General features: G+C 44.0%; 3 protein-coding genes and 3 long non-coding RNA genes across 8 annotated transcripts in view; 2 read left to right on the top strand and 4 right to left on the bottom strand.

The window, feature by feature from the left end:
- LOC124682372 overlaps positions 1-8,035 on the bottom strand; it is a 9,924-nt gene extending 1,889 nt beyond the window's left edge. For both annotated transcript variants that reach the window (XM_047217066.1, XM_047217065.1), the window contains exons 1-2: positions 7,896-8,035; positions 6,841-7,797 (exon numbers count right to left, since the gene is read on the bottom strand). In XM_047217066.1, coding sequence (XP_047073022.1) covers positions 6,841-7,738 — 898 coding nt within the window. In that variant the 5' untranslated portion in view covers positions 7,739-7,797; positions 7,896-8,035. The remainder of the gene's footprint in view (positions 1-6,840; positions 7,798-7,895) is intronic.
- Positions 8,036-10,318: 2,283 nt separating this feature from the next.
- Positions 10,319-16,108, bottom strand: LOC124682373 (disease resistance protein RGA5-like). Of its 2 annotated transcripts, none has more exons than XM_047217068.1 (3): positions 15,206-16,108; positions 13,867-14,813; positions 10,319-10,572 (listed from the first exon to the last, which is right to left on the bottom strand). In XM_047217068.1, exons 1-3 carry the CDS (start codon positions 16,051-16,053, stop codon positions 10,496-10,498), a joined length of 1,872 nt encoding a protein of 623 aa, XP_047073024.1. In that variant the 5' UTR covers positions 16,054-16,108; the 3' UTR covers positions 10,319-10,495. The 2 variants fall into 2 exon arrangements, with proteins under 2 accessions (XP_047073024.1, XP_047073023.1); XM_047217067.1 differs by having other exon boundaries at positions 13,108-14,813.
- Positions 16,109-25,424: 9,316 nt separating this feature from the next.
- LOC124682348 lies at positions 25,425-25,862 on the top strand. The gene is made up of 3 exons (XR_006996263.1): positions 25,425-25,516; positions 25,604-25,667; positions 25,756-25,862. It is a non-coding gene; the product is annotated as an uncharacterized LOC124682348 (long non-coding RNA).
- Positions 25,863-30,022: 4,160 nt separating this feature from the next.
- LOC124682347 lies at positions 30,023-30,452 on the top strand. The gene is made up of 3 exons (XR_006996262.1): positions 30,023-30,114; positions 30,202-30,265; positions 30,354-30,452. It is a non-coding gene; the product is annotated as an uncharacterized LOC124682347 (long non-coding RNA).
- A 19,673-nt stretch (positions 30,453-50,125) lies between these two features.
- Positions 50,126-52,805, bottom strand: LOC124682379 (probable WRKY transcription factor 14). Its single transcript, XM_047217071.1, has 3 exons — positions 52,369-52,805; positions 51,652-51,798; positions 50,126-50,794 (listed from the first exon to the last, which is right to left on the bottom strand). The coding sequence occupies exons 1-3, from the start codon at positions 52,803-52,805 to the stop codon at positions 50,281-50,283; spliced, it is 1,098 nt and encodes a 365-aa protein (XP_047073027.1). The 3' UTR covers positions 50,126-50,280.
- A 4,962-nt stretch (positions 52,806-57,767) lies between these two features.
- LOC124682376 lies at positions 57,768-60,649 on the bottom strand. The gene is made up of 6 exons (XR_006996267.1): positions 60,342-60,649; positions 60,157-60,260; positions 59,222-60,057; positions 58,849-59,130; positions 58,480-58,514; positions 57,768-58,118 (listed from the first exon to the last, which is right to left on the bottom strand). It is a non-coding gene; the product is annotated as an uncharacterized LOC124682376 (long non-coding RNA).
- Positions 60,650-66,511: the final 5,862 nt, after the last annotated feature.

Raw genomic sequence — 66,511 nt, forward strand, 5'->3', positions numbered from 1 at the left:
TGTTCTTAATCTGAAGCTAAGATTCTTACTTGAAGATCTTGTGAATGCTGGTTATTCAACGGATGACATCCTTCTGCATTTTCGGACACACTGTGCGGACAATTCTTTGCCAAATCCTCTGGAGAATCTTCCTTCTGCTGATATTGCGGCAATCTCTGACTTGATCAGTTTGAAGCTATTCACTGCTGATCTTTCAGCCTTTTTCAAGTTGTTGCTAAAGCGGTACCCTATAAAGCATGATCCCCAGATTGCGGTCAAGGAGGTTTTCTCTCGGCTCAATTCAGATCTCCGTAACTTGGGCGGGAGTTCAAATACTGCTGCTGGACCAGAAAAGGAGTTCTCGTCGGGCCGGCCCATGCCTGGCCCAAGATGCAGTCGGTGCCTGTCCCCAAAGCATGGGCGGATTAATTGCTTTAATAATATCAGATGTTTTTTCTGTGATTCTTTTGGGCATATTAAAGCAAATTGCTTCTCCTTCCTTTCTAGGAAAGATCCTGCAGTTCAACAATGGCAAGTTTGGGTTCCTAAAAAACAAATTCCGCCTTTGTGGGGAAAGGACTTATCTCTTTCTGTGGATAATCATGTTTCTACTGCTGGCTTCGCTGTGTCATCTGGTCATAGTCCGTCTGATGGAAATCCAACGGTTCAGGTGCAGCCGGCCTTGCCTGATACGTCTTTTCAGCACATTAATCTAGACCTTGGTCTTTATTCTTCCCGTCAGACCACCGCGGCCGCTTCGCCTCCTCTGTCTTTTCAACCTCTGCAATCTCCAGGACACTGTAGCACCGCCCCGTCCGCCTCGCCGGCGGAGCTTCTCACGACAATGGCTAACTTTCCAGTTGATCCGACGCCGTTCATCCCTGGTCAGTATGAGTTGATTCAAGTGGAGCATCGCCCGCAGCAATGCCGATACCATGTCGCAGATGGGATTAGGGCGAGGCACGAGAACATTGCTATTGCTACTGTCAATCCGCCACCAGGTGATGTTGTTCCCTTTGGTCTTGTTCGAAATATGCTGCGTAATCTGATAGAGGGAGAGTCTGGTTTTACCCTGGATATGATTCAGCGCTGCCCCATTGGGACAGCTTTTGTCAAAGTGAGTTCGTTTGCGGATAGAGACTGGCTGGTTAATCAGAGTCCTCACCAGTTTGCTGGCAGAACTATATCCTTTGTCAACCACAATGAGGGGATTAATCATAGGGCCTTTACTTATAATCAAGAATGTTGGCTGCTCCTCCTTGCTTATCCTTTGGATCTATGGAACACTGAGCATGTCAAGAGGGCAGTTAAGGATTTTGGGGTCTTTGTTGCTTGGGATGAAGAAGCTAGCTGCTATGGAGCCACTGTTGTCAAAGTTAGGGTGGCTGATCTTCAGCATATACCACATAGCTGTGTGATCACAGATGGGAATGCTTTTCAGGGTGAATCTTGGACTGTCCCTATCTTCATTCTCAGTCAGAAGCTCCTTGGCAACCTGCCTGCTGATGAGGATGACCCACCTGCAGATGGGTCCACACCTCACCCTATGCCTGTGCAACCTTTTCAGCCTGTTATTGTTCCAGGAGACCATGATGCTGCTCATGATCCTGCCCCTGTCTGGCCTGCCTGGGAGCCTCATCATCAGCATTTTGATGCTGGGCTAGAGATTCATCCTCAACAAAATGACAATGCTCATCATAATGTCTTGCGACGAGAATGCAAATATTCAGCAACATATTGATTTTCTATTCCCTGACAATGCAGCTCTAAATCTGAATGTACAACCTGCTGATATTGATCTTAATGTAGTGCCTGGTGAGGCTTTCATTGAGCTTAATGATATACTTAATCCTGAGCCCCAACATCAAGCAGAAGTACAGCATATGGACATTGATCATGCAGCTCCTGGAGAAAGTTCCATCACCCTGACCATTAGCTCTGATCCTTCTGCTTCTGATGGCTCAGGTGGTTCTGTCAATGGAGCTTTTATGGTGCCACCTAATAATCCTCAGATTGGCTTGGCTCTAATGCCAAATAATCAGGGTGATCCTGGCTTTGTCTCTAGAGAAGGAGCAATTGCTTGGAGGAAGTTCTTTAATCCATCCTCTGATACTGGTTGCCATAACACTATTTCTGTCCCAGTTGATTGGGTTGAATTTCTTATGTGCAAGCTTATGACTCCAGAGGATTTTAAGTGGGCATCATCTCTCATGCAGTCAAAGGTGTGGGATATTATCACCAGGAATTCTGATCATGAAACTATGAAGTTTTTGCTGCCATCCTCTTGCCCTGCTAGCTCTCCACCTGTCTGTGCTATTCAACAGGCTTGCAAGGAAGTGATGACTGGTTTTTCTACACCTCAAGCTCCTAAGAAATCCTCCAAGATATGTGTTCCCCCCTCTACATCTAGGATTCACTTCAATAAAAGGAAAAGAAGCCCCATGGTAGTTTCTGAAGTTAGAAGAAGTGATAGAATCCAGGCTCAGTCTAAGGGGTACAGAAGGAAGACATGCTTTGATAGAAATTGTTTAGCTTGTGCTCCTCCTTTCCCTGGCCTCAAAAGTAATGTGGTGAAAAATCTCTACTCCAAGTTTGGTCTCAAGGACAAGGACAAGGATGTGGTGGCTGAGGATGATGGTGGTGTCTCCTCCTCTAATGAAGAAGACTCTGTTTCTGATGATAGTGCTGAGTAAATGTAGGCTCTGCATCTGTTGCTTTTGGGAAGGATTAGTCACTCTATTTTGCCTTATCTTGCTATGTAGCCTTCTCTGTCCCTATGTCTGTCAAACTCTAAACTTTATGTGTCTTCTTAAAGTATGGCACTCAGTCCTGTTTGCAGCTTATATGGGTATCCAAATGATATGGTGGTATGAGGGTGTTGGGCTTTGTATGTTTTTTGTGGTAGCCTGGTCCATCTCAGGATGCTGCTTCAGTCTGGGTCTCTTTTACACCTGGTCCATCTCAGGTGGTCTGTTTTCTGATCTGTGGAGTTATGCCTGGTCCCTCTCGGGCTGCTGCCTATATGGTTTCTTGCATGCTGTTGGAAGTATGCATGACTTTCTATCTTCTTATGTGTTTCCATGAGTACACATCATACACACTTATCTTTGGAAAGTTTTAAACTGGAACATAAGAGGTTTAAATGATAAGGATAAGTGGACTCTAATCTATGATAAAATTCAGGAAAGTGGTTGCCATATTATTTGTTTCCAGGAGACAAAGAGAGAAAATATTGACTTGGACTTTATCAGAAAATTCTGTCCTAGGAAATTTGATGGGTTTGCTTTTCAGCCATCTATTGGTAGATCTGGTGGTATCCTGACTGTTTGGGACAGTTCAGTTCTCTCTGGTGACTGTGTGTTTCAGAATTCATATGCTTTGTCTGTGGACTTTAAATCAGCAAAAGATGATGGGGCTTGGACACTGACCAATATTTATGCACCTTGCCAGAATGCACAGCAGCTTGTGTTTCTTTCCTGGTTTCATAATATTCAGGTAGCTGATGATGTAGATTGGTTAATTGTTGGAGATTTCAATTTGATCAGATCACCTAATGACAGAAATAAACCTGGGGGCAATATTAATGAAATGCTACTGTTCAATGAGGCTATAAGTAATTTGGGTTTGATTGAAGTTCCTTTGAAGGGGAGAAAGTTTACTTGGAGTAATATGCAGGCTGCTCCTCTTTTGCAAAGGCTGGATTGGTTCTTTACATCACTCTCTTGGACTACCTCCTTCCCAAACACTATAGCTTTGCCTCTTGCCATGACAACTTCAGACCATGTCCCCTGTATCATCTCCTTCCAGACCTCCATTCCAAAATCCCAGGTCTTTAGATTTGAAAATAGATGGTTACAGTTAGATGGTTTTCTGCCACTTGTTGAAAAGACTTGGACCCATTCTGTGCACTATGCTGATGCTGCTAAAAGAATCACAGCCAAGTTTAAAGTTCTTAGGAAAGCTTTGAAGCAATGGGCTAGGACCCTTTCATCCCTCAAGGGAGAAATTGAGGACTGTAACTCTGTCATTGCTCTTTTGGACTCAGTAGAGAATTTCAGACCCCTGATCCTTTCTGAAGTGGATCTTAGAGTTTCCCTCAAAGAGCATCTGGCACATCTCTTAAAGCAGCAACTGGCTTATTGGAAACAGAGAGGAAAAATCAAATGGGTCACTTTGGGTGATTCCAATTCTAAATTCTTTCATTCTATAGCTACTGTTCAAAAGAGAAAAAATCATATTGCTTCTTTGACAGGCTTTGATGGTACTATTGCTTCCTCTCATGAGAGTAAGGCAAAATTGCTGTTGGATTCTTATAAAGAAAGATTGGGCCAGTCTGCTCCAACTTCAAATACCTTTGATATGCCTAGTTTGCTTGCTTCCTCTGTGGATCTCTCTTTTTTGGAGGAACCTTTTTCACCTAAGGAAATAGATGATGTGGTCAAGGAGTTCCCTAACAACAAGTCCCCTGGGCCTGATGGTTTTAATGCTGAATTTTTAAGAAAGTGTTGGCCAGTGATAAAGAAGGACTTTTATGATCTATGTAATCAGTTTCATCAGGGTGATCTTTGTCTTGAGAGTATCAATAATTGTTTTATCACCCTTGTGCCTAAAAAACAAGATGCTACTACCACCAATGACTATAGGCCAATTTCTCTCCTTAATTGTACTCTCAAGCTGTTGACTAAGCTTCTAGCAAATAGACTGCAGAGTGTGATCATGCAGCTTATCCATGAAAATCAGTATGGCTTTATCAAATCAAGAACTATACAGGATTGTCTTTCTTGGGCTTATGAGTATCTACACCAATGTCACAAATCAAGGAAGGAGTTGGTTATTCTCAAATTGGATTTTGAGAAGGCTTTTGACAAGGTGGAGCACAGCTTCATTATGCGGGTTACGGAGCACAAGGGTTTTGGACATAAATGGTGTCGGTGGATAAGATTGATTCTTAATTCAGCTACTTCACGGTCCTTCTTAATGGAGTTCCTGGTTCTTTGTTTCATCGTAAAAGAGGAGTTAGGCAAGGGGACCCCCTTTCCCCTCTCCTCTTTGTGCTAGCTGCTGATTTCCTTCAGACTATTGTCAATAAGGCCATGAGAGATGGGTTTATATCTAGGCCTCTGCCTTTATCTTCTTCTTTGGATTTCCCAATCATTCAGTATGCTGATGACACTCTCCTTATCTTACCTGCTGATGAGGAACAATTGGTGTTTCTGAAGGAGCTTTTGATTGCATTTGGCAATGCCACAGGACTGAAAGTCAATTATGGTAAATCAAATTTGATTCCCATCAATATTTCTGAGGAAAGGTTGCAGATTCTCATGCAGACCCTTCAATGTCAAAAAGGCTCTTTGCCTTTCACATATCTTGGGCTGCCCTTAAGTACAACCAAGCCTGCAAAAGAGTTCTTTATGCCTCTCCTTCAGACTGCCCAGAGAAGGCTCTCTGCCTGCTCAATGTACCTCAGTTATGGTGATAAACTGAGATTGGTGAATTCTGTGTTATGCTCTCTGCCAACTTTTTATATGAGTACACTCAGATTATATCAATGGGTTATTAAGGAATTTGATAAATATAGAAGGCATTGTCTTTGGAGAAGAAAGGATTTAGAGGAACATGGCCAACCTTTGGCTGCATGGGAAATGGTGTGTAAACCTAAGGCTCAAGGAGGGCTAGGAGTGGTGAATTTATCCTCTCAGAATAACTGCTTGCTTATGAAGCATTTGCATAAATTCTATAATAAAGAAAATCTGCCTTGGGTGAAGCTTCTGTGGGAAGTATACTATGCTAATGCATTGCCTCCATCTAGGTTCAGAGATATCTCCTTTTGGTGGAGAGATTGCCTAAAGAGTCTATCAGACTTTAAGAGTTTGGCTAAGTGCTCTGTTGGAGTAGGATCAACTGTGTTGCTCTGGTCAGATTCCTGGAATACTGTGCCTATGAATTTGCAACTTCCACATCTGTACTCCTTTACAGTTAATGATGGTATTTCAATCCATCAGGCAAAGAACTTGGAAAATCTATCAGAGCTCTTTCATCTGCCTTTGTCTACTGAGGCTTTTGACCAGTTTCAAACCCTTCAAGATATCTTGATTAATCTTCCTGATAGTCCAGATCCTGATTCTTGGGAGGTTTTTGGAAGTATTTCTAAGTTCAAAGTATCTAAGGCATATAAGCACTTTGTTGGTCAGCATTTGGTGTGTTCTGAGATCAAGAAGCTCTGGAAGACGTGTTGTCATTCTAAGCATAAGGTTTTCTTCTGGCTGTTATTGCAAGACAGGTTAAATACAAGACAACTGTTGCAAAGAAAGAATTTTTTTCTGCCAGACTATTCTTGTGCCATGTGTGGATCTTTACACTCAGAATCAAGAACTCATTTGTTCTTCACTTGCCCTTTTGCTCTCATGTGCTGGCGTTATATCTGCCCGGGATGGAATTTGCCTCAGCACTCAGGGCTGTCATCTTATCATATAGAGGTTATTGGCTCTCTCTCTATTGCTCTTGGGAAGTCATTTGCTTTGGACATCATTATCCTTGGCTGTTGGGCAATCTGGCGAACTAGAAATGATTTTCTCTTTAAGGATATTAACCCCAGTATATATAGATGCAAGAAGTTATTCAAGGAGGAGTTGGCTCTCCTGGTTTTCAAGGCAAAAAGGAAGTCTTATGCAGGGCTTGCAGACTGGGTGAACCTTTTTAGTTGAGGTTTTTGTTTTTTTCAGACAGGTTTTCTTTTTATGTTTTCTTAGGTGCTCTTCTCTAGCACCTTTGTAATTGTTGTTTAGTTTTTTGTTGGATTCTTTTACATAATAAATAAAAAAAAAATACACAGTGGGGAAACCCACTGTTCATCCTCAAAAACTAGCTTCAGGTAGCACAGACGCCATTTCTCACCAAACCCAACATTTTCGTCCTCACACAGGCAATCCCACCGGATATTTTCCACCATTGGAGCTGAGAACGAAACAGTGAAATCCTTGGCCATGTTGACCCGCAGGCTGAAGCGCTTAAGCACGGGGGCCATGATGTCCAGGCTATGCAGTTGGACGTCATCCACCTTCACCACAAGGTCCTCAATCGTGGGTGAGTGGACTTTGATACGGTTTGCGGCGACATCTTGCGAGGGAAAAACCTCCATCTCGAACAGGCGCAGGCGAGGGCACCGACGGACCAGCTCCGCCGTGTCGATGTGGCAGCAGACGATGGACAGCTTCTCCAGCAGCGGGAACTCAACGGCCCCTGCCGGCGGGATTAGAACGTGGTCCATCACGTCCAGCTTGATGGAGGTGGTTCTCTCGAAGGAGGGCATCTCGATAGGAATGTCCCCATCTTTATCGTAGGCGTTGCCCCAGAGGCTGAACACGAGGTCTGCCGGCGCAAGACGCGCCGCGGCAAGGAACAGCGCCGAGACGCGGGCATGTTCCAGAACCCTGTGCTCCTCAGGGATGTCTACCTCGAGGAAGGTCAGAGCCTGGCCGGCGACCTGGTCGAGGGCTGCGTTGATTGCGTTGGCCGGCATGCCGCGGAAGGAGAGCTCGCGGAGGTGCCTCCAGAGGCCGCGCCAGCGGCGGGAGAGGCCGCTCGTGTGGGCGGCGGCGCGGCCGCAGCGGAGGCGGGCGAGGATCTGGAGCAGCATCTCGTCCGGAAGGGCGCTGATCCTGTCCGGCTCGTCTCCATCAGGGAAGCCCGGCGGCCGTGGACTACGGGGTGGTCCAGGCGTCGGTAGCGAGCGGAGGCGAGGCTCCGACCGCAGCTCCATCTCACAAGGCGGGCGGCGCAGTTACGAGTGGAGTCAGCCGGGAGGAGCGTCTCTCAGCTCTGCACCATTAAAAGATCCAGACTTTAGGGGAGAATCCCCAAGACTAACTTTACACCATGGAAGATGGAACGGCAAAAGAACAAGAGGGCGGGCGCACCATGGAGGCATGGAGGAGCCGCCGGGGAAGAGCGCCGCCGGGAGGTACGCCGCCAGCGCAGGTGGTCTTCGAAATCCCCTAGCCACTCACTCTGCTGCGGCCCAACTTCTGGCCTGCCTACACGCGGCTAAAATTTGAGTCTATCAGGGCATCTCCAACCGGGCGACCCATCCCGCGCCCGCGCGTCCGGATGGGTCCAGCCGGACAAAAACCCGGCCCAACGCGGGGACGCACCGCAAAAGCGGACGGCCGCGGCGTCCGGAACGACGCAAACCCGGCCCAAATCTGGGCTAGGTTTGCGTGGCCGCGGATGGCACGCGCCGTCCGCTCGCGTCCGCGTGCCGGTCGCCTCGTCTCCCTTGGGCCCACCTGTCGGTGACCGGGGAGTCTATTAAATGGGGATTGGAGGGGATCCGGCCCTCCACTCCGGTCCCCACTCCACTCGCCGAGCAAAAACCGCCGCCATGGCCCCGAAGCGACGGTTCGCTCCCGGAGCGAACGACGACGAGGCCCGGCAGCCGATCGGCGTCGGCCGCCGGCGCTGCGACGAGGCGGCCTCCACATCGGAGAGGCCGCCCGCCGCGGCGCGGCATTGCCGCAACCGCCGCCGCTGCTGCTCGAGCCCAAGCCCGAGTCCTCGGAGGAGGACCCGGACCTCCTCGCCGCCCTCATCGTCTCGGCGGCGGAGGAGGAGGCGAAATGGCCGCAACTCCATGCGGCCATTCGCACCTCCGAAATGGAGGAAGCGGCGCGGCGGGAGGTGGAGGACGCGGAGGGCTGGGCGCTCTACGACCGGGCCCTCCGAGCGCGACGGGAGGAGGAGGAGGAGACGGCGCGGCGGGAGGAGGCCGGGCGCCGCGCCGCCGAGCAGCGAGCGCCGCCAAGAGGAGAGGTGCCGCCGCCGGAGGAGTCGGCGCCGGGAGGCCGGGCGGCGCCGGCTGGCAGAGAGGCAGCGAGCGCCTCCAGGCGGCGCGGGTGGCTCCGGACCCCCACTCGCCGTGGGAGGAGGCCCTGTGGTCTCCCTGGCCGGAGTCCCCGGCGCGGTCGAGCCACAACAGTGCCTCGCCGCCCGGGGACCTCGACGACGACGTCGCCGACGACGCCCACTGGGGCTAGGCGGCGCACCGGCGGCCACCGCGCCGCCGACCAAACCCTAGAGGGTTTTTTATTTTCTGTTTATATTTTAGTTTAAATTTAAAAGCCCATATAGGGGCTTCTTTTGTTAGTTTTATTTGCCCAAAATAGGGCTATGTACTAAATTTGCCCAAAATAGGGCATATGTTTAATCAAATATCGTTTAAATTTGCCCTTTTAAATTTGTTTTCGTGTTTCTCCAATTTGCGATGCGTCCGCGCGTTGGGCGCAGCGCGCGACCCAAACGGACACGCGGACGCGGGCCGCTGTCCGCGTGTCCGGGCGGCGACCCAAACGGCCCAAAACGGACGGCCCAGCGCGTCCGTTTGGGTCGCGCGGTTGGAGATGCCCTCACAGCCCACGCGACAGTGATCCGGCTGCCCTGCTAGCCTATATTTAAGCCGCGTCCACCTGAATGCTGCGGACACCCGGTTCCGCCCGTCAGGGACATCGATTTCCAGAAGACCGAAATCGCACCCTCTTTCCTTCTTTGCATCCCTAGGGTGACGATGCTATCTCACCACCAGCCGCTCCCCCCCCCCCCGAGGAGACCTTCGTCCTTATTGGACGCCCATCTGCTGAGAGCCCCCAACGGCCCCGATCTCGACGCACATGGATGTTCGGTCAATGTGCGACGATACTCACAAACTTTTCGGCCAAATGGTGGTCATTTGCCGACACTACGTTGTCCATTTATCCATTGTTGCTGCCCCCGCATATGGACCGGCCTCGGGCAGTTGCTAGAGATGCTGCGCAGAGAAGTCGTGGACACCTCGTCCGGCAAGGAGTCCAATGAGACATCGCGGCTCATGGTAGCCGCGGCCTCCCTCATCCACGAGCACAATGACATGCACATGCCAGTCTACATGGGCTCGACGAAGGGCCGCTCGGCTAACTTGAAGCGCAACCGAGTGGGCGGCCACAACTGGCTCTATGAAGACTAGTTCCATCTGACCGATCTAGTCTACAAGAAAGTTTTGTTCTGCCTCCGCTATCGGATATCAAGAGACCAGTTCTTGATAATTTTACGGGGTGTCAGAGACTATGATCCATATTTTCGATGTAGGCCCGATGCCACCGGTAAGCTTGGCTTCATCTCTTATCAGAAGTGTTCTGCGGCTATTCGCATGCTTTTGTATGAAGTGTTCGGTGAATGAGAGCATCTGCCTTAAACGCATATATTTTGTAAAAAAAGCATGAGAACATATGGAATTCATTACATGTTGCTGATAGATGAACTGACAGGTACGAAATCCAAATCTTCAGCAAAATCCAAATATAGAAGAGCAAGCGGTGATGTTCATGTACTTAAATTTTAAAACATTACACAAACGTGTTCTCAAGTAGATAGCGACGAGCAACATCATATAAAACACAAATGATCATTGCCAGTAGTCTAGTAGCACTTCAAGCTCATTTTTCGCTTCAGATAAATGTAAATAAGCGCTACAAATCTGGGGACGCAACTAGAACTTCAGCTCGGTGGCTTCCCCCAGTCGTCTTGGTGTTCCATTTCGCCACCCCACTGCATGCTGCACTATATCTGAAGACAAGTCATGGCAAAGGAAATGTTACAACGCTACATGCTGGATTCAGGACACGTATCATCAACCAACAATTTTTTTTTAAGAAAGTGTTGTGGGTATACTTTATGGGTATATCAACGGCATGGCCTAGATCCGGCAAGCCCGGGTGGCCCATAGATGGTGGTGAGGCATGTGGCCCATCGGGCGGCCCAGTTGCTGTAGATCCTGAAGGATGAAGTCCAGCCCAGGAACAGGAAGCCGGATCTCTACCGACCTACGAAGGAGGCCGGATCCGTGACGGCCCATGAAGTATCCGGATCCAGCACGTAGGCGGATCCTTGACGTACACGGCAAGACATTGTACCGTAGTTAGGCAACTTGTATTCCGGCTAGGACTCTCCATGTAAACCCTAGATCCGTGCGCCTTTATAAGCCGGATCCCGGGAGCCCTAGAGGCACAACCACAACTCATTGTAACAACGCGAAAGCGCCCGGATAATTCCGGACAAGCAGCGGTAGGTCCCGTAATCGTGCGGGTGTTCCGAAGCTGGGTAACTCGCGTACCACCGTCCCGTGTGCACTCCGCCCTATGGCCCCTACTTCTTCTCCCCCTCGTGAGGATCCCTCCTCCGAGGTATCGTCGATTAGGCAACGACAGTTGGCGCCCACGGTGGGGCCTGCGGCGGCTGGAGGCCGGAACCGGGAGGGTTCCGCCATGGGAAGCTACGACGACACCATCGGCTGTGGGGCGTGTCCTTTACGCCGGAAATCTGCCGATCGTCCCTCCGGATGAGTGTTGGATTCCGGCTAAAACCGACCCCGTCAAGCTCTCCATCGTCCCAGTTGGCGGCATACACATCTTCATCGGGGAAACCGTCGATTCCGACGGAAACCCACTGGTAAGTAGCGCTGACGCGATCGCCGCTGAGCAGGACGCAGTCGCGAAGATCCGATCTGAGACGCAGGAACTTCCCAGCGAAGATTCCGCCTTAGATCTGAAAAAGTTAAAACCCACCCAATCCGCCCCTGAGCAGGAAATAACGGTGGAAGACCAATGCAGATCCGCCTGGGTCTCCCAGGTGTTAGAGAAGCAAAGGTGTCACTTCGTGCACTTCTTGGCCCATACCGCCGGAACCGCCCCTCAAGAAGCCGGAGCTGGTCCCGAGCAGGTCGTGGCTCCGGATCAGCAAGAGGCTGTCGGAGAAAGCGGAACTCCGGCTGAAGAGTCAATTTTGGGAAATCTAAGCCCAATTTCCGGAGACACCCAATCCATGGACACTGAAGAGTTCGATCGCAAGGTGAAGGAATATGGATACGGTGAACAGCCTGAAGTTGATTTCGCCCAGCCAAAGCAGGTACTTGCAACTGTAGCGGCGCTGGGAGAAAACGGATCAGAAGAGGCAGGCACCCAATCCGACCCCCAGCCATCCCACCACGGATCTCCGATGTCGCGGGAGCGGCCCCGTAGGGATTCTTCCTCGGAGAGCCTCCTGTCGCCTGAAGAGATGGTCGCACAAGCAGGCATGGATGCGGTTTATCGCTCGGATATTCTTAACAAACCCATCACTCCCGAAGACGTAGAAGCTTTAGAAGCTAAAAGAGTGGAGCTGCTGGCCACAGCCAAGAAATTCAAGGTCACCGCAGCCGCCATGCTGGAGGAAAGGAAGCACGCCGCAGTTTTTGTGGGAGACTTCATCCAGCGTGAGCAGGAGGTGGACGAAGGATTGGCAAAAGTCAAGGAACTCCGAAAGCATTGGGAGGACAAGATCGTTGAAGCTCACCAGGAGGTCGAAAAGGTCCGGCGTGAGATGATAGCTCCCCGCAAGATCACCTTCGCAACTCCAACGGAGCAGCAGCCGTTCGCAACCCCAAAGGACAATATGACGAAAGCTGCAGAGATCCTGAAGAAAAGTAACGAGGAGATTGACATCGACTACGTACGCACGCTCGTCGCTTCAGCGGTTAAACAGCAGAGCAAGGCAGACACTTCGCGCAAGTTGGAATCTAACCCGGAGCATTGCGTCTCCACTGCGCAGAAGGACGCCCACGACAATCGCCATCGAGATGACGAATCGCGAACCGGATCCTCGGAACGCAGAAGGAAAGCCAGGGAACACCCAAATCCGATCCCCGTACCATCAAAGACGCCACCGTCAAATCCGTGAAAGGGAAAGGATGCAATGTACTCTGGACGAGACAAGTACCGCAACCCCTCTCCTCCGCCTAATGGTTACCCGCGTCCCCCTCGCCGCCGTAGTCCAGCCGGAAACACCAGGCCTCAGGGGCATGGTGGAATTATTATCCGCGACAACGTGCTGCCCTCAAGAAACAGGAACAGGGAGCGCACGCCGGAACCTCGCCGGAATCAGAACAACGATCGTGAGCCCGAGCCTAGGAGGAGCCGGAATGAGTAGCGCGACCCGGAGCCCCGCCGGAGCCGGAACGACCAGGGCAGCCAGCGTCACGGCGAAGGCAGCCACAGGAGCCGGAGCCAGCACCGGGAGGGCCGGGGAGAATCTGAAGGCGGAAGCAAGAGGTCGGATCGTTGTTACCTGAATCACTCCAGCGTGAAGTTTACGCCATGGATCTCCACTCTTGCTGCCACACAAGCGTGGGATGGTTGGGATGTGCCTCCATCAGAACCTTCATGGCAGCCTTAAGCTGCTCTGCGGATGGACAGTGTTCATTACGGACAAATATATAGCGCAGATCGGGAATGCCTCCCAGGATCTCCAGATCTTCCTGACAGGGACTTGATAACCTGAGGCTCAATTTCTGGAGGTTGACAAGTGAACCTATCCATATTGGCACCTTTGAGATCGAGTGGCCCCAAAGCCAAAGTTCCTGAAGGCTGCATTCAGCAGGGAGATTTAATTCCTCTACCAAGTTATTTAGTTTTCCCGAAAGACTAATAGCTAGAAAGCGAAGGTTTGCTTTCACCAGCTTGCGGAGCGAGCATGCCAGCTCTCTCTGAGCCTTATAACTGCTGACAGCCAACCGCAGCTTCCTTAGGTTTGTTAGATCACCAAGTCCTCGCCCAAAAAATACTGTTGACTGGTGACGGTCAAGAGAAGTTTCAAACACTTCCAATGCTTCGGTTCCTCCAATTTCATCAGGCATGATGCAACCGTAAGCAATGAAATGGACTAACCGTCCATGTTGAGAAATGGTCGAGGGAACTAAAGCCTTTTGTGAGAAACAGTTTATGGCAAGTGTCTCTAAATACTGTAGTTTTCCTATTTCTTCCGGAACCTTTGTAATTTGTACTAGATTGAGCCTCAAGTACTTCAGGTGATGCAAATTTCCTATACCTGCAAGATGATGGTCTTGTACTTGCTTGCAGTATTCAAAGCCCAAAACACGCAAGTGTTTGAACTCCAACAGAGATGGGACTTTCACATCATTGCCAAAAATACTAAGTGACCGGGCAGCAGATAAATTTAGACCCACCGGTATCTCACCACTATTTTGTACAGACAATCGACGAACCTTCTTATGTTGGTCTGAATTTACACCAGGTACACCAATTATGGTTACAAAGTTCTCTTCAATGGACTTGAATACAATGAACTCAAGTATTGTGTCATGAACTCGACAAACTATCACCTCATCCCATTTATCTTTCTCCAATCTAGGTTGGATCAAACTCCTATTTACTAGCTCATTAAAACACATCTCTCCAGCTTCATAGTGTGTGTATCCATGTTTTTTCTGAATAAATCCCTCGGCAATCCATCTCCTTATCAACATCTTCTTCTCAATAAAAGAGTCTTCTGGGAATATACTAAGGTATAATAAACAGGTTTTGAGATGAGGAGGGAGATCGAAGTAGCTGATTGATATTATCTTTAGCATGGCTTCAATGGTAGGATTTCTTTCTAGTCCACGGCCAATTGAACTTTCGACTTGACACCACTGATCTTTTGTTTTTTCCTTGTTAGATAACAAACCAGATATAGCAATGACTGCCAATGGTAAACCAGCACACTTTTTCAATATTTGACTAGAAACTTCTTCAAGGTGCGTTGGGCATTCTTCTGAGTTGAATAGTCTTTTGTGAAATAATTGCCTTGAGTGAACCATACTAAGAGGATCCATGTTATATATATGACCGTTGAATGATGAACGGCATGATTGGGCAACATTAATCACACGGGTCGTGGTGATTATCCTACAGTCGTAACCATTCCTTGGGAATGCCAGCTTAACAACATCCCATATTTCCTCATTCCATATATCATCAACTACAATAAAATACCTGCATAAACAAATGTAAAAATGTTTGTGAACGACGAAACAATATAATATAGAAATCCGGTTCAATTATAAAAAGTATGTTACATACATAACTGCTCCCTTCATCTCATAGTAAGTGAGAATCTAGTTTCTGTCCTAAGTTAAACCATCTCAAGTTTGAACAAGTTTATACAAAAAATAAATGTACTGAAATATATTTCATGATGAATCTGATGCTGTAGTAGACTAGCAGTGAGTCTGAATACTTGCTAAATATCTTGCGATAGATGTGCTTATTTGTTTATATTAGCTGTACCATATTTGTCTCCCTTATGTTAATCTAATAGTTCAATGTTTTTCACTGACCAAATTTATAATATTGACAGAAAGTAAACAAAAGATTGTATATAATACCTTGTGTCTGCCAGGAAATCTAAGATCCGACTGATAAGTTGTGGTACGTCTTCAATGCTTGAAAGTGGTAAGCTCTGACCTTTGTTTTTCCGACGTTTGGATCGACTTTTGCATAATTCTGTGAAAATAGTTCCCAATACTTCCTTCAAGATTGGATGTTGTGACACTGACACAAAGGCATGGCAATCAAAATGCTCTTTTAGCTCTTCATATACTTGGCGAGCCAGAGTAGTCTTTCCTAGTCCTCCAAATCCAACAATAGAGATCATCTTGGGTTGTTGGTGCCTTGATTCACATCTGATCTCTTGATTGAACAGCTGGAGAAGCTCATTCTTTGGCCCATCAATACCCACAAGATTTGATACATCCTCAAATATAGCCAGAGCTCTGCGGTCAATGGTTACATTGTTGACTTTGGAGATGGAGTCACCAATCGCGTACCTCTTATGCCTCTCGCTCGCCTCGGTGATTTGCTTCTTCAACTCTTCAATGGCCTTGGCAATTTTGTGAGTAGCCTTGGTCCTATCCAGCAAGTTCTTGATCTTCTTCATGAAGCCAGGCTTGGAAGATTTGTCGTGAGCATGTTCTATGAAGTCGTCGAGGCTGTCCTCGATGTCATAGGACAACTCCCGCACCTCCGTCATCCAGAGCTTTACTTGTACATCAGGATCCTCCTCTGTTGACATCTTGACGAAAAAAGCTTCCATGAAGGAAAGCTCCTGAGTGAGGAACTCTATCCCTTCGTGCACCCGGCGCAAGCGCTTGTACTCGTCCCCCAACAGAGTGGCCAGCTTTTCCAGCACCGGCTTCAATGCTCCCGCGGCTACGCTCACTAGAGCGCCCTCCATGGCGCCCCTTTGCGGTAGCTCGGAGTTTGCCCCGCTAGTTCTGTGTGGATGGGTGTGGAAGTGTTGCGGGCTGAATGGATCACTATGGCCTAATCACCACCAACTGAACATGATTGTTTGCTATTTAAGTCACCACATTTAACATTAAATCACTTGATAACCCTGTTGATTGAGACTGCGCACCAGATCTGTCTCTCGATAATTTATCAAAACCATTAGACGTAGATTCCCAGCGAGTGTGAACGGAGACCCATGTAATCACAAAATGTTAACCATGTGTTAGGTGCAAAACCGTGTGTTAGGCGGCATCCAAGACGCTAAGATCGAAAAACTATGTGTAGCGTGTACGAGCTGACAACTTGTTGCAACTTCCGAGCACTTACTCCAATAAAAAAGAAATCTACACGCGCTGAAGGTCATGTGAAGGAAAATAGCACTACCAAAAGCTATTTCTTTAATTTGTAGTACTCCTTTATCTAAAAATAGTACAGTACATTTGTATCTAGATAAAAGTGAGACATCTATTTTTAAATGGTGGAACTAGTACTTAATTACACTAGTGACGTGTGCCCTTTGAGACTTGCCAAGGACAGTTCAAGCCCATACCATATATTCTCACCTTTTTTTGTAGGTGTGCAAGTCCAAATTTTTGCACATGCATCCTTCTGCTTTATAGAAATTGTTAGAACCTTGGGCATTAACAGATAGCCCAATAAAATTCTGAACTTCTCTTTGGCCCATTTATGTATGGCAAGGTGTGGGACTACATTTCTCTTGAGAAATATATGGAGTGATTTATAAGGGGGTTATTCTAGTCATTGTAAGTGAGTGAGAATAGAGAAAGAGCCCTCGCGCACTCCGCCGCCCGCCTCGCCATGCCGCTGGTTGCGGTAATCTCGCCGAGCTGAGCTCGTGGCTGTGTAGAATTGGACGTGCGTACCACGACCCCAGAACTTTCCCAAACAACACTATATAAACATGGATGCAAACCATAGCCGCATGTACGAGACACATATATGACCTCTTCTTTCCAAAGTCATACGCCACAAGCTTCGTCTTCCTCATCACCTCCTTCGGATGCACCAACCGACAAGATAGTACTAGGCCTCTAGAACCCTGCCTCTTGTAGACATGTACTTGTGAGGGGCAATAAGTTTTTGGGGAGCGCTTGCACGCGACTACTGGCAACATGACGTCTTTCGGCGACGAGTTCCAGAATGATGATTTCTTCCCAAACAACGACAACCTCTTCGACAATCTCAACATGGGCGACAACTCTGACACGACTATTGCTTCCAACGCCGCAGCCACGGCCAACGCTACACCGCATGCGATCTTCTCTTTCCTGTTTCAGGTTGTGCTAGAATTTCTAGTTCTAGTATTTCTAGTACGTGTGATCGGTTTATCTTGTCTAGATACGATGTGTTCATCTAATTTGCTGATCTAAATGATTATTTTACTTGTTGTTTCCGTAGTAATGATTTATTGTTTCCGCTACTACAATGCCGCCTCTTTTTAATGGTTCACATTATAAGAGATGGCGCACGAGAGCAGTTCTCTCGTTTTGAACCATGAACTATTATAGCGCCACTCTTGGCAAACCTGAGGGCGAGCTTTGAGAAAGCTTACGAGAAAATCGATGCCAGATTTAAGGTGGATCTCTTCAGTATTCTTGGGGACAATATTGTTGACCCATACATGACATTTGATCATGGCAAGGATGTGTGGGATGCGCTCGAGGCCAAATTTGGGGTCTCGAACACTAGCACTAAATTGTATGTCGGGAGGAATACATTGACTGCAAGATGACTGGAGAGCTCTCCGTTTTGAGAAACCTCATGAGATACAGTCACTTGCCAAAGATTTTGAGCAGTTTAAATGTACCTTACCAAATAAGTTTGTGGCCGGTGGCATTTTTGGTCAAGCTTCCTCCCTTATGGAAGAACTTTGCAACTTCTCTGAAATATAAAAGACAAGAGTTTTGTGTTTCAGATCTCATTGTGTCTCTTCATGTGGAAGAAATGGTGAAAGCAAAGGACACACGTTCTCGAGACTTTGAGAAAGATTCTAGCGCTAATGTTGTATAGAAGAAAAACTTCCAATCCCACAAGCTCAAGCACATGAATAAATTTGAAGGTGATAAGTTTGATGGAAGAACACAGCCTCACGCTCAACCAACTTCAAGAAAAATAATGATAAGAAGAAAGGGTATTGTCACATTATACCATGTTTAGTGGTCTCAAAAGCAGCTAGTTGCGCCTTTCTCGCCGAACAATAGCGCTAATGATAAACAAAAAGGAAGAGGGGACGAACTTCCAGAGGCTTTTGAAGCTAGCCAAATAATCCAGCAGGATTGGTTCACAAGCCTCTTTAATTAACATATTTTTTACAGAAAATTTGGAGGTTTAGACTTTTCTTTCGGAAACGAAAAATTATATGTTTGTGGTCCATTTGATTTTCTGCATTGATTCTTGTTGCATTATTATTGAGAGTCCCATTTTTCTTTTCAATGGATTCTACAAGTTACACTTTTCTGCAAGGGATTCCGAAGTTCCATGCACTATACATGCCGTAGAAAACTTACCGTTCACTGTTACATTACTCTATATTTCCTTCAAATTTTGATGCACGATCAGAAATAGAGATGCATGTCTGCACCAAGCAAGCAGATACACATACACATAGCTTTGCTGGTCTACCCGTTTGTCTTTTTTGGTCAACTATCTTTGCTGTCTTACAGGTTTGTCTTTTTGGTTCAAGTGCACACGCGCCTCCTGTGTACCTGCACACACCTGTGTAATACCGTACGTGTGCATGCATGCATGCCATGCTTACAAATGCAGCCAGTGTTCATCTCCACATGCATGCATGGCCTAGTCAGTTCACTGGCAGTTCCCTTGGCCATGAGACAAGCTTGCATGCATGCCAAAAGCAAGCAACATATGTGTGTGTACAGTGCCGATCTGATTCAGAGACGGAATGCATGAGGAAGGGACGAGATCTCAACTCTGGCATGTGTCATCTGTCATCCATCTATTTAAGGCTAGCTTGGTTCTTATGTTTGCTTGCCCGATTTTAGACTGTTTCAGAAAATAGTAACGAAGAAACAGGGAATCTATGTGGGTTGGAATGTGTAACGTTCAATCTGCTCCTATCCTTTCGGTCCGGTGGATGTGGTATCTTTGTTTTGCATTACAGATGCAAGTGGTTCATCATTAGGGTACTCCGCACTCGAATAGATTTTTGTAGGCTCGGCCATATGTAGGTCATTTTTTGGATATATCATTTTTTATTTTAAACATGTTTAACAAATTCAAAAAAATACTGTGATATAGACAATATTGTAATCTACAAGTGTGTAAATTTTCAGAATGAAATATGTTATATTTTGGGCTCAGCAAAAATAACAAATCTTGATTTCATCATTGGTGAACATGAGGTATTAGCACCCGAGGTACAACAACTTGTCACGCGGGAGCAAACTCATACAGTAAGTTGTAAAAGTGAATGATGCAGTACACAAACTTGCACGGATGGAGCAAACAGGTACAACAGCAATCGGAAGGTGACATGTGGCATTGTAAATTTTGTAAAAAAGACCCCTGCATGTTTTTTGCTTGAAACTTGTAACCATGACGCTGCCTTACATGCGGGTCCCACCTGTCAGTGGCTTAGAGAAACAAATAAAACTATATATGCAGAGTGGGCATTTGAAATCTCAATCAAACTATGCAGGGTACCTGCACCTACCAATATACCCAGCAACAATTTCTGATAGTAAACCAGGACACCATTTAATTATAGGAATTTTTCGACGGAGTACTTTATAACCATACATTAATATCCCCTATTTTTAAAGAAATTAACTGTGCAATAGGATAGGAAGCCCCTCCGTAGGAATTATTGCTCTTCTATCCTCTTATTTTCTTGGTTGGACACAGTCCGTACTAAATATATGCTAGCTCTCTGCTCTCAATTTATTTTTGCGAATAGTTCTCAAAATATTTAGTTAGTCTATACTCTACAAGTTTTAGAGAAAAGTGGTGCAGCACCGTTATGTGCACAAAATCGTGATTGAGCAGTAAATTAAAACAGAACAAATATTAGATCATAAAGTCTAAGCTATATATATTAATAAAAAAACCCATAAATATTATTGCACAATTGTCACGTTAGTTTTGTGGCTAAATATCGTAAGATGCAGAAGGCACACACACGACGAACTATCGCGGGCAATTTTTCCTAGTATCTTACTAAAAGTTATTACTGATAATAAAAATGTATGTTACTCCTTCATGTCAGTTTTAATAAAAAGATGTTCTGGTATATTCTCATGAAGCAATGTGAGGGCTAATGGCTGGTGCGGTTATAGCCATCAGGTCGGTTGTGAGTTCAAATCTCCATCAGGTATTATTTTTAATTATTTATTTATGTAAGACACTGACAGGTGGAACATGTACGTAAGGCAGCACCATGGTTACAAGTGCAAAAGAAAAACATACAGGGTTCTTTTCACAAATTTTTTGTAGCCATGTGTCATCTTCTGATTGGTTTTGTACCTATTTGCTCTCTCTGAGCAATTTTGTGTACTCTACCATTCACTTTTACAAGTTGTTGTATGAATTTGCTCCGGCTTAACAAGTTGTTGTACCTCGGGTGCTAATACCTCGGTGAACATTAATGAACAGTACACTGAAATCTAGAATTGCTCATTTTATGATATTTTATCATTTTTATTGAGGGCAAAAATAATGTATTTCAATCTGAAAATTTACACACTGATAGAGTACAACATTCTCTAAGTCCAAATATTTTTTGTAAAATTTTCTAAAACTTTGAAATATAAAAAATTAAAGTTTGAAAAAAGAAAAATAAACCGGGCTACATTTGAGGTTTCCATACTCTCTACCCTCTTTAGTCAAAAAAATGAACTAACCTGAGGATGTCATGGACAAATGTTAGTTCAATTTTTAGACAAAGAGTTCACTATTTTGCATGTCCAAATTTTGACTACAAATTTTAATACTTATACATTTTTTATTTGTTGTAAAAAAATACATCATAACAAACTTTATATGAACATGAATTTAATGATATAACATACATTATATATAATTAACTAAGTTAAAACAGTAAAAAGTTTGATTGTTTTGGGAGTTTTGAGTGCAAATAAGATAAGTAAATATTTTTTGTATTTTCGGATAAAAATAGTGTAGCAAATAAAAAGTAAGATAACATCAATGTAAAGGTGTTTCTTATGATAAAAAATGAACCAGGGTTCATGATTTCACTTTACTATTCTCTCTTTTAAGTTGTAGTGGACAATAACAATTCATCAATAAGATATGAAGAATGAAACATTAATATGTGAAAGATACGCATCTATATGGGCATCGCGTCCTAACATAGAGATGATGCAACACATCTCTCTTATATTGCACAAGAAAGGGAAAACTCCATGCAATCTTGTTTTAAGAATTAACAGAGCATAGCTATAAGTAGTTTGACATGATGTTTGAATATCAAATATGCTAACTTGAACAAAGAAGATCATCACTTTTGTCACGTGATGAACATAGCCCATGCACTACCTTTATCCCTAGTGAGGTATCAAAAGAAAAGACAAAATCATAATAGATCATGAATTTGTTGTCACTATTCAATCAATAAAACCATGCTACTCAACCCCACACACGCTGTTGCATATAAGTTGGATCAGAACCAATACTTAAGAACGGAGTATATAATATGCATCTATCAATATATCTTGCACATAAATATGATTAGATCTCATAGCACAATATCATAGAATAAGGATCCATCACATAAGTATTACAAATATGACCATAATCATGTTGGGCAGTTCATATGGCACTAAGAACTATGAAGAACATGAGAGAAATAGATCAAGCTACTACCACAAACCCGTAGTCCAGAGGTGGAATACCCCCCTTTACCATGGTGATGATGATGAAGACGTTGGAGAAGGTGGAGATCCCTCCGGCGGTGATCCCGGCGGAGTTCCCCCCTCCAATTTTTGCTGATGCAACCTCTATTTTCATATTTCAGTGTTTCTGCGGCGCTATCCTCCCGAAAACTTTTTGGGGTCATATATATAATGGTTTTTAGGTCAAAATACATCGGTGCGTGAAAATATTACGCGATTTGGACGATCGATGGCCGAAAGAGTGTGGGTGGCGCACCCATGCCACCTGGTCTCTTTTGGGCCTCAAGCCTCTCGAGGTGAGCTCCCAGGGCCCAGGGTGCTTCTCCTGTTGAAAAAATGACCCTCCAAAATCCTAGCTCAATATTATTCCGTATAGGTTTCTAAAAGTGAAAAAGGGGAATTCTTGTTCTGCGGAGTTATAAACCAAATAAAGGGGATCATTGGTAAATCCTCATCAATTTCTCCTATAAATGATGCTAGAGTACCCGGCCAACCAGCCCATCCAAAGGGGCAAATCAATCTGGATCACACGTTTGCCTCTGCATAGTAAATCTTCTACCCCACTTTTCACCACAGCCGTTGGATCGGTCAAAATGTTTCTCACTCCTTCGGCTTCGGAAAGGCTCCATGACGCGTGGGACCGGCCATGTGCGGGCCCCGATGACGAGAGGCAGACACGCCCGTTCCTTCAGTCGCCTTGTTTTTCCTCTCCACAGGGCACGGGTGAAACCCTAGATCGCTCCTCCAATCCCCGGGCCTCATTTCCACCCAATCCCCGTTTCTCCTCTCTCCTCCTCTCCAATGGTGGCGCGCCGCTCTCCCCGGCATGGAGACGGACGGGAGACCGCACGCGAGCGAGGCTTCCGTGCGGCGGCGCCGTCGGGTGCGCACGGCGCCCTTGGCCGCCGCGACCTGCTCGCGCCTCCCCGACGCCGGCGGCCTCCTCGCGCATCCTCCTGCTGGAGGCGAGCTGCAGGAGAGCAGAGGGGGCCGGACGGGACGGCTGCCGTGGCGGAGCAGGTTCCGGAGGAGGGCCCCGGGCCGAGATGTCTCCTGCTCCCTGGAACCATGTGCCGCTGAAGCCCCCGACGGCCGGCGTCACTTGGAAGCCGTCGACGCGGAGGGTGGCAGTGGTGTGGTGGTGTGGGCCGGCGGGCGGTGGGAGAAGGAGAAGATCTCCCAAGTGCTGGGCTCAAGCACCTCAACGAGGAGGAGGCCGCGCGCAAGGCCGACGAGGCGGAGCAGGCCATGGATGGCGGCGGCAGCCAAGTCCACGCGCGGGACCGGCCAACACACCGACTCCTCTACCTTGGTCATCTGAGCTTCTTCGCATTTTCGTTGCTGCCTAATTTCATTCCTTCTTCGCAGATAGGGTTTGGGTTGTTAGGAGATTTTACACCGCCTACGGAAGGGAAAACGTTGGTGTCCATGCTGTCTATGGCTGGCTACTGCAGGTACGCTCATCCTCCCCACCCTCTCATCCTCTTTTCCTTTCTCCTGTACTCCGTCCTGTATCTATGCAATGTTTACTTTCTCGGATCTATACGTCCTCCCATTTCATGCACCAGCTGGGATGCCGGAGACAGAGGTGGTTGCACAGCATGGATTATGGCGTCCTAACAAACGGAGAGGAACAGCAGATGGGAGCTCTCCTAAGTTAGAACGTTGTCCTCCTCCACCTAGGTTTGTCAACTCTGTCAGCATACGCTTCCTTCATTGATTGTCACTTGTAATATATGGTGTGTGGTGTAGGCTGGAGTGGTGATGTTTGAAATGTCTTTATAACTTTTTATTTTGTTATAACTTTCTTGACACTAATTTGTTTTGTTGAAAATGCACTCGCCAAATCCAGTGAGGATTTTTATAAAGTTTCAGGCTGGCTTTGGCCCACATAATGACTTTCTTGGTGTAATAGCTTCGACCCACCTTGAATCTTCAGGCATTCTGTTCTCCTCCCTTTGGGGTCAAACATAATACGAGTAAGTAAAAACATGGATTTAACAATATGTTTACAATTGAGTGAGTATATCTTCCTGCATGATCTCTGCCTATTACTGTCATCTGGATTTGCAAGGATCTCTGCCTGCATGATCTTGTCTAATCTTGAACAATTGACTAGCAGGATAGATTAGGTAGCATTGGTTGGGTCATCCCCATAGGGTAGTTCCAAAATCGCCGCCGAGTTTTCGCGCCGCCAGCGGACGGCGCCCCCGAGCAGCCGCCGTCGCGCCTCAGCAACTCTTGCCTTGCATCGGGAGGAGCTGGGCCGAGGAACTCGGCCGCGCCATGCGCTCGAGGGCGCCGCTGCGAAGAGCGCCAGGAGGCGCCGGCCGTCGCCAGTCGCGTTCGACGACACCGTCGCAGGTACGACCACCTCTGACCGAGGGTGGCAGGAGCCGGTGGCGATTCAGGGTCAAGCGGCATGGGCATCACCGAGATTCGTCCAGGTTTGCATCTCCTTCCCCTTCTGTCTCTTCCTCTCTGCTCTATGTGGCGTTTGTTTGTTATTAATTCGATTAAGGACATTTGGAATGCTAAGGGTGTCGGTCGTCATCATATAATTGTGGTTGCTGGTTACTGCCCAATAAGACGGTTTTGTAGTGTGACCGGTGCGTGGATGCAATTGTAATTCTGGATTAGAATTCCGCAGCAAGTGAGTTAGGGGAACATTGCAGTTGTTTTGTTGGTGACTGACTTCAGTTTGTTGTAAAGTTCAATAGTAGGTCGCGGTGAACTGATTTTGGACATTTTGGTGACTGGCTGAAGAGTATTACTCCGTATGTTATTGCGCCCATTGGGGTTTTCTAACCTATATACTACATGACTGATGAATTAAACCTGTACAAACGCTCGTCGTGGATTAATGATAATATTGATGTACAAACCAGCACACCTGAGAACAACACTCTAATACATTTGTGGCCATTCTTGGTTTTATTCTTTTTACTCAGTATGTTATTACAAGGTTCAGGCATGCTTGCCAGATTGTCTTACAACTGACAGTAGGTCAGTCTATAGGTGACCGATGTTTCCTCTTATAACATAAAACATCGGTTGGTAAACCACATTTGCATTTTTAAAGGGTGAGTATTTGAACATAGTGTCATTTACAACTTTCAGCCATTTATGAACTTATTAGTTTGCACATTGATCTTCTTTAACACTGGAGCATCTTACTGGAAGTAACTTGTTCATAGCAAGTTTTATGAGTATATTATGGCAGAGGTTAAACCATACTATGACTTACCTTTGAAAATGATTAAAAGTTGTCCAGTCACTTTATCATGTTGATCTTCACCATCGCTCCCTGGTAGCCTAGGACTAATTAAAACTTTCATGCTCTGGCAATGTCTTGCCCTATCTGTTTGAACTTGGAACTTCCGTGTGTTATAATAGACTTATGCTTGTCAATTGTGTTGTGTGCTGACGAGCTGTACTATCCTGGCAATCTAAAGGAGACTTATGATGTCATATTTCAGGACATAGAAAGCCCTGATGGGAGGTCCCTTTCTAGCAGTAAGTTCCCGGTTCATCACTGAAATGTTCTCTTTGGAATGTCCTATAATCAGGAACCTCGTTCTTTAATGCATGTATTATATACAGCTGCAGCATCTTCCACGCTTGGCGACGCAGGAGGTTTGAAGGGCAAGCATAGCTGGAAGCAAAAGTAAGAGTTAATGTTCCAATCTTTCTGCCACATCACATAATTTCAGAAGATCAGAAAATTTATCGGCAAATGTCGTTCGTTGTGGCAGGTCCATTGTTACAGTTGCATTGACATTACTAACAAGTTCCCAGGCAATACTGATTGTGTGGTCAAAAAGAGCTGGAAAGTATGAGTATAGTGTCACAACAGCAAATTAGTAATACTAGATGAGTGGCGTATACTAGATTGTTGCAGTAGGTACATAATTGATATGTTTGCTTCCCTCATTTGCAAGTGGCCCTCATTTGAGATGATTTTCACTAGAAACCTGATATCGTGTTCTGTATACCAGATTGTTGAGTAGGTGTAATTGATATGTTTGCTTTCCACATTTTCTTGTGGCCCTAACTTAAGATGATGTTCATTGGAAACTTGATAGAGTAGAATTAGATTATCGTGTAAATCAGCTGTCAATTGCTACATGTGCTCTAGGTGGATTAGTACGGATACAAATAATATAGTATTTTTACTCATGAACAAGAAGTACTCATTTTTTTTTAGTTTGGCTGCAACCCTGTGCTTGCTTGTTTTGCAATTACCCACCGATTATAACTCATCGCCGTGTTCAGGTTCAAACTCGATGAGGTTCTACAGCGCTGATATCAACCTCACCAGAGCCATTCGCCGCCTCTCTTCCCCTGCAGTTTACTGCTGTTGCTTCGCCAGAAACGCCGAAGAAGAGAATAGCCGCTGCATCTTTGAGACCCTCACCCATAGTCGCAGTCCCATGTTTGCCGGTAATTTACTTTGATTAGGATTCTTTCTCCTGTAGACTTTTCATTTTTATGTGATTATAATTCTCATTGAGCTGAGGTGTAAATAATACTATTGATCTGCTTGCTTTGGCCATCTTTTTCCATGTATTGCTTAGTTGATATGTTTCTTTTGATCTTCACCATAGCTGAGCATATGCTCAACACCGCTCGTTTGATTTAATTTCCTCTCTTTGTTTTAGCAATTGAAGCAGGTCTCCAATTGGAGGTGTCATTTGAGTTCTACAAGATCACCTCGCTCGATCACCTCGCTCTTAGACACAATTGTTTTATTTCTTTGTTGAATTTCTTCTATAGAAATTATGCTGCTTTTAGTTATGCTCATTATTTGTATATATTCAAACATCTTCCACCGGTGCACATCATGTGTACCGACAAAATCTTGGCTGGATTGAACATTGTTGAAGGTGGAATTCTACTAGGATAAAAGTCGGTGAAGTTAAGAGAGGGATAAAAGTTGTAGTTTTTGTGATAGTCATGGGAACCTGGGACATGTTCGCTTAAACCGTTCCGCTGCAGTTTTCTTTGGTATTTGCAGACCTACTTCCAGTATATGTTAGTCGATTGATTTAATGGTTATGGTAAAGACGAGAAATTTATTTGATATAGGATTTGTGCTCTCTAGAGGGCAATATGATTTTCTGGGAAACCATGTCAGAAAAATCTTCTACCCCACTTTTCACCACAGCCGTTGGATCGGTCAAAATGTTTCTCACTCCTTCGGCTTCGGAAAGGCTCCATGACGCGTGGGACCGGCCATGTGCGGGCCCCGATGACGAGAGGCAGACACGCCCGTTCCTTCAGTCGCCTTGTTTTTCCTCTCCAGAGGGCACGGGTGAAACCCTAGATCGCTCCTCCAATCCCCGGGCCTCATTTCCACCCAATCCCCGTTTCTCCTCTCTCCTCCTCTCCAATGGTGGCGCGCCGCTCTCCCCGGCATGGAGACGGACGGGAGACCGCACGCAGGCAGGCTTCCGTGCGGCGGCGCCGTCGGGTGCGCACGGCGCCCTTGGCCGCCGCGACCTGCTCGCGCCTCCCCGACGCCGGCGGCCTCCCTGCGCATCCTCCTGCTGGAGGCGAGCTGCAGGAGAGCAGACGGGGCCGGACGGGACGGCTGCCGTGGCGGAGCAGGTTCCGGAGGAGGGCCCCGGGCCGAGATGTCTCCTGCTCCCTGGAACCATGTGCCGCTGAAGCCCCCGACGGCCGGCGTCACTTGGAAGCCGTCGACGCGGAGGGTGGCAGTGGTGTGGCGGTGTGGGCCGGCGGGCGGTGGGAGAAGGAGAAGATCTCCCAAGGGCTGGGCTCAAGCACCTCAACGAGGAGGAGGCCGCGCGCAAGGCCGACGAGGCGGAGCAGGCCATGGATGGCGGCGGCAGCCAAGTCCACGCGCGGGACCGGCCAACACACCGACTCCTCTACCTTGGTCATCTGAGCTTCTTCGCATTTTCGTTGCTGCCTAATTTCATTCCTTCTTCGCGAGATAGGGTTTGGGTTGTTAGGAGATTTTACACCGCCTACGGAAGGGAAAACGTTGGTGTCCATGCTGTCTATGGCTGGCTACCGCAGGTACGCTCATCCTCCCCACCCTCTCATCCTCTTTTCCTTTCTCCCGTACTCCGTCCCGTATCTATGCAATGTTTACTTTCTCAGATCTATACGTCCTCCCATTTCATGCACCAGCTGGGATGCCGGAGACAGAGGTGGTTGCACAGCATGGATTATGGCGTCCTAACAAACGGAGAGGAACAGCAGATGGGAGCTCTCCTAAGTTAGAACGTTGTCCTCCTCCACCTAGGTTTGTCAATTCCGTAGCATACGCTTCCTTCATTGATTGTCACTTGTAATATATGGTGTGTGTTGTAGGCTGGAGTGGTGATGTTTGAAATGTCTTTATAACTTTTTATTTTGTTATAACTTTCTTGACACTAATTTGTTTTGTTGAAAATGCACCTGCCAAATCCAGTGAGGATTTTTATAAAGTTTCAGGCTGGCTTTGGCCCACATAATGACTTTCTTGGTGTAATAGCTTCGACCCACCTTGAATCTTCAGGCATTCTGGTTCTCCTCCCTTTGGGGTCAAACATAATACGAGTATTTTTCAGTAAAAACATGGATTTAACAATATGTTTACAATTGAGTGAGTATATCTTCCTGCATGATCTCTGCCTATTACTGTCATCTGGATTTGCAAGGATCTCTGCCTGCATGATCTTTTCTAATCTTGAACAATTGACTAGCAGGATAGATTAGGTAGCATTGGTTGGGTCATCCCCATAGGGTAGTTCCAAAATCGCCGCCGAGTTTTCGCGCCGCCAGCGGACGGCGCCCCCGAGCAGCCGCCGTCGCGCCTCAGCAACTCTTGCCTTGCATCGGGAGGAGCTGGGCCGAGGAACTCGGCCGCGCCATGCGCTCGAGGGCGCCGCTGCGAAGAGCGCCAGGAGGCGCCGGCCGTCGCCAGTCGCGTTCGACGACACCGTCGCAGGTACGACCACCTCTGACCGAGGGTGGCAGGAGCCGGTGGCGATTCAGGGTCAAGCGGCATGGGCATCACCGAGATTCGTCCAGGTTTGCATCTCCTTCCCCTTTCTGTCTCTTCCTCTCTGCTCTATGTGGTGTTTGTTTGTTATTAATTCGATTAAGGACATTTGGAATGCTAAGGGTGTCGGTCGTCATCATATAATTGTGGTTGCTGGTTACTGCCCAATAAGACGGTTTTGTAGTGTGACCGGTGCGTGGATGCAATTGTAATTCTGGATTAGAATTCCGCAGCAAGTGAGTTAGGGGAACATTGCAGTGTTTTGTTGGTGACTGACTTCAGTTTGTTGTAAAGTTCAATAGTAGGTCGCGGCGAACTGATTTTGGACATTTTGGTGACTGGCTGAAGAGTATTACTCCGTATGTTATTGCGCCCATTGGGGTTTTCTAACCTATATACTACATGACTGATGAATTAAACCTGTACAAACGCTCGCCGTGGATTAATGATAATGTTGATGTACAAACCAGCACACCTGAGAACAACACTCTAATACATTTGTGGCCATTCTTGGTTTTATTCTTTTTACTCAGTATGTTATTACAAGGTTCAGGCATGCTTGCCAGATTGTCTTACAACTGACAGTAGGTCAGTCTATAGGTGACCGATGTTTCCTCTTATAACATACAACATCGGTTGGTAAACCACATTTGCATTTTTAAAGGGTGAGTATTTGAACATAGTGTCATTTACAACTTTTAGCCATTTATGAACTTATTAGTTTGCACATTGATCTTCTTTAACACTGGAGCATCTTACTGGAAGTAACTTGTTCATAGCAAGTTTTATGAGTATATTATGGCAGAGGTTAAACCATACTATGACTTACCTTTGAAAATGATTAAAAGTTGTCCAGTCACTTTATCATGTTGATCTTCACCATCGCTCCCCGGTAGCCTAGGACTAATTAAAACTTTCATGCTCCGGCAATGTCTTGCCCTATCTCGTTTGAACTTGGAACTTCCGTGTGTTATAATAGACTTATGCTTGTCAATTGTGTTGTGTGCTGACGAGCTGTACTATCCTGGCAATCTAAAGGAGACTTATGATGTCATATTTCAGGACATAGAAAGCCCTGATGGGAGGTCCCTTTCTAGCAGTAAGTTCCCGGTTCATCACTGAAATGTTCTCTTTGGAATGTCCTATAATCAGGAACCTCGTTCTTTAATGCATGTATTATATACAGCTGCAGCATCTTCCACGCTTGGCGACGCAGGAGGTTTGAAGGGCAAGCATAGCTGGAAGCAAAAGTAAGAGTTAATGTTCCAATCTTTCTGCCACATCACATAATTTCAGAAGATCAGAAAATTTACTGGCAAATGTCGTTCGTTGTGGCAGGTCCATTGTTACAGTTGCATTGACATTACTAACAAGTTCCCAGGCAATACTGATTGTGTGGTCAAAAAGAGCTGGAAAGTATGAGTATAGTGTCACAACGGCAAATTAGTAATACTAGATGAGTGGCGTATACTAGATTGTTGCAGTAGGTACATAATTGATATGTTTGCTTCCCTCATTTGCAAGTGGCCCTCATTTGAGATGATTTTCACTAGAAACCTGATATCGTGTTCTGTATACCAGATTGTTGAGTAGGTGTAATTGATATGTTTGCTTTCCACATTTTCTTGTGGCCCTAACTTAAGATGATGTTCATTGGAAACTTGATAGAGTAGAATTAGATTATCGTGTAAATCAGCTGTCAATTGCTACATGTGCTCTAGGTGGATTAGTACAGATACAAATAATATAGTATTTTTACTCATGAACAAGAAGTACTCATTTTTTTTTAGTTTGGCTGCAACCCTGTGCTTGCTTGTTTTGCAATTACCCACCGATTATAACTCATCGCCGTGTTCAGGTTCAAACTCGATGAGGTTCTACAGCGCTGATATCAACCTCACCAGAGCCATTCGCCGCCTCTCTTCCCCTGCAGTTTACTGCTGTTGCTTCGCCAGAAACACCGAAGAAGAGAATAGCCGCTGCATCTTTGAGACCCTCACCCATAGTCGCAGTCCCATGTTTGCCGGTAATTTACTTTGATTAGGATTCTTTCTCCTGTAGACTTTTCATTTTTATGTGATTATAATTCTCATTGAGCTGAGGTGTAAATAATACTATTGATCTGCTTGCTTTGGCCATCTTTTTCCATGTATTACTTAGTTGATATGCTTCTTTTGATCTTCACCATAGCTGAGCATATGCTCAACACCGCTCGTTTGATTTAATTTCCTCTCTTTGTTTTAGCAATTGAAGCAGGTCTCCAATTGGAGGTGTCATTTGAGTTCTACAAGATCACCTGCTCGATCACCTGCTCTTAGACACAATTGTTTTATTTCTTTGTTGAATTTCTTCTATAGAAATTATGCTGCTTTTAGTTATGCTCATTATTTGTATATATTCAAACATCTTCCACCGGTGCACATCATGTGTACTGACAAAATCTTGGCTGGATTGAACATTGTTGAAGGTGGAATTCTACTAGGATAAAAGTCAGTGAAGTTAAGAGAGGGATAAAAGTTGTAGTTTTTGTGATAGTCATGGGAACCTGGGACATGTTCGCTTAAACTGTTCTGCTGCAGTTTTCTTTGGTATTTGCAGACCTACTTCCAGTATATGTTAGTCGATTGATTTAATGGTTATGGTAAAGACGAGAAATTTATTTGATATAGGATTTGTGCTCTCTAGAGGGCAATATGATTTTCTGGGAATGGTACTTTTATTATGTAGGCTGATTAACCCTGCACGAGTGAGGCTCTTTCTCTTTTGGTATGATTCACTAATGCATTTTTATTTATTGACTTGTATAGCTACAAGACACGCCCCAATTGTTGGAGTATGCAAGGAAAGGCACGTGCCTAAGCAAAAAAATATCAGCGTATATATCTGTTTACATGAAGTCATGATATTCCGCATTGTATAAATCTCACCTATTGTATGAGCTAATGAGTTCTGACCTAGATTGACTACCAAATGCTGCAATATTGTTTTTCCAGTAGGATACTGTCCAGTTTTTCCAAGTTCAAGGCTGCGATATTGTTTGGTGTGCTCTCGGTGGCGTCTCTGCTATATGGTAATAAAACAGATTTATAGGAGTTGGTTCTCACATGAGAGCAATAAATAGAGTATTTGAGTGTTTCTCTAAAATATACCTTCTGAGTTCATTTAAGATGTTCCTGTATGAAAAGCAATATCATGCACTGGCCTAAAGGTTCTATTTTCTTATGCCTCATTTGTTTTGTTTCGGGGACTGAAAACTGGATGCAAATGGGTATACAGGTCCTTGTATCTGATCCACGGGAACTGCAGAAGATATGTAGGAGGTTGTTCATTTTCTCGATATTATACTGATTTTTTTGTGATCTCCCAAAGGAATTTGCAATGCGTGTGCTCTATTGTCATGCTCCGTATAATACTGATTCTTGTGATGGATCCTTTACAATCAGTTTATTTTCTATTTAATGGTGTCCAGTAGTGTACCTAAATATTAATATATTGCTTTTCGCACAGAATCTGAATAACAAAGGAGCGAATTGAGAAAGTTCTCAAGGCCGGTGCTAATGTTGTATTTACCACTGGGGCGTAGCCAGCACCTCCAGGTGAGCTTCTTCCAGCCTTCTCATCCACACCCCATCTTCCCATCATGTCCTGCGATTTTTTCATTCTTTCCCTGAAATTTTTAGCGGATGTTTTATGCTTCAGATTGATTTAGTTCTAATCTGTTTATTTTATATGCGATCGCAATTTCTATGATTAGTATTTCATTTCTCGATTGATTTCTCAATGTGCCTTACGATAATCAATACACATGTGATGTGCCTTTCCTCTTCCTAAGAATACATGCTTAGTTTCATTCTTATTTGGTCCGATTTCACTGCTGATAAGAACAGATGCTAAGTGTCCTCTTTCTCATGTTTCTTCTTGCTGTTGTGAACAGATGCTTAGTCACTAAAAGACGAGGAAATGGATCCTCGATGTTTTTGCGAAGCAGATTTTGTCAGCCTGTGGCATGTTCGCCACCTGCGGCATTCATAAGTCCTACAACATTTGGGTAGATTTGTTTGTTAGGAATTACGTAATTAGCTAGCTTTGGTCCAGGAAAATATTAGGAAATATCATGTCTGTCTTGGTCTCGATATGCTTCGTGAATATTTTAGTTTTAGTAAATGATATCCGGATGATGTTTGGTTCCAGCTAGGTGATGGAGAATCACCGCTCGAAGGTGATATTGCATGCTGAAGGTGATATTGCAGGCACCATCATGGCCACATCGAAGGTCCTAAGCTCTAGGTGAGTTTTTTTATTTCTTCATCTCTAGGGAATGAATCATCTCCTCGCCTTAGTTTATTAATAGGACTATATTTGTGTGACATTGCAGTGGCGTATTGGTAATTGATAGTGCTTTGCCTTTTCATACTCACAGACTATTTTTATTTGTTCATCGTGGTGAGCCTGAAGGGCATGAATCAACATGAAAATTTCTTGAAATAAAAATAATTACTAGGAGGGAGGGTGAGCAAAAAGAAGCATTTATATTCTTAACATCGATATTGCTTCATATTGTCAATTTCTTGCATTTGATGCATTGCTGGAAAATTACTGCTCACTTTTAATCAAGATATCAGAAATGACAGTGATCATAGGTTTCCAGACTTTGTTGTTTCTATTTATTTTTCTGACATGGTTTCCTACAATCGTAATATATTAGTTCACAAATGTCTTCAGATTTCTATTGTACATGTAGAATTGTACCATTTATCTTTGGATGTTATAGCATTCCGAGTAGACAGTGATTTATTACTGCAGGAAAATTTCAGCACTGGTACTGGTTTTCAGAGTATGATTTAACTGTTTATATCGTGCCAGCTCCATGTAACATTAGCACCAAGACTGTCTATGTAATGTCTGCCAGGAAATTTGTGTTTCCCCTGTTACATTGCTCCAATAGTCTTCCAGTCACGATGAAATGCAAAGAACCTTTTGGTTGCCCTTTCCTGACATTTTAGACATCCGATTGATTGATTCTTTGGAGCCTTACATGCTGAATGTTCTTGGTTAATTCTTTTCTAGACATTTTAGAAGTACTATGCTCATCTAATTTATTCTTTGGAGCCTCGCAAGCTGAATGTTCTTGGTTAATTCTTTTCTAGACGTTTTAGAAGTACTATGCTCACTTGATTTATTCTTTGGAGCCTCACATGCTGAATGTTCTTGGTTAAATGTCGTGATCCTCATGTGTCTATGTAGATGATGTTTTGTGTCTCTCCACGGAATCTCTGTTCTGAATTACTGTTGATCATTTCTTCATGTTTCAGATACGCAAAAACAGCCCCAACCAGAGTTCAAGCCACCAAGGTTGTGCAGTAGCTGGCCCATCTCGTGCAGCGATCATGTGTACACGGGGTCCTCGGTGGCGGTGGTAATTCTCTCCCGCATGGGGATTCCAGTAACTATTAGTTATACAGGAATATGTACATTTCCCACGTGTTTTCTATTTGAGGAGAGGTACAAAACAACTTACATATACTGCAACTTATTTGGCTCCTGGTTTTCTTCCATATTGTTTCCCTTTTATTTCATTTATTTGAGGCTTGCTTGCTTCCTTATCAGCACAGCTACGCCTTTGCCTTTCTCATGATGTGGCGTGCTCACAGTTCTTCCTTATCATTCATGTACGCACGTTGTCATGCACACATATAATGATATCTTTGGTTCTTGATGCAGGTGGTCACATGATTTATGCCCATACTATTCTGCCATAAATCTTTTGTTTTTGTCCATGTGCAAAGAATAAGGAAAAGGATCAATGACAGTCTCTGCCTTTGCAGGAGCTGGTTACGCCCAATACTATTCTACCATAAGTCCAGGTGAGCTACTGCTCCTCACCTCCTCCGCCTCTGAGTGATTATTTATTTATTTTCCCATTAGTATTTCACATCTAACAAGTTGGTTACAATATTCCTCTGAAAGATTTGTGCCGATTTTGATTCAACAAAGATTACATATATCCTTACCTGCACCCATGTCTCCTCGTCCTCTCCTCTTCCAACCTCTCCTCGGGGGCGATGAGAGGTCCTGGAGGTGGTGATGCGGAAGAGCATCGGAATCTTGGAGGAGATGCAGCCCAGGTGAATGGTGTTGGTTGTCTGCTCCCATTACGCCTCCCTTCCTCAACTACAGACATGCTGGTATTCCTCTCCTCTCTCCTGGTCCCTCGCTTTGGCTTGTATTTTTGCTATGGATATTGTGGTGTAGCGAGAATGGGAGGAGAGTGGGATTGGAACGCTGACTTCATCTACTTGGTAAGCATTTGATATTTCTCTGGATCATTTTCTGTCCATATACAAATATAGAAAATTTATGTATGCCTATATCCAACTATTTAGTACTTAAGTTGGTGGTCCTCAAGAGGATCTTAAAGAAAACTTGTTTGTGGATTCCGATACCATGTTTTACTCGTTTTAATCTTACCATTTGAGGTGACGACGGCGGCTGCATAGCGCGCACCGAGCGGTGGCGGTGGCTGGGAGTGTGCACCGAGAGTTGGTGGGTTGCTGGCCACGGCAGCAGCGGTGGCTGGGAGCGCGCCCCCGAGGATAACAGACTGTTCCATCTTTTGGTGCAAGCACTTCTAGGTACTCGTTTTGTATCCTTGACAGAAATTTCTTTCAGATTTTGTAAAATTGTTTTTATTATGTATACCAAATGCATTTCTGTAGCTTCAGCAAAATGAGTTAATGTTCTATAAAACCAATGCATCTCTTTAGCTACAGGAGACTAATGAATAACAAATGATTTTATTATCCTTGTTTCCTCATGCATTATTTCACTAGATTTTGTTATTCTCATTAGTTGCTCTGATAGATAAAAGTCCAGAATATGAACAACAATTGAAATGATGGCATATTGGCATATGAAAAGGAAGCTAAAAACTAGATTTAGATGATATTTTGTCTTGTATACACAATTCATGCTTGATTGCTAATTATTTATCTCCTTATAGGGCGGTAAGAGTAGTAAACAAATGAGTACAATCATACAAATAATGTCGTGTCCATTTGTTTATTGTTCTAGATGAAAAATAGGCTTCATTTCATAACACTGTAATGTTGTTTACATCTTGAAGCCAGAACCCAATAGTTCCAGCAACCCTTGCCTTATGGGAAAGGTCATATGTGTTGTCCCTTCTTACCCGAATCTGAGAAAATCGAGAAGGTAAGGTTGAGTGATTTGTTGGGCATTAACCTCAGTAACATATTACATGTGGAGGGTTGTGATTTCCTCTTTTAGCATTTATAATTTCAAATTACATCATTTATAGCTTGATGCTAATTATGCTGCACATTTTCATATATCCAGGTCCAGGTGATCTATGAGGCTACGAGAGGTGTATTGAAGAACATTTTATGGCACACCCTATATTAAAAGAGCGCATTGATTTAGAATTCTGTTTCTTCATAGTCATTACGTGAGTTTAGTATCATAACTTATCCTTTTTAACCCTTCCAATATATTTCATAGATGTTATACCACAGCTCTAAAAGGTTACAGTACACTAGGTTGCAGGCTCAGCTTTATATATATGTACATTTGTGGATATTTACACCAATGGATAGTCTACAATTCTCCATATGGAATTTTCCCAGCTTGCAAGTTAATGTGTAATTAAGTCTCTAACGTGCATTTTTGGATTTGTTTCCTTGAATAATTCAGTGCATTTTCCCGTACATTGTAATTATGCCCCACTTAATTACAAAAATAGTACAGTAATTTAATCATTTAACCTGAGTCTGACTTGCTCCTTTGCGTAAATCTAAAATTGTTGATTTATTTCTGAGAGGATGTTGTCATGCCATTCTTTATATAAATTTTTTAGCTAGCTTTCAAGTGAATGTGTGATTGATGCTCTGGCGTGCACTTTTGGATTCCTTTCCTTGAATTATTCAGTGGACTTCCCCATGTATTGTAATCTGACTGCTCTGCTTAGTCACAAAAGCAGTATGACAACTCAATCATACAAACTGAGTCTGACTTGCAACTGTACAGCGAGTATTTGCGGAAATCTGAAATTGTCGATTTATTTCTGAGTTGATGCTACCGTGGCATCAACTTACTTCATTCCACTGACCCTGCAAGCCACAGGTGAATTGCTCCCATCTATGATTTATTCATGATGAATCTTGAATGCATATATGATGCTTTTATTGTTCTTGTTTTGACCATCTGGTAGTAATTTATGCCTCCTGAGTTTTTACATAATGAGACCACCTGATAGGGTCATATGTCTTTTGGAGTGTTTCTGCTTCTGTGTGAAATTGGAGCTTTCTGTTTATAATCTTTTATTTGGTTGTTTGATCTGGTGTATAAATCCTAAGAAAGGTATCATGTACTTCAGTATATGCTTGTGTTTATGAAATTTACCATGATCACCATGAGTATGAGTAGTTTGCCATATTGTAATCCATGGACATATACATAGCAGCGTGAGACAATATTGTGTAAATAACACAAGCAGTCATTTCACTAAGTCTAAAAACCTCAATAGCCATAATCCGATCACTTGGCTTGAGTAATGTCTTGCTTTTGCCATTTGCGCCGGTGCGCAACCGGTCATCTATGGCATGTATGTTCTGTTTTCTCAGCTGTATATTTGATTGTAGTTCTTTTTGTATTTGTTTGATAGGCTTATTATCGGAGAAATCGGCGGTAATGATGCATAGTGATCTTGGTATGCAAGTATGATCAGGATCTGGTGTATTCTTACTGAAGGAAATGACTCTACTTCAATTGTAATTATTGTATGTGTTGATGGCACCCAAAAAGTAACATGATATTTATATACATTTATTTCTCTTTGCTATGAACAAATGGCTGGATGCAACAAATGATGCTCCTGGTATGTACATGTGTTATCTGTAGGCAGTTGCTTGGAAGTTTATATTTTCTTTTAAAAGAATTGCTTATACAAGTTTAAGGGCTCTCAAAAACATGCTGAATTGTTGGAAAACTAAACAGACTTAAAACTTATGTTTTTATTTTCTTTAAAAAAGATTGCATGTATAGGGTTAAGGACTCTTAAAGACCTATTGAATTATTGGACAACTAACCAAACATCAACAGCATAAAATATATGGTTACAGTAGTGTCTTGCATTTGCTTGTGCGCCAGGGCGCACCGGGTCATCTAGTCAATGTAAAACATGGTATTATCATCATATATGTTGCAAATATGTGGGAATTCATTGTAATAAAGAACAAAGTTCATGTATGTATTTTACATGCATAACACGCTTGCATAATATGAAAAAAATAATTTCCAAAATAATTTTCTCTTCTTTGTCAAACTATAACTTGTCGATAGTCGTGACCTAGCTAATTTACCCATAAAACCATTTACCTTCGCATGTGGCACCTCATTTCTGTGAAGGGCTTTTCAAAATAATTTCCATATTTCAAGTTTGTATTTTTTTATCGTAAGTAGGTCACATAAGATGACAATATGCGAAGGTTTCACATTTGTTTTGCAATTTTTGAGTTAGTTGTATGCCAATATTTGGTCTCACTTTGAATGACATTTTGCTAGAACGGGGTACTTTGGGCACACCAGAATAAATCTCGCGAAATTGATATTGTCCCCTATTAAAACAACATATTGTGCAACTAACTTTTTTTTTGAAAAAAATAAGGAAACAAGCGAAAGATGTCCGGTAGTTCAAATTTCCCCCACTTCCACATAAATCGGTAGAAAACTATACAGAATATTAAAAGTTCACAGAAAGCTAGCATCATCAACAAGTATGTGAATCTATGTACAAAAGTTGTCTACTAATTTTGTATTTAGGTTTCCACAAGTTCATATTGGTTTCTTGTACTTGCTTCACACACAAAAAACCTGGTTCACATTGGGGAAATCAAAATAGATTTTAGTGCAAATAAATTGGAAACTACATTCGTAGAAACTATTCATAATTCAAAGGTACACACTTGTTCACAACATGGGTTCGTTCTAACAAACTATGCCTTGTCAAAGGTCATGACTTAGCTAAATTTCCCAAAAGGCCATTTATCTTTGTATCGTGGTAGCTTATTTGTTTTAAGGGTTATCTAGAATATTTATTGTATTCCAAGTTTCTAATTTTTCCTCGTAAGTAGGTCACATAAGATTACAAATGGAGAAATTTTGTATTTTCTTATTTTTTTTAATTAGTTGTGCCCATATTCGGTCTCACCTAAAATGATGTTTTCTCATAATGGCGTTGCGGGCACATCAGACGGAATCTCGCGAAATTGATATCGTTCCTTTATTCAAATAACACATTGTGCATGTAAAATTTATTTTTGCAGAAAAATAGGGACATGCAAAGATGATATGCCATTCAAATTTGGCCCACTTCTAGTTAAATTGCCAAAAAACCATACAAAATGGTAAGTTACAAGAAAGTCGGCGTCATCAACAAGTATGTGTTGCGGTCAGAAACCCACCGGCGGGCAGCGACTGGCCCCAGTCCCTCAGAGCAACGGCCCGCAAAGCCTTCTGGTCACACGTCCGATGCTGTCGCAAGGGCGTGCCACCTGACCTATACCTGGTCAGGAAGGTGTTGGATGATGCCTCGCTTAGTCTCCTGCATGGCATACACGTAAACGTTAAATACGAGCCTCGATCGGCTCTCAGGTTGTCCTGTGAATCGGCTCAAAGAGCCGATCCACCCATGATCCGTACGAGGTGTACGAATATATGGTGGTCCTGCTTGATCAAGATAAAGCTAAAGCGATCTACGACGATTTAGGGTTTTCACCGCATAATCGGATCATCCTACTCACGATTGGGCCTCGCGCTCGCGTACGGTGATCGTAAGCCGATCCTAGACAGGGCCTAAAAACCAACACGAGGTTGATCCCCGGAACATCCTGTCTAGGGCTAGCAAACTACACCCTACACGCCGCTGGATCCTCCAACCCTTTGTAAGGCCTAACTATTGCGGATATTAAACTAATCCTTGAAGAACAAGGAGCAACCGTAACGGATCGGATCTACTAAACAATGATCAAGCGGGTGCCGCCCCTACACCTAAGATAGGTGTAAGGGCGGCTAGATGTATAAGGGTTGCACTACGACAAGCATATGATACGAAGAACAATGCTAACCCTAACACATCTAAGATAACTACGTTGCTCGCCATCAAAAAGCTTCAGTACGAGCAACGCATGAACAACGTAATAAGCTTAGTGCTGCCTAGATCGCAAGATGCGATCTAGGCAGCATGGTGCTTACCAGGAGAAACCCTCGAGACGAAGGAGTTGGCGATGCGCCGAGATTGATTGTGTTGAACGTTGGTTGTTGTTTATTCCATAAACCCTAGATACATATTTATAGTCCAGGGGACTTTCTAATTCAAGCGTGCACCTAACCGTGCACGGGTAAAACTCTAATTCCTAACCGACACGTATCCTACTATGGTACAGATACACGGGCAAATTAGCCCAAACTTTGCATGTAAGGCCGATTCACGTATTTCTTCTATATATATTCTTCAAGCCCATCTTGATCGCGGCCCACCTCTGATCCGGTCAAATTCTGGTGATAACACATGCCCCCCTGGTTTTGGAAATGAAATTTCCAAAATCATTACGCTTTCTTTCGTCGGGTCATGTCGTGGTAGAGCAGAACCCGCCGCAGAATCCTTCATCATGATGCCTTGCCCTTTCCACTTCTCCACGTGGCCTGCGAAATTTTTCTGTTGGGCACCATCTCCTCGGAAACTGATGTGGCATTGAATCTCCCTCATATCCCTTTTATTTAACCGTTCTAAACAGTTTGCTCCTCCTTCATCCTCCTCGCATTAGCACCCAAAAAACCCTCCTGTGCCACCACGTCTTCTTCCTCCTCCTCCTCCTCCGATCTTTCCTACGGGTCTTCCTCCTTCCGCGAGACGCCGGAGGACATCCGCGCCCCAGAAGAATGGGACCAGGAAGACCACGCCTCCTCCATCTGGTCCGAGGACGACCAGTCCTTGACCAGCGGGGATGAAGATCTTCAGTTCCTCGCCGACGGGGAACTGGAGTCGGAAAGCGAGGACGACCGGTTCCCCTGGGACGGCTGCCCCTCCTCTGAAGAGGAGGAGGAGGACGACGACGACGACTCCCTCGAGGGCTACCCGCCAGCGAAACGCCTCCGCATGTGGTGGGACGACGACAGCAGCGACGATGAAGAGGAGGATGAAGCTCCCGTAGAGGGCTACGGGAGCAGCGACGAGGAGCCCATCGGCAGTAGTGCCGATGAGAGCTCCGAGGATGACGACAAGGGCAGCGATGGCCCGTAGATTAGGATCTACTAGTGTAGGACCAGCAGTAGTAGATTGGTCAATAGACCCTTCTTTTGTTCTTCCTTCTTTGAGCAATCGGCTCTTTCTTTGTAAGAAATCCTGTTCATTAATGAAGAAGTTTCCCCAATTCGATTTTGCCGATTTCTTTTAAACCGATTCTAAATGAGCCGATGGCAATGCATCAGTCTCTCATAATCCGCCCTCCATATTTTCGACCATGGGGTGACTGCAATCTTGGTCAAAGCTCAATAAGCCGATGTCAGCGCATCAAGCCTTCATGATCTATCCTTCGTCCTTTCGATCAATGAGTTTGAGTTCCACCGGATCACCACCCTTGACGAAAATCGCGGCGCAGGACTAGCCGATGGCCATCCAATCGGCTTCCAAAAACAGAGCATCCACCAGGCCAGCTGCCCCCCGAGTCTCAGTCAAGGCAAAACAGAGACGAGGGCACGCCACTCAGACAAATGAACCTGGGCTAGATCATGTCTGAGAGAACTATCATGCAGAGCCAGCCAGAGCCGATCACCCCTCCTCCATTGAAAGTCGATATTGCAGATGATCACACAACGGCTCAGAAGTAGCACTCTCCCATAAAATTTGTGCTAGAGTCGATGGCCGTGCATCGGCTTTGTCCATATCATGCAAAATATTTTTTTTTTACGGGCCGATTTTTCTATCGGCCCCCAATATCTCACTGCACATGTATCGCACATGCTGCACGTGTATCGCACATGCTCATCTGATTAGGTGCCCCCCGAGCCGATTCTGTCAGGTAACTGCTGAAATCGGCTTCTGTGATTAGCCAAGGTTTTAATGCACATGTTCATCCGATTAGGTGCCCCCCCGAGCCGATTCTGTCAGGGAACTGCTGAAATCGGCTCTGTGGTTAGCCAAGGCGCTATGTGTGAACGTCGGCCCGGTTAAGAACAGTGTTGACTTCTTCCAGCCCATCAGCCGACGCAAACCCATTACCTCATTGTCCATTAGGCTGGCGCTGCCCCTAAACAGAATGGATGGTGAGGATAATTTTGGCCGATTGCTGGAATCGGCCTCCACGTTGCTTGCTCGATGAAGGTTTTGTAATGTTCCTCCATAGATCCTTGGGGCCGATCACCTGGATCGGCATCGCCACGTTCGTCCATCGATCTTTGCTTTTGTTACACGGTCAGGCCGGTGGATAAAACCAGCCTAACCCCGTTTTTCGTCACGTCGATGCGCTCGCAGTCGTCCAAATTGATGCCTGAGAGTGGCTCTTGGCCTGACGTCTCCCAAACGTTCATGCCAGCCGTCGAGATCTCGGCTGAATCATCTGCGTGGACGACTTCTACTTCATCTCCATCCCACTGTATTAGGCATTGGTGCATCGTGGATGGAATGCAACAGTTGGCGTGGATCCAATCTCTCCCTAGTAGGACAGCATAGGAGCTTTTGCTGTCGACAATAAAGAACGTCGTAGGGACAGTTTTCCTTCCTACGGTCAGATCCACATTCAGAACACCTTGTGCGTCAGATGCTTGGCCGTTGAAATCTCTCAGTGTTACATTGGTCTTGATCAGATCCGAGCTGGAGCGTCCCAACCGGCGTAGCATGGAGTATGGCATAATGTTAACTGCCGCTCCGGTGTCCACCAACATCTTGTTGACAGGCTGCCCATTGATGTATCCTCGCAAGTACAGGGCCTTCGGATGCTCGTAACTTCTTTCTCGTGGCTTCTCAAAGATGACCGGCCGTGGGCCGCAGATCCGGCTTGTGCCACAGGTGCTTCGTATAATCCTCGGAGCGCTAAACTCCGTTGGAAGGATGAAGACCATGTTTGTGCCAGCCGATGTCTCATCATCGGCTTTCCTTTGCTTGGGGCGCCACTCTTTTCTTTGTGGCCGACCTTCTTCGTCCAGGGTTCGCTGAATTTTGGCTGCCAGATCAGGCCGTGCCTTCCTCAACGTGTGCAGTATAACCTTTCAGCTTCTTCCAACCCACGTAGACGCTGAACCCTTCGTTTTTGGGAACGGCTGAGCCCATCAGGGCACCACCTTGGCCGATGATACTTATCTTCTTCATCATCGTCCTCTAGTTCCTCGAGATCTTCCACCCGAGCGGACTCAGCATGCTTGTTCCGAGGCGGGAGAGGCCCTAGACGTTTGAACACGGACACGTTAGCTGCATACTTCTTCCTTTGTTTGCATTCTGGGCAATTGCCGATTGTAGGCAATCGGCTCATTCCTGAATCCCAGCAGTGTCTGAAGAAGGGGCAGTCCCAGTGCCTATCCACGTCGTCTTGCTCCCTCGTCTTTTCCTTGGCGTGGCGCTCATATCGCTCCTCGTCATGATCATGCCGACGACGTCTCCTGTCGTCCCTAGCCAGACGATCTTTTTCATCATCGTCGTTGTATCGCCGGTGTTGGTCATACTGACTCACATACTTTTTGAGGAGGTGATCAGAGAGAGGTCGCTGATATCTTATGTTCTTCACTTCTCCCTCTGTGACGTAGCGCTTGCCGTCGTGGCGGAGCCGATCGCGTGGAGCGGCTTCCTCTCGTGTCTTTGCTATGAGAGCAGCTGCCCTCATCTCCATCCTTACCGCAGTGGTGCCCGGGTCCCACCATGTTGATATTGCACGAGAAATCTGGCTGGCACCCTCCATGGTAAGTATACTCCACCATGTTAACGGCGGGGAAGGGGTGTGTGTCGACCTTCATGGCGTACTCGGTTAAAAATTAGCCGCCCTTTTTCTATCGCCATTTGGATCCGCCGACGCCACACCCTGCGGTCGTTAGTGGTGTGGGTGAACGTGTTATGCCACTTGCAGTATGGCTTTCCGTTCAGCTCCTGCACCGTGGGGATCTTGTGGCCTTCGGGTACCTTTATATGCTTCTCCGTGAGTAAGAGATCGAAAATCTGCTCAGATTTGGTCACATCGAAGTCGAACCCTTTTGGAGGGCCTTGTGGCTTAACCCACTTGCAGGACACGGGGTTTGCCGCCCGAGCCCATTCAGCCACTGCTACCTCTTGATCTCCCGCAGCACCTTCATCCTCGTCTGCCTCAACCAGGACCACCGCTCGCTTGAATTTGTCCTGGTAAACATCCGGGTGGCGCTGTTCATATGCCGACAGCCTTCGCACCATGTGCGCCAATGAAGGGTAGTCTCGCTTGGGAGGCCACGTCCTTGATCGATGATGAGAGACCCACCACCGCCAACTCGATCGCTTCTTTTCACTTACGTGAACCGAATAGCATCGGTTCCTAATGGTCCTGAAGCGCTGGATGTATTCTGACACTGTTTCCCCGCGCTTCTGTCGTACTTGTGCGAGATCGGCAATACCAGCCTCGGAAGCCTATGAGTGATACTGCTCATGGAACTGCTCTTCCAACTGCTTCCAAGTCCGGATTGAGTTCGGTGGCAGCGATGTGTACCACCCGAAAGCCGATCCTGTGAGGGACTGTGCGAAGAACCTCACACGCAGCTCGTCCGATGCTGAGATCGTGCCCAGCTGTGCCAAATATCGGCTCACATGCTCGATGGAGCTGGAACCATCCGATCCACTAAACTTTGTAAAGTCGTGGAGCCGATATTTGGGTGGTAGCGGGATCAATTCGTACTCGTTGGGGTACGGCTTGGTATAGCCGAATGTCTTCCTTTTCGGCATCATGCCGAACCGATCTTTCGGAATTGTACAAATCTGATCCGCGGTGATGGCCGGAGGTGTCGAACCCCGAAGATTCGCCGGGGTGGCATACTTAGCCAGCCATGCTTGCTTTTCCAGTTCTGAGCCAACCGCAGGAGCTGAGCTCCGGAGGTTTGTCGGAGTGGCGTACTTAGCTAACCACGTTTGCTTCTCAAGATCCGCTCCCGACGTTCCTCCCGCTCGTTCCGAGACCCCTGCTGTTGCAGCCTCGGTTCGAGAGTGCCCGAGTCACGCAGTCTGGCACGTATGCGCACGTGTATCCGTGCGGGACCTCCTTGGGCGCCTCGGTAGGAATTGGTAGTCACTAGGGTCACCACCAATCTTGTAGACGACGTATGCCGATGAGTTCGGCACTTCGGTGCTGCCAACGCGAACGGCAGCGGTGGACGGGACTGGAATGGTATTTCTCCTTTGTAAGTCCCCAGAGCTGGTCCCGACGGAGAATACTGATGGCTCATGATTTCCTGGATCACGCGCAGAGCGACACGCTCCAAAGTGTTCACCAGGCTCTCGTAGTGGCGGTGCAGCGAATGAGCCACCATGAAGTTGATCTCCCGACGCAGCGACCCGGTGCGTTCTTCCGACGGGGTGGACAGGTCCACTCCATCGAGCGCGCCTTCAGGTGAGAACCCCTTCCACCCGATGCCGTGGGAGCGGGTTCCGTGGAAAGAGCCGATGAGGTCGGCTTCGAGGACCGCTTTGATCTCGTCATGCTTCTTCTTGAGCTCGTCGGCCGGATCCTCGTACTTGACCGGAGTGCTTTCCGCCATCTCGGATGTAGATGGCGATGCGGTGGATGTCGAAGATTGTCCCACCGGGCGTGCCGAATGTGTTGCGGTCGAAACCCACCGGCGGGCAGCGACCGGCAACACCGTAGAGCCGGGAACAACCCGGGGCTGCGGCTGGCCCCGGTCCCTCGGAGCGACGGCCCGCAAAGCCTTCCGGTCACACGTCCGATGCTGTCGCAAGGGCGTGCCACCCGACCTATACCCGGTCGGGAAGGTGTTGGATGATGCCTCGCTTAGTTTCCTGCATGGCATACACGTAAACGTTAAATACGAGCCTCGATCGGCTCTCAGGTTGTCCTGTGAATCGGCTCAAAGAGCCGATCCACCCATGATCCGTACGAGGTGTACGAATATATGGTGGTCCTGCTTGATCAAGATAAAGCTAAAGCGATCTACGACGATTTAGGGTTTTCACCGCATAATCGGATCATCCTACTCACGATTGGGCCTCGCGCTCGCGTACGGTGATCGTAAGCCGATCCTAGACAGGGCCTAAAAACCAACACGAGGTTGATCCCCGGAACATCCTGTCTAGGGCTAGCAAACTACACCCTACACGCCGCTGGATCCTCCAACCCTTTGTAAGGCCTAACTATTGCGGATATTAAACTAATCCTTGAAGAACAAGGAGCAACCGTAACGGATTGGATCTACTAAACAATGATCAAGCGGGGTGCCGCCCCTACACCTAAGATAGGTGTAAGGGCGGCTAGATGTATAAGGGTTGCACTACGACAGCATATGATACGAAGAACAATGCTAACCCTAACACATCTAAGATAACTACGTTGCTCGCCATCAAAAAGGCTTCAGTACGAGCAACGCATGAACAACGTAATAAGCTTGTGCTGCCTAGATCGCAAGATGCGATCTAGACAGCATGGTGCTTACCAGGAGAAACCCTCGAGACGAAGGAGTTGGAGATGCGCCGAGATTGATTGTGTTGAACGTTGGTTGTTGTTTATTCCATAAACCCTAGATACATATTTATAGTCCAGGGGACTTTCTAATTCAAGCGTGCACCTAACCGTGCACGGGTAAAACTCTAATTCTTAACCGACACGTATCCTACTATGGTACAGATACACGGGCAAATTAGCCTAAACTTTGCATGTAAGGCTGATTCACGTATTTCTTCTATATATATTCTTCAAGCCCATCTTGATCGCGGCCCACCTCTGATCCAGTCAAATTCTGGTGATAACAGTATGTCATCTGACATAGAAAAGTGGTTTACTACTTTTATATATAGGTTTTGAAAGTTCATATTGCGCTTCTTGTACACACACACAAAACCCGGTTTTGGCACTTGGGAAAATGCAAATGAATGTTTCGTGCAAAGAAATATAAAACTTTCGTTGTCAACATTGTTCGTCATTCCAATATACATGAGCATGCATATTATAGGCTCGTTTCAACAAACTATGCCATGGCACAATCATGACCTAGCTAATTTTCCGTCGAATGGATTCGGGAAAAGACACTCATTTTTCGTACTTATGAAATGATTTTATAAAAAAGTTTGAAAACTCCCATTTTGCAACATTTATTTCAAATGGCAATATGCACTTATGCGAGAATTTTAGGCTCATTATAACTAAATGTACAATGAAAATGAATAAATGAATAAATAAAAAAGGGTTTGCCAAGGGTTCTTTGCCGAGTAGTTGATCTTTACTGAGTGTATTTTACGTTTTGTTGTCGAGTAGTGTGTTTGCCTAGTATTTTTACAACTCTTTGCCGAGTATTTTTACAGCTCTTTGCTGATTGTGTTTTCTCGTTTGACACTCAGAAAATAGTCTGAGTTTTGAATTAAAACACTCAGCAAACCGAGGTATACACGACAAAAACAAATTCTTTTGTAGGGCTTGTTGAGGGCGTTGTTAAGTAATAGCAATGACTTAGTTGTAGGGTTTATCATATATTTTCATATTTCTCCATTGTCATTTATTCCATGTGATCTATTTGTTGATGCTTTTGCATTTCGATCTAATCATGTTCATGTAAATCCTGGCCATTGAACCGCAATTATTGGATGTTTCTTCTTCTTAGGTTCTCCTCCATTATGGAGGGGTGGCATCCTTTTACTATTGTGCATATACTGATATACAGCGCTTGGCCTTTACCGCAAAAATGATTGCAAACTTCTTTCAATTTCGTCTGGATCAAAGAGGGTGTTGAAGCTTTAGCATACGCCAAAAGAATGAACAGTGCAAACTGTCAAAAAAAGGAGTATGGGCATCGGCCCGTTCGTGTAACATTACCGACCGTTGACGTGCACTTTACTTGCTCCTGTCTGTATGTCACGATCTATCAACAGCGGGTCACCACAGATTTGCATCCTGTCCGCTAGCCACCAGTTAATTGTGTCGCTGAATTCTGCCCTCCAACCAAAAAGAAAAGAACTTTCCCCCTCTCAGTGGATTGAGGGCTCCAATCGTTTGATTAATTTGATGATCATAATTTCATAAGTCTCTCCACGAAAAAAAAAACTAACAATTTCAAAGTCGCCATGTCATTGCTGCAACAATGTGAACTAAAACCTCATTTTATCCCCACCACTCCGAAAAAATCCTTATATTACGTGCTCTCTCTCTCTCTCTCTCTCTCTCTCTCTCTCTCTCCCTCCCTCTCCCGTCTCTCTCATTTCGCCAAAATTATTCTGAATATTCGTGAGATATATGAACCATCACAAGATATCGCTCAAAAAAATTCAATGTTTGGAAACCCTGTAGGCATACTACATGCCATGTATCTCATTCCCTCTTTCTGATTTTTTTTCTACATTCTTTAATCCTGACGAGCCAAAGAGAAATGTCCTAACCTGGCACTATAAGAAAAATACTCTTCCCAGTTTGTTAATTACCGAGGGGCTTTGTGCAGTTCACCACAAGTGCTATTAGTTTATGGTTAACATTTCAAACATCAAACCTAAAAAAATATGGATTACCAATATATACAATGCACGACTAAATACTAGTGGGATTGTGATACATACTTATGATTAGGCATGAGGCCACTCTCCCAAGGCATGTACTCTATTGAAATCTTAGTCATGTTAGATCTTGGTACACTAATATGGAATGATCATAAGAATTTTCCTACTAGTGGTAGATACAATTATCACAAGGCATTGCATATATCTTACATAGGTTTTGTAATTATTATACTCGACCACACCTCTATTAAGATTGTTTGAGTCTATATGGATGATAGCATACTATTTGCAGATATGTGCTCATGATTACGTTAATAGCCAAAAAAATGAATGATTTCATTCATCTCTCCTACTTAGTTATGTGTCACATATAGAAAATCTGACATAGCGACATGGCATGCTAAAAATAGTCCGTTGAAGCATTAGGAGCGGCTTGCCTGAGCTAGTCTGGTACCCGGCCGTGTGATAACGACTAAGCTAGGTTGTTTTACAAGTGCAAATCACTTGATTTATGGTTTCCATGCATCATATTTTACATTCTTTTCCTTACGAATGCAACAAATATTTCTTATAGGCATCATTGTTACAACAATAGCCGAAGCAACAACACTAGTTTGACCCATTTAAAGAACAAAATATGTTAGCTCATCATATGGAGTTAGTAAATTTTATTTGAAAGGAGTCATTCTACAAGACTAAGCTATAGAAGTATAACAGTAAAAGACTAGCTTATGAATATATTAGTCAATATTAATTACTCTCTAAACTTGATTATTGTTTTCTCTAAATATGTACATTCGAGAGGAAAAGAAACAAACAATGTATTCTCTATAAAATGTGAATATGGATGTACATCTCGCTACTTTCCTTCATTATTTTTGTGTGAATGTATAACATTGTGTATGAATTTAATATAAACAAACAGAAATGTATAGATGTCATTACAAGGATTTTATGTACATATCATTATGTATTTAGTAAAACTTGAAAACTGAAAATCTTGGAAATTTATATTTTATGTGCCAATTTAAAATAATTAAGAGATTGAATATATTTTCCAACAAGAAAAAGAAAACATAATGCAATAGAAAGCTCTCCGGACATATTTAAAGAATTAGTCAGGTTAGAGCACATTGCTCCCAAAATTGACATCAGCCAAATATTGCACCTTTGATACGGAATATATGTACTGCCTCTACTTTTATTTTGATAATCTGCAAATAAAAAATTACTAGTATAGAAAACATCAAATGTGGTATTACTAGATTTGATACTTGAATATACATATTTTAGTAGTATCATATAGAAACTAAACAACCTTTTTAAAACTATAGAAGTAGCTAGGCATAACGCATGCAGATTTATTCTCTTCAATAACTAGGTTGTAAAACTATACAAATTTTTAGTCTACCATCATAGTATCAAATAATATTCTTCGTCCTCGTGTACAAATAAAGAAAAGGTGTTTTAACATAGTATATGGTCTAGAGCACTATATCAAAGCCGGCTGACGATGATTCATTAGAAGTATGATCATAACTTGTGCCACTCGTAATTACTACTTACCCCCCTGGAGTATACGTTCACATTGACCAGCAGGGAACTATTATCAGGCTCCAACTCCTCCAGCTCTGCAAAAACCTCATCAGGCTGGACAACTCCATTGCTGGCCAATTCATACATCAGTCCACCACCCTCCCTAATGCCGGTGGATCCATCCCCATCCACCGCCACCACCATTGAGTTAGAGGCTGTCTGGTTACCGCAGCCCATCACATTTTGCTCCGGAAGAAAATTATTATGGTTCGAAGGTGATGAGCTTGCGACGTTATCAGTGAAGCTGGTGATTTTTTGCTTCTTGGCAGCGGACGTAGTGACATCGGTGCTATGACCCCGAGCATAGCCGGCTAGGATGTTGCGGTGCATGGGCCAAGGGTGGTTGTGCTCCGCCGTGTAGGTGATGACCAGCATGTTGGGGTCGCTGCGGCTGCGCTCCACTTGCTTCCGGGCCATGCAACCCTTGGAACTGCTGCATCTATAGTAACCCCTGAATGAATGCACCATATTTGTTAGTTCTCAATAGATCAAGTTGCACGACATAAAATCCTTGAATGAGCAACGAAGATGTTTTTCTGCTATCTCTAGGTATAATAGTGTGTGTTGCATACAGAGAGAAAGTTATGGATCCCATCAAATTTTGAGCGTAATATGATATTATAATTGAAAAAAAAACTCCTCGGAAATGACAAGTGTAGTACAATATCACACAAAAAGCGAAAGAAAGCCAATTATAATGTGTCTCATACGAAATGCCAGAACATACGAACATAAAAATTTTGCAACAATTTTCTTTAGTACTATAGTGTACAATGGTTTTTGTCCTTTTGCACAACAAAAGTATCTAAAACGAGTGGGGTTATCGGTGCACTCAAGCTAAGAAAATCCATTATCCAGCATATATCTAAGGAAACAAAATGTGAAACCATCCAAATAAAGTATTAGAGTTAGCTTGTCACTTAGAAATATCAATACATGGATTATATTATAGCTAGTTGTGTATAATGATTGTGTTCGTTTCTATAATTAACATACATAAACAGGACAATGGAACACTGAAACAACTCATCTGGCATCCCTCATTGATCCAAGGTGGCATTGTCTCTTAGCTGTTCATGCTAAAAAAATATCTACGTGGAGTAGGTTTAATTGTCTACGCAGTTGCAAGTTGGAAATAGCCATCTTCTTGAGAAATTCCATTGAACTTTTCAAAGCGATCAACTGATATTTGTGTGACAGAATATACTTAATATATCACAATGAACAAGGCAAAATTAAGACTTCTTTTGTTGATAAATTTAAATCTATTGGATTGTGTAATTACGTAAGTAAACAAGCTGTGCAGACCTTGGATAAGGAGAACCCTTGATGGGTTTCTGGCCATACTTTCTCCATGCCCATAGATCAGATGGAATAACCTCTCCACCTCCACCCGCCCGGTTGCTCGTCGCTGGTGGCGCCGGAATGCAAACCACCTTCCTCACATCGTTCTTTCTGGAATATGGGATATGCTCACAAGGCATAACACAATCACTTAATTGAAAAGGAAGAACATACATTTAGGGGTTTTGAAGAAAAAGTAAATAATGTTTTGATAAAAAATAGGATTTATTGGAAAAAGCAATAGGAAGCGATTAAAAACCCTCATTTAATTGACGACTAAAGTATGCATTGTCTAGTAGCCTTGAAATTAAACCATGCTGCACCTAGTGAGAGAATAATAGTGACCCCAAATGGCCAGCTGCATACGTTCAGAATGCATCAAATGTTCGGAATCAAATATGATAACAAATTTTTTATCTTAACCAAATCTCCAGGATATATATAGTAGGTAGGGAGTTTCTCAATAATATATATACTGACGAAGATGCGGAAACGAATCAGCGTATTCATATGTTCTGAAAATACAAATGAATCAGTTTAAAAAAATAGAAACGCAGGTAGGTTGGGTATACATGAACTAATGTAGTGTGGTAAGGGAAGTAGGAAAGTCGTAGAGAGGGGAATGGCAAGAAATGTCAAATCAAAGCCTCTTAGTAGGAAACACTTTGAGGGTTAAAAAACCTGTTTATCATCTGATGAGCATGAGCAGATGGTGGCGAGATCTTTATAGCGTCTTCGCCAGCGTCGACATCCCCAGCAGAGGCGCCATAGCACGCGTGCTCAGAGATCTGGAAAGCCAGAGGTTGCTGGTGGTGCTGCTGCTGCGGCAGCCCATACGAGCCTGTCGGTGGCAGTAGGTACGGATCGAGGGCGACCGTGGGCAGTAGCACCGCCTCTAACATCGCCGCGTCGCCGACGCCGCAAGCGACGCTCATAGGCCGCCGCTGCTGCTCCTCGTAAGGGACCATTTTGTGAGCTGACGCAGGAGGAGGTGGTCGTGGTTGGTGATGGCTGGTGGAGGACGACGCCACTGCAATATTGGCGCGGGCCACGACGTCGGCGAGGTCGCCCTCTTGCGCACTGGCGGCGGCGGCGTTGGCCTGCATCTCCATATCCATAGTGGTGTGTGTGTGCTCAATGCTCACCCTGTCGTTTCTTGTTTCTATCAAGCTGCTAGCTAGTCTCCTAGCTTAGCCACACTGCCAGCTGCTTGCTGGTGCAGCAATACACATTCACATGTAGTCACGGAGTCAGTTTTCTCTTTCCGATGGACACACGCAAAAAACTCTGTCTAAAAACTAAAAAGTCCTTTACAAAATTCTCTCTCTTATTCATGAGCTATCTAGGCAGCTAGCAAAGGTCACAATGGAGCGCATAATTTGGCAGACCTGGATGGGATATGATGTTTGTAGATACGGTGGCTGCGGTGGTGAGGTAAGTGCGTGTGTGTCTTTTCATGGAGTAAACAGGCGATATGATGGCTACGGTAATAGTGAGAGAGATGGAGGTACGACGAAATAAGCGACCTGTATTTATTTGGGTGACGGCTACAGCTCCTGCCACTGTTGGTACCAACTGTGGGCAGCTTATTGCACCACAGAGATCGAGTACGACAGGGAGAACACATTACGGCACTCCATCCATCTCCTCTGCAAGGACTGCTGCTTTTGTGCCTCTCTCTCCCCCAAAAGTCCCATCCACATCGATCTCTAGCTATCCATGGTTCAAAAAAAAATAAGCTGTCCAATTTTAGTCAGAAGTCACATCTTGTAAGTTTGACCAATCATGTATATACAATAATTAACATCTACAATATCAAATCAATAAAAGTAGGAAAAACATGAATGGAGCAGGTGCCTTCTCATTTTTTGTCCTTTTTTTTTATGTATCTCTCAAATTATATAATATTTTTATTAGATTTTTTTGCAAGTCACTCCAAAATAACAAATAGAATGGAGAAAAAATAGCCCAGATTTGTTTTGTGGAAATTTAAATTTTAAATTATTTAAAATTCAAAATATATTCTTGAAATACATATATAGATAATGACATAAAAAATTCAAAACATTTTACCACATTCCAATTGTTATGTTTAAGTGATCTGCAATTTTTTTAGTTTAAACAATGTGTGGTGTGAGAGATACAAAAATGAGAAATTGTTTGAGAGGGGAACAAAAAGAACTTGCATGGATCTTGATGCAGTATAGACGGTCTGCATACGGGTGCTCACCAAGCACCTCCTTTGAAAGTCCACTCTCAACAAATTTTCTTAGTATAATTGTTTAAAATTATAAATGATCATATATTTATCTATAAGATTAGGTCAAACTTCAATAGTGTTGACTTTTGATTAAAATTGTGGTAGCTCCTCATTTAGAGAGATAGATGCAAGGGAAATGAAAACAACAAGGGGACAAGGCAGGGGTGTACACAGCAGGGTGACCAGGTGGGTCGTGGCCCACCATGAGTTGTTCGGAAACATTTACATTTACTTATTTGCACAAATTGTATCACACATGGCATGTGTAAAAAAATTAGGCATGTGTGCCCACCCTACAGTTTTTTTGTGCGGGGAGAAACACATGGGGCAATTGAGAGAGGGATTAGGCTTGCCCTTTTATATAAAAAAACGAAGAACAAATCGAACTATCTTTGGAAAATTACAATACAAACCTCTCTTATGGCGCCGCATGGTGGATGACATGGTTACATTGCACCACGCCATAGCCCAAATCATGATGGGATATTTTCCTATGAGGTATTGGTCGCTAGGCAAACCCATGACACACATTTATGGTGCCATGGTCCAATTCACGATGGTCCTCACATGGTTAAGTGTCAAGGGATGCGGGGCAGGCCCATATATAGAAAACTCTCACAACATGTTGATTAACCAATAGTGTGTGATTCGGCATGTTCGGTAATACATGTACAAGACTCTGAAACTCTTCTGAATCAATAACCTAAGATTGGGACCAGTGAGATCCATGATGGCTCCCACGTACACACGAAATATCTTCGAGCTAACCTTGTTGTGTTTGTGCATATGTTAATCCCTATCACCTCATGATACATATGATAACCTGACGCGAGACTTCGTAATCCCCGTGATGCGAACACTTTGATCACTATACCTATCATCCTCGTTAATTCATGTATTGTTCTCCTTACTCTTATATATTTTCTGGTATCTATGTGGTCAACATTGTGAAGTGTTTGCGCAGATGATAAATTGATACCGTAATACCGAGGGCCTAGATTGTGTCTCTCCATCATAAGGATTAATATCCAAATCTTGAACTAGCCAAGTCTCTAGACATACTTTTAGATATACACGGTAATCAACTTTATTATTGCCTAGTTACAGACAATGTTTTCTAACGATCAAGGTATACTCTCTAGCATGAGGATATTTCATATTCTCATATTCTAAGGATTCGTACATGATGATTATACTAACAACGAATGTTGATGCTATCTTGTAATATAACATAGACTTTAGATCGGTCTAGTATCCTTATTCTGTTAACAATATATTCTCATTGTTGTGGGTATTCTTTGTAACATTAACAATACCAATGATTAATAAAACACGATCATAATACAATATATGAGCTAGTTCTAGAGACGGAGCTAGGAACAACTTATTGCTTAAATCTATACATGTGCTTGTGAATTTCCTTCGAATCTCATATTCAAGAATCGCACTAGTTGTAGCATAAATAAATAAATATTAATTAAGAACTTTGAAATGTATAATAACAATAATTATTGTCTCTAGATCATATTTCCTACAATGTGTCACTTGCACTAGAGTCAATAATTTAATCGACATGATTAGATCGACATCAATGAGACTACAATGCCGCCTTGCTTGTGGTATAGAGATTATTGTAAGATCTAACTATCTTAGGGTCGTATGAAACTTTTATACTTTCATATGTCCTTGCTTACTAGAAACTTGGAAAACTTGAAATATTCTTAAAGTATTCGGATTTCCAGCGATAACCTGCAACTAAGCCACAATTAATGTACTACCCATTAGATCTAATGTTGTCATAGCACCTAGTTCCTCTCACAAATAGTTTTATCCAAATAGCTTTCATTATTGTTTATCTCAAACAGAATATTCTGATAAACAAAGGCAATGTAAAGCTTTGGGGCACATTTGGAATATTTTAATTCAGTTTCCTCAGTTCGCTTTTACCTATTGTAGCATTTATTTGACACATGTTTACTTACTTTGAGAGCGCTATTCTCCCCTAGCCTTCCTTTAGCCGGTCAAGCGAGAAATCCACTCCGGTATACTAGTACTCCATCCTTTCATAATTAACTTGCATTTTGGGTTTAGTTAAGTCGATGTTGCAAAGTTTGACCGATAATATCAGAAAAAAATCAGCACCATGATTCCAAATGCGCATATCATATGAAAATATACTTTATGACGATTCTAATAAATTTTACATTATTGATGTGAATATTTTTTCCTAAATATATGGTCAAAGTTTACAATGTTTAATTTTAACTGAAAAACGCGATGTAATTGTGAATGTTGGGAGTATCAAAACACAAATATGCTAAACTAATAGTTCAAAAAAATGCTACACTAAGGCCATGACAAACATATAATGTTGAAGAACACATTTAATAATATTACGTATTTCAATTCCCCTGTCCATTTATGTGTGTGTGCAGTGCGCACTCATGCAGGTATGTACAGTAGCAACTTTGGCTTATGTGTAACTAACTATGTTCTGTCATTATCTGATTATCTCTCTCGATAGTGAGGATGGAGTCGATCGGTGGATCCTTTTATGTGTGGCATGCGTGAACAGTCACGACTGGAAATAGATACCTATTTGTCAAGTTGCCAAATACATGACTTTGACTTATTAGAAATTGTATGTGATTAAACTTCTCTGTCTTTGACTGCTGGTTAATATTATTAAAATCTGTTAAAACATAAATACCTATAGATTTGTTTTTTAAAGTAGTCTCGCTATATTTATAATTAATTACTTGCACATTTATACAATCAATTGTCAAATATTTCTCACTAGCAAATCATAAAATCGATAATGGTGGGATTATTTATCGTAATTACTCATCTAATTGTCGAGTTATTTTTTTTTTGCTAATTTGCACAGTCGCTCTCGCGAATCCAAGAGAACCGGTTTTACCATGTCGCAACTATTAAGCATTTATGTTTATCACACTTTTTTTGGGTTAAATAGTCACATACTTTGAATTGAAAAGATACACTATATTATTAGGATATTTGGTGTTCAGATATTTCATCTATTTCTAGTTGTCTGAACTTGTCGTTCGCATATATATTTTGAATCAAAAGAAATATGTAGGCTAGCGAAACTTGATTTTTTAACAAAATTGTTTAGATATATGAAATATATTACTTGGTCATGAACATACTCAAAGAAAAAACTAAGTACCACGATGTGGTTATTTGCGGGCTATATTTTCTATGCAATGTCCACATATTTGACATGAAGTTTTTTCTATGACAGTTGCTTCATTTTATTTCTCGTGTTGTGCGGTCAAGAAAAACACTGAAATTTATGGAGAACATTTAGCCTGATGGAATTTGTTTGAAATTTAATCAGTATGACCTCTTTACGATATTTGGAGTGGGCGTATATACTTAATCAGTAGGCAGGATATTCACACATGTAATTGACTAATTTTATACAAATCAGTTGCATCATCACACCCTAGTAAAGAAAAATAAGAAGTTACATGTTTTGTTCTATGCACGTAACGTGTTGATTTTGAAGAGGTCCACTTACATGTTGCCCTTCACGTGTCGTACTAAGGTTACCTTATTTTCTTGTATGTGCATAGTGTGCTAATTAACCATAATATATACATTTTTCTGTAGGTGGCCCACAAAAAGAGTCGTATTCGTGTGAGAGAGGGACTCTGTTTTTTTTGTAGTACAGGGCTAAAATGAAATCCAGGGCGGTTGTACTTTAGGTCTTTACTAGGAAGCCTTGGCGCGGCGGCACGCCGCGCCCGTGTTCCGGCCATTCTGAATGTAGCAAGACGCATCGGTCTAGCCGCACTTTGACCATAAAAGCTTGATTTTACGAAAGACCCTGATTTACACTGCATCATACAATGGTTTAGTTGTCGTACATTAGAAGATTGTGTTAAAAACCTTGTGATGATCATGGCTAGCAATCCCCCTTCACCAACATCAGTCGAAGCTTCTTCAATTGGCACGGCGTGAAGAACCCAGGCATGATGGCTAGAGTATCTAGTCCTGGCGCAGAAAGTCCATCTCGTTGCTGGATTTCTTCTTACATTTTCTTGGAAGAGAAGCCAACGTATTTTCCTAGAAGAGGATTCAATGTATTGTTGTGTGGCCTGGAGATTGGATAGCAAGATGGCATGTTCAATTAGAATCAGAAGCCCTGCATAGTTGTGAAGAAAAAAAAAAGACAAAGTTTAGGTACTAAAATAACAACAAAGTTCCATCTAATTGTCTCCGAAAAAAGAGTCAGGTCTAGCTAATAGTATTTGCCTGAGGAATAATAAGCCCTGTATATACAGTTGAGAAGAAACAAAAAAAGACAACGTTTAGGTACTAAAATAACAACAAAGTACCATCTAACTATCTCTAAAAAAAGAGTCAGCTCTAGCTAATAGTATTTGGTGGAATCTGTAAGGGTAACATTGCCCTATTGTAGATAACTTCCAACACATGGGAATTTTGCAACAATAGTAAAGATTCTAATTCAGTATGTTCTGAAGAAAGTTCACAGATGCACACACCTCAGCTATGTATTTTCACAGGAATGCCTCTGGGCCTATATCCTCGAACCACCAGGGAAAAAGAAGAAGGGGCATAGGTAATTGATCAGCAAACTTCATAGTGATCAGCCAATCAAATTATTTCAGGAAGCAAAGTATGTGATATACGGAGTACAAAATTCCTCTTTACAAAGAAAGTCATGTTCAACAATAGACTGATATTTCCTGATCAACAATAATTACATAAAGCGGTTCTTAAGAACAGTACAGAAATCTCCAGAATGGACTTCCTATCACATAATGCAGTATAAATTATGGTCGACAAAAAATGTTTGACCAAGTTTATATTTAATACAATACACGTGTGAAGAAATGTATGAGAGAGATCACCTGATTCCAATGATACCATTTTGGAAGGAACAACTCAGCTGATTCTGACAGTGAAAACGAATTTTCTGAGACAAAAAATCAAAACTCAGACATTGATCGATTTCTTCCATCTACCTGGTTGCATACATTAGTATGAAACCAATTCTCCAAATATAAAAAAAAGAATATTGCACTGGCTTCCCAGAATATGACGACCATTCAAAGTGCGTGTCTCTGTCCAATATGTATGTCATCCCCTGTTTTCTTATCTGTTGTATTGTTAACTCCAGATTTTGGAGAAACCTGCAAGGAACATCAAATATAACTACAGTAGATATACTCATATAAAAATGTGTAGTGCAATAGCGGTCTGATTTTGCGGTCGTAAACTTACATAATGCTAATCAAATCTGCCACATAAAATGTGACAGAAATGCATAAGGTGGAGCCATCGCCCACCCACAGTTTGTTCGCAATATTTCTCCACTGCAATATTCTGTAATTTGAAGGCAAATATCTGAAACACCGGTCAAGGAATTAACACGAATTTATGGGATGCTGAATATATGTCAACGGAAACAGATGCAAAATAGTAGCTGCAAGAGGTCCTATTGGATCTTACAGTAAAACTATGTGGCAAACTTGGTTAATGAAAAATGGAAGTGTACATTGAGTTGTTTCCTCCTCAGGTCATTATTCAACTTTTAAGTCTTTTATCATCACTCAAGTAGCAGATCTTCATTTCTTGGCTTTAACATACTCTTTTCTACACTTTGATAACCCATACAAAGGAGACTGCATAAACAATTTAAATAAGCTCAAACAAAACCAAGGACCATCTTAAGATGCTCCAATTCTAGCAATTGACATGTGTAAGGTCAGCGTACCCACATAAATGCAAGCAACCTATATTTTCCTACTTTTATTATTCATTTAGAAACTTGGCTGATCTTGGAATCTCCTAGTTCCAGTAGGCGAGTCTTTGCTGAGATTTCTTACTGAACTTCTCTTGAAGTGACCTCATGATTCTTAACTTTTTCTTTGAAGGTGGTACTACTTGATTCTGAAGTTTTGACAGTGACCATCGTTCTATACTCTGATCCAAAGGCAGTGAGCTATTGGACTGACCCCTCCACCTGGTTGTGCACACACGGTTCCCACTTCAGGTAGAAACCATTTTCTGAAATGTATGCTCCATCTAAAACGGAAAGCCCATACCAGCAAGACGATCTGCATCAGAACTTGCAAAAAGAAGACAAATCAGGAAAGACAAAAACAATGCACAAATAGCCAAAATGAAAGAATAAGTCACAACCAAGACAAAATAACCTGACAGAGTCCAGGAAGAGCTTCCCATCGCAAATAAATAAAGGACGGGACGTAAAACTGTAAAAGGACTGTAATCAGTATTAGCCCTCCAACAGAGATGCCACCTAAAGAACAGGAATACACAGTCAGGAACCGAGAAGGTGCAAAAGTAAGCCTAATAATTAAGAGAAGAAGAAAATCAATACCAGTAGAATCATCAATAACCAAACGTTCACCCAGCCTGATCTTTGCATCAACATCACAGAGAGTTGCAGGGACGTACGCTCACACTTGAACTACCAATTGCAGGATTGAAGGAAGAGGAAATAACAGAAGGAGGAAGCACCGGCTCCATATCCTCCTCTTCCTCTCCCTCGTCCACCAACTCATTTTCTCCCATCTGCATCTCCAGTTAGAGATCCTCCTTGAACGTATTCATCGCCCCTGTATTGGGCACCACCAGCGTGAGGGGATCCATGGTGGCCGCTTAGGGCGATGACGGGCAAGACGACCGGATCGGACGACGGGGAGGTGGGGGAGGGGGCGTGGGCGTGGGAAAAAAGAGGCGCAGTGAGCCGATGACCATAAGGGAACGCCCAGAAACTTTCTCATGCGATGCCATAGCAAGAAATTAGGAAAGATAAATTAGCGGAGAGAAGGTGGAAGACACCGACACGTAATGTCTTCCAGAGAAACACGTAGGCTAGGAGAAAATAACGTGGCATAGCACCGATCCAACCCACCGCTTAACCGCGGTAAACGGCAGGTACGCAATTACCGGAAGAAAATCTCATCAGTGTGAAGGAAAGAGTCTAACAAACTGGTAACCGGTAACCACTCCGGCAGAAAATGAGGAAATAAAAAGAGAAGAGATCGAGTGAATCAATGAGGTGAAGAAAAAACAATCCACGCGTCGCACCACAACTGGACCAAAGGGAGGATAAATAGCCCATCTACAGTGGCCCGGTCGTTATTAGCACGCTAAAGTGTTTAGCTTTTATATAGGGTATTATTCGTGTCAAATGAACAATTTCTCGTAAAACCTTCTGATAAATCGTAATCATAACTTTAGATTTAACGATCAAAAATAGTTCAGATGATGTAGTTTAATGTGTTGTTTTCTTTTATAAACCGTTTGCTTTTGTAGTATATCATACTCCCTCCGATTCATAATAGTGCGGAAGCTTTAGTCTAAATTTGAACTAAATTTAACTAAAGCGCTGACAACAAATATTATGGATCACAGGGAGTAGATGGACCATGTAGCTTCTCCAACATCTTCCTTTTCGAATTGAGGGAAGTAGTTTTCAAAATTAACAAATAAATATATGTAATTTGAATATTTAAACTTGTGTCAATTAAATTACGACTTCTTAGGAGCAATACGGGCATTTGAAAAGCATGATCTTGTGAAAAAGGAACATAGACGTTGGGTTAAGATACCATGAACACCAAATTCTACATGAACAAGATATAAGAACACGACTCGTTTTGTATGTCCCTCGTAATTTATACAAGAATCCATAAGTACTGAAGATATACATAAGTCACAATCAACAGGTAGCAATATTTTGCGGTACACTATTTAGATATAAAAATGTGTGAATTCACCAATTAGATCTAACAAGCGAGCTGGAGGTAGGGTAGTTAATGAAGAATAAGATGGATGATGCTGAAGTGGAAGGGTGGCAGCAAAGTCGCAGAGTGTGATGTGATGGATCAAGCGACAAAAGAACTTGCTAGGGACGCTAGCTAGCCAGCATAGCAGAGCGTACGTAAGAAACACTTCCACAACTGCCCCAATCTAAAAAATAGTGCATGCTCTCCCTCCTCAGTGCTTCCATCTTCTGTGGGTGCTGCATGTATGTGGTACAGAGGCCGGCAAGCACGGCAGCCTTTGATGGATTTCCCTGGAAAACAGACAAGGCCCCAGAACACCAACTGTGGCAATAGTTCCGATCGATCAAAGCTTCTTGATTCAAAAGATATTCCCAAGAGCTTGAATAAAATAATCACAGCTTCTTTTAATGCAACGTGGATTATTTGATAGTAGGACCGCACCTATGCATAAGCCAAGTTTCGTCGTCATTCCCCTCTGGTTTAACTCCCAGAATTTCGTTGTTATCCCTGACTAGGACACATGCCCGTGCGTTGCAACGGGAGAAAAAAAAAATTCATGGATCACATGTAGTAATGGCATCTTCCGCGGCTCGACACAAAACGGTCGTTTGCGTCCGTCCAGTCAAAAATGGGTCTGCACTCCAGCCCAATGGTCCAATGCAAATTGACTGGGCTGTCGGGAGACACAAACATGTCTGAAATTTGCTTCGCGAGCGTCCGCGCATGTCCTTCCCTGCGTCTTACATGGCCCACCCGTCAGTGGTACAGAAGCCAATTCCACTCCGGCCACTCCCAAAAGTCATATTCGGTCGGAGGCCCTTGCCACCGTCACCGCCTTGGAAGCCGAGGAATCCACCGTAGTCACTGCCAGCGTCGTCAACGAGATGGCCCCCATGGAGGGCCCAAAGCCCTTGCGTTGAGCGAGGCCTTGAAGGCGATGCTGGCCGACTCTCAAGACGCCATGGCCAAATGGTGGACGAGAAGATCATGCTTGCCGACTTGAGCAACATGGATGACGCCAACGCTCATGGTTTGAGAAGAAGCAAGTCGAGATCCGCCAACAGGGACGCATGATCACCCGTGAATATGAATACATCGTGAGCACTATAGCCTCCTTCTACCCTTGCTACTCATGGCCCTCTTATGCCCTTTTAACGACGAAAACGAATGCGCACGGTCACTTTTGGTGACTAAAATATGTTGGACCGCTGGCATAGTTGCGACGTGTTGCCGAAATTAGCCGGCTTCGCCCCACGCACCACCACTTTGCCTCCTCTTGACTCCAACAACTCTGATGTCGAGGTATTGGTTGATAAATTTCCATCAAATTCAACTGTCATCAACATAGGGTTGGACGAGGGTGTGATGGATGAAAAAAATGAGGAAAAAACTTTCCCTCCCACCGGCATGTACTCGACATCCTGGTGCTCCATAGTGGACGAACAACCTTCTCCTTTCACAAAATTTATCACATCAAAATTCCCATCAATAGCAAGGAGCATACCAGTACTTTTTCATGCACATGTGGCTGATACCCATGGCCAGCTACATGAGAAAAGAAATGGACACACGTTAAAAGCAAATCAAGTGACCAGAACATGAGGGAACCCCACAATTCATGAAAAGTTTTTCGATCAGCTATGCATGAGACAATTGGAGGTGGAACACATCACACATCGGACCAAAATAATTTGGTATTTATCCATCCATACATCACGATGAAAAAAAGAAGAACATATCTCCCTGAACCGAAGCTAGCACTGAGAAATCTGATGGTTAGATCTGAAGACAAATCAACATACAGGACACATGTAATTATGAATCGTAGGAATCATGGGGATAAGTAATTCTCCTGCAGCCTGAGCCTTCCGCCATCGGCCTTGCATGAATCACCACACCAACCCTCCTTGATTTCCTCTGCTATGTTCACATCGTCATTGTCCGGCTGTCGTCTTCAGTCTTCACACGAATTGCTTCACGAAATCATGAAACCTGTAGGGTATCTCAAACTCCAGGGGCAAACGAAGCTGGATTATGAACTCCGGCTCCTCCGCTTGCTCGGCCTGCTCCGCCACCCAGGCTTGCTGTTGTCGTGATAGCTGCCCAGGTTGGGCACGGCGACGTTGATGGGCCGGCGCCGGCTCTGCACCCGTAGGCGCGCAGAGGAGCTGTGATGGCGTGTATTTCACACGTTCGTTGGGCAACCCCAAGAGGAAGGTATGATGCGCACAGCAGCAAGTTTTCCCTCAGAAAGAAACCAAGGTTTATCGAACCAGGAGGAGCCAAGAAGCACGTTGAAGGTTGATGGCGGCGGGATGTAGTGCGGCGCAACACCAGAGATTCCGGCGCCAACGTGGAACCTGCACAACACAACCAAAGTACTTTGCCCCAACGAAACAGTGAGGTTGTCAATCTCACCGGCTTGCTGTAACAAAGGATTAACCGTATTGTGTGGAAGATGATTGTTTGCAGAGAAAACAGTAAAACAAGTATTGCAGCAGATTTGTATTTCAGTATTAAAGAATGGACCGGGGTCCACAGTTCACTAGAGGTGTCTCTCCCATAAGATAAAAGCATGTTGGGTGAACAAATTACAGTCGGGCAATTGACAAATAGAGAGGGCATAACAATGCACATACATGACATGATAAGTATAGTGAGATTTAATTGGGCATTACGACAAAGTACATAGACCGCCATCCAACCGCATCTATGCCTAAAAAGTCCACCTTCGAGGTTATCATCCGAACCCCTCCAGTATTAAGTTGCTAACAACGGACAATTGCATTAAGTATGGTGCGTAATGTAATCAACAACTACATCCTCGGACATAGCGCCAATGTTTTATCCCTAGTGGCAACAGACACAACACAACCTTAGAACTTTCGTCACATCGTCCCGGTGTCAATGCGAGCATGAACCCACTATCGAGCATAAGTACTCCCTCTTGGAGTTAAAAGTAAAAACTTGGCCAGAGCCTCTACTAGAAACAGAGAGCATGCAAGATCATAAACAACACATGTATAATAACTTGATAATTAACATGACATAGTATTCTCTATCCATCGGATCCCGACAAACACAACATATAGAATTACAGATAGATGATCTTGATCATGTTAGGCAGCTCACAAGATCCAACAATGAAGCACAATGAGGAGAAGACAACCATCTAGCTACTGCTATGGACCCATAGTCCAGGGGTAGACTACTCACTCATCACACCGGAGGCGACCATGGCGGCGTAGAGTCCTCCGGGAGATGATTCCCCTCTCCGGCGAGGGTGCCGGAGGCGATCTCCTGGATCCCCCGAGATGGGATCGGCGGCGACGGCGTCTCGGTAAGGTTTTCCGTATCGTGGCTCTCGGCATCGGGGGTTTCGTCACGGAGGCTTTAAGTAGGCGGAAGGGTAGGTCAAGAGGCGGCACGAGGGCCCCACACCACAGGGCCGCGCGGCCAAGGGGGGGCCGCGCCGCCCTAGGGTGTGGCCCCCTCGTGGCCCCTCTTCGTCTCGTCTTCGGACTTCTGGAAGCTTCGTGGAAAAATAGGCCCCTGGGCTTTGATTTCGTCCAATTCCGAGAATATTTCGTTACTAGGATTTCTGAAACCAAAAACAGCAGAAAACGAGCAATCGGCACTTCGGTATCTTGTTAATAGGTTAGTTCCGGAAAATGCACAAATATGACATAAAGTGTGCATAAAACATGTAGGTATCATCAATAATATGGCATAGAACATAAGAAATTATCGATACGTCGGAGACGTATCAAGCATCCCCAAGCTTAGTTCTGCTCGTCCCGAGCAGGTAAAACGATAACAAAGATAATTTCGGAAGTGATATGCCATCATAACCTTGATCATACTATTTGTAAACATATGTAGTGGATGCAGCGATCATAACAATGGTGATGACATGAGTAAACAAGTGAATCATAAAGCAAAGACTTTTCATGAATAGTACTTAAAGACAAGTATTAATAAGTCTTGCATAAGAGTTAACTCATAAAGCAATAAATCAAAGTAAAGGTATTGAAGCAACACAAAGGAAGATTAAGTTTCAGCGGTTGCTTTCAACTTGTAACATGTATATCTCATGGATAATTGTCAACATAGAGTAATATAACAAGTACAATATGCAAGTATGTAAGAATCAATGCACAGTTCACACAAGTGTTTGCTTCTTGAGGTGGAGAGAAATAGGTGAACTGACTCAACATAAAAGTAAAGAGAATGGTCCTTCAAAGAGGAAAGCATCGATTGCTATATTTGTGCTAGAGCTTTTTGTTTTGAAAACATGAAACAATTTTGTCAACGGTAGTAATAAAGCATATGAGTTATGAAAGTTATATCTTACAAGTTGCAAGTCTCATGCATAGTATGCTAATAGTGCCCGCACCTTGTCCTAATTAACTTGGACTACCGGATCTTTGCAATGCACATGTTTTGACCAAGTGTCACAATGGGGTACCTCCATGCCGCCCGTACAAAGGTCTAAGGAGAAAGCTCGCATTTTGGATTTCTCGCTTTTGATTATTCTCAACTTAGACATCCATACCGGGACAACATGGACAACAGATAATGGACTCCTCTTTAATGCATAAGCATGTGGCAACAATTATTATTCTCATATTGTTATCACCAAGATTTGACCGAGTCGGAGGTGGGCCGCAGTCGAGATGGGTTTAAGGAAATATACGTGGAGAATTACATGAATCGGCCTGTTATACCAAGTTGGGCTTAATTGCCCGTGTATCTG

The sequence above is a fragment of the Lolium rigidum genome, unplaced genomic scaffold, assembly GCF_022539505.1.
Source record: "Lolium rigidum isolate FL_2022 unplaced genomic scaffold, APGP_CSIRO_Lrig_0.1 contig_9424_1, whole genome shotgun sequence".
Classification (NCBI taxonomy): domain Eukaryota; kingdom Viridiplantae; phylum Streptophyta; class Magnoliopsida; order Poales; family Poaceae; genus Lolium; species Lolium rigidum.

Coding starts and splice junctions, on each gene's coding strand:
- LOC124682373 (XM_047217067.1), bottom strand. CDS start 16,053: ATGGAGGGCGCTCTAGTGAGCGTAGCCGCGGGAGCATTGAAGCCGGTG. Junction 14,814..15,205: donor GATTTCCTGGCAGACACAAG/GTATTATATACA, acceptor TTGTTTATGCAG/GTATTTTATTGTAGTTGATG.
- LOC124682379 (XM_047217071.1), bottom strand. CDS start 52,805: ATGGATATGGAGATGCAGGCCAACGCCGCCGCCGCCAGTGCGCAAGAG. Junction 51,799..52,368: donor GCTCATCAGATGATAAACAG/GTTTTTTAACCC, acceptor CCCATATTCCAG/AAAGAACGATGTGAGGAAGG. Junction 50,795..51,651: donor AAGGGTTCTCCTTATCCAAG/GTCTGCACAGCT, acceptor GCATTCATTCAG/GGGTTACTATAGATGCAGCA.